Genomic DNA, 60948 nt, shown 5'->3' on the forward strand with positions numbered 1-60948 from the left:
GAGAAGAGAGTCAAATCACTGAGGAAAGGCTTCATGCAACTACAAAATACACTATGACTTAGGGCTGGGCGATATGGCCTAAAATCCATATCATGGTATAATTTGAAGCACGTGCAGTAACGATATATATCGCGATATATTCTTTTCTTCTGTATAACGTATTTTCCACACTATAAGGCACACTTAAAATCCTTTAATTTTCTCAAAAATCGAGAGTGTGCCTTATGTATGAATTCTGGTTGTGGTTACTGACCTCGAACCGATTTGGGCGTGCAGAAATCTGTTAAAAAATGTTTTAGTACAACTTTGGTAAGCTGCACTGCTTGATGGATTGTCAGAGCATTACGGCTGCCATAGTGAAGAGCTTTGGAGTAATCTGGGTCAAAAACTCCGTCCTGTTCAGATCCCAAAGTCAAACGAACAGAGTTAAAAACGGTCTAAATTCTTTCATCTTTAATAAAATCATCAACGTTGCTGCTTTTCCAGGTGTAACAATTGAGTTTAACATCCAGGCATCCATGAAAACAGATTTATTAAATTTAATGGAGTTAGCAGGTTAAGTTAACAGGAAGTTAGCTCGCTAGTATCGGAAGGTCGGCGGTTCGAATCCACTTAACGGCTACCCTGAGGTACCCCTGAGCAAGGTACCGTCCCTACACACTGCTCCCCGGGCGCCTGCTTAGTGGGCTGCCCACTGCTTCACTGAGTGAATGGGTCAAATGCAGAGAAAAACAAGTAATTTCCCCATGGGGATCAATAAAGTATCCATTATTATTATTATTATTATTAGTACCACTTAAACATAACAGACCATGTTCTGACTGAGAGATTTTTGAAACGAATTAAAACGTACAGCTCTGCTACCACTTCCAACATAAGTGAAGACAGAAAACGAAACAGCAGTGGCGTTTGCAGGGTTACTGAAGTTGGACTACCTGGTATATAATGTTGTGCTACGTGATTGCTAGCGACACAGCTATGTTAGCATAACATTAGCACAGTGAAGCTGGAGGATGAACACCAGCTTTTTTTTCCACTCCATAAAAGTTAACGTGAGGGATTCTGGTGGTTAGGGGCAAATGCAATCGCATAGCAGGATGCTATACACGGGCCAAACTTCAGTCAGGAGAATAACTGAGATTATTCATCCACAATACGAGGTTTGTCATTAATATACTGCAACAACATGGGAATAGAGCAGCTGCGAGAGAATTCAACATTAATGAATCAATGTTACAGAAGTGGAGGAAGCGCAGTTTTTGGCTTTCCCCATATTTCAAAAGTGCTTCATCTCTTTGCTATGACTGTCACTCGCCATAATTTGCAGAGGATAATGGTTGTAGCCGCTGCGATGCTTTCGACCAAAACAGGCGCAGCTTGATGACATCATCAACATGCGCTATCACGGTAGAGCGGTATAGTCAAAATCTCGATCGTTGGCCAAATTTATATCATTTCTATCGTATATAGTTTTTATCGCCCACCCCTAACCAGAGTAATCTGATTTGAGCTCATTATTTAACCAGCTAATCAAATATGGTTCTGTAAACGATTAGTTACTGACAGCAAATGGGTCGGCCTGCTCCCAGGAAATGGGCGTCCCCCAGCTGCTGAGCCTCATCTTGTCAGGCAAAGACTCGGGCACAGCCAGCAGGATGAAGCAGATGTCAGCCAGAGCGATCAGCGTGGCCACCAGAACCACCAGATTGTCCCCGTACCAGGCAGAAAGGTACGCTCCGATGGCCGGGCTCGTCACCAGGCTGGCTGCAAAGGTGGCCGACACCTGAAGGGATGAATTTCAACAGAGCACAGCTCAGGTATTTTTCTGTCCTGAGTCATGTCTGCACACAGATTAAGCTGATCTGTCAGTTTCTTTTCGTGTAAGATTCAGTTTCAGGAATTCAATACCATCAACAGTCTGTCTGCCTGATGCACTGTTTGATTTTAGGGGTGTACATTAGGACTCCTTACCAGACCATAGGCTGTACTCCTCTCTCTCTCATCCGTAACATCGGCAACGTAGGCGAAGATGACTGAGAAAGTCACGGAGAAAGCTCCAGACATGGAGATCATGGCGAAGTACCACCTGGAGGAAGTGAAAAATAGATTCAGTTTCAAGAAGACTGATACGAGAATTTAAACTTCTCTGACTCTCTAATTGACTGAAATCCAGCAGTGAATTGATTTTTGACAGGCACACTGAAATATTTCATTAAAAGATTGACTATTTCACTCAGGTCGGATCCATTAGAGCAGCAGTTCCTAACCTTTTACATCTGATGTAACTGCCCAGCAACACTGTTTATGTTCAACTGCATAATGCTGTACACATTTTAAACTCAATATCAACTAGTTTGAACTCTTTGTGTCTCAGTTTAATCAACAATGTTACTTAAGATTCTAACTCACATTTCAATTGCTTGAAATCTTGCTATTTCAACTATTAATTTGTGTTAGCTCAGAAGGTAAATGCTAGCCATACTTTCCGATGTAACCTTTTTTAGTCATAATATTGTTGCAACAGAGAATATTAGAGTCCTACCAGGGGCTGAGCCTCATCAGAGGGATTGGAGCACAGGTGAAGAAGACGGTGACCAAAAGGAAGGACCGCCTGCCCCATACATCTGACAACGCACCAATCAGAGGCGCAGACATGAATGACAGCAGACCCTAGAAAGGCGGAGTCAATGATAAAAACTGTTTAAAAAAGTTGCAGCAACAGTGAAATATATCTGTGTGGTCATGCCATGCTTGATTCATCTTTTATTCATGACGGTTTTCTGTCATTATTACTTATCACGCCTAAAGTCTAGATATCGTTCAAAAATGACCCATTTCATTGTAGCTATTTTCCTAAATCACTGTTACACCCGTTTAATCTGTATAGCATCAACAGAATGAGTCACAAAATGGAAAAGTTGAGTTTCTTACCTTCACGCCCTGAATGAGTCCATTCATCAGGAATGTGTGCTGGGGAAATGTTTCATGCAAAACCTAAGAAAAAAGATACAACACCATCACGGATGAAACAGTATGAAGCAAGGTACAGAATGTATGCAGTTAGAGCTGGAAAGTCTTGGACAACTTTCACAATTTTTCATTAAAAACTATTAAAAATAAAACAATCAAGCCACTGGAAATAAGGCTGTGTATAAAAATAACAGTAATTTCTCATTGGTTAATGCAAAGGTTTTTTTTAACCCCTCAAATTACATCTTATGATCTATACTTCATTCACACTCTGACATCCCTGGACTCGCACCAGTTTGCATACAGGGAGAACCGGTCAACCGAGGATGCGATCGCCACAGTGCTGCACACATTACTGAAGCACTTGGAACACAGGAACACCTATGCACGGCTCCTCTTTGTAGACTACAGCTCGGCTTTTAATACCATCCGGCCATACAAACTCCGTCCCAAACTCCACCAACTGGGACTTAACTCCTCTCTGTGCAACTGGATTGTGGACTTCCTCACTAACCGTAGACAGAGTGTCAGAGTGGGTAAGAACACCTCTTCCACCCTTGTGGTCAACACCGGTGCCCCTCAGGGGTGTGTTCTGAGCCCTCTGCTATACACTCTCTTCACCCATGACTGTATTTCCTCCTGCGCGTCCAATCTCATTGTTAAGTTTGCAGATGACACTACAGTGCTCGGACTTATATCCAACAATGATGAGACAAACTATAGGACAGAGGTGCAACAACTAGAGTCATGGTGCCACGACAATAACTTGGTCTTAAACACAAAAAAGACCAAGGAGATCATTGTAGATTTCCGGAAGAGGGGTCATAACAACCATCTGCCTCTCTTCATTGGCAGTGAGGCGGTGGAGAGGGTGAGCAGTTTTAAATTCTTGGGGGTAACTGTGACCGAGGACCTGTCCTGGGGCAACCATATCACCTCAGTTGTACGGAAGGCCCAACAGCGCCTCTACTACCTGAGGAGACTGCGGAGCGCACACATTCCCAGATCTCTGATGTTGAACTTCTACAACTGTGCCATCAGCAGCGTTCTGACGTATGGATTTCTAGTGTGGTTCCCCAGCTGCACCAAGGCCGATCAGCAAGCACTCCAGCGGGTAGTGAAAGAAGCTGGCAGAATTATTGGAACAAGTCTGCCAGAGATCAGTAATATCTTCCCCACTCGCTGTCTGAGGAGGGTGCACAGTATCCTGCAGGACCAACATCACCCTGCGCGCCACCTTTTCCATCTGCTGCCCTCAGGGAGAAGGTACAGGTCTATACAGGCCAGAACATCCAGACTGGCCAACAGCCTGTATCCACAGGCTGTGAGGCTCCTGAACTCTCTGCCCCCCTCTCACGGACAATAACCATATCCAACTTCTTAATAGCAATGAACTGGTCTGCATTGGTGCATCACATCTTTATTCTCTTCCCCCTCCTGCCCCCCCCCCTCTTTCTTAAATAGATAACTATCATATCTGATATCATATCTCACAGTACAATAATATTGAATGGGTTGCATTGTTGTATTTTGTCATGTTTCTCAGGTCTTTGTCTGAATTTCTACGAACATTATTGCTAAGGATTGTCTTATTGCATTGGAGTCACACTGGGTTAAATATGTACACTTGGGTTTTAAGGGGTATTTATTATTTTCTTCTTTTTTTTGGGTTGTAGCCTGCTGCTCAAAATAACTTCCTGCTTCTGCAAACTCTCTGCAAGCCTGTTTCCTGTCAGCCTGTGACTTTTAGCCTTTCTGAAAGACACACACTGTTCAACCCCTGAATGCAATATAAACTCCAGATTATATTATTAATGCAATGGTAATAATGATGATTATTTAACAATAGCAGTAAAATAATTTCCCTGCTCCACACCCCAAACGCAATTTCATTGTTCTTGACAATGACAATAAATAAATAAATACTAAAAAAAAATAAATACATATTTAATTTCCAAAGTTTAAAATTTAACTCATCTTGATCTGCAACATATATTTTATTTATGTACTTTGGAACACAAAGGACTAAGATACACCTGCTGATCTTACAAACAATCACAGCCAAATTTCCCAGATTAAGGTTTAAGTCTAGTCCCAAACTTAAAGAAAGACTCAGTGGAGATCTCCACTGAAAATATTTATGGTCTAGGACTGGGAAACACACATAATCAAAACACATAAAATTACTCTGATATTCTTTTACCATATTTAGATTTGTATTATTTTAATGCTTTCAAATGCATGTAGATGAGATTTGTTAATACAAAATCACTACTTTTTCTAATGCTTTACATTTTGACAAACCTACATTCACAAAACCAAACCCTCTTCCAGAGAACAGAATAAAGACTGGATTACTACCAAAGGGTTCATTTTGGTTGTAATAGGGGTTTTGTCCCATATTGATGTAAAATAGCCATATAGTGACAGTCAGATTTGAGAAGGACAATCCAATAATATAGATTTTTCAACATCTTCTTCTAACTATAAACAATATAGCTCAGTCTTAATTCAGTAAGTGCTAAATCCATTGTAAAATGCAAAGCAGACCTGGAAAAACGGACTAACAGTGAAAAGGACACTGACATCATCTCTGCAATAATGCTGCCTACACAGCATGACTAATTTTCATTTCTTGTTCGGTCTTATTCACACGGAGGCTTTGAATGAACCGGGGTAGCTATATAGATGTTAATGTAAAAACCAATCGGTGTTACTCACAGTGAGCATGGGTGTGGTGAGTAAACCCCAGGAGAAAAACTCCAGGAAGATCACCACCACGGCATGATACACGCTGGGCCTGCCAATGCCCTGCTGGAGCTGAAACGAAAGAGAAACAACACAGACATGTGTCATATGATCATGAATGGATTTTAAGGTGGTATTTCAGCAGGACTTTAAACAATCATCCATTGAGTTTTAATGGTTTCCCTTTGTTCCAGGCCCTTATTTTGTGTTTTTTGGTACAAAAAGTCAACTTTCACAGACAGACGCTGGTTACCTGCCATTTTTTGTCTCAACATGACATTATCATCATCACATGGTAATGTTGTTGAGAGCGGGGACTGTTTCCAACATTGTCCCCTAGGGTCTGACATCTAGGATTTGCCAGTGAATACTGAAATTATTGACACACCAAGTCAGAATTTATGTGCAAAATATTTGCAAAAATTCATGGAAAATCTTTTGTTTCTTCTTGCGTTCCAGAGCTAAAACGTCACATGATAAAAAAATGATTCTCGTGTCTTCCAAAATTAGGTTTTACTAATAAATCCGTGTCTACTTAATAAGGTTGCAACATGCCGGTGAGAGACAGCAGCCTACGATTGTCATCTTTTCTCCACCTACCTGGTACCCCTCTTATTTAGCGAATTATGTGAGCCATCACCACAGGTTGAGGCCACCATTACAACAAATGCCACCAGATAAAGGTGAACCACTGGAACACAAACGAATCTTCGTCGCACTCATACGAACCAAAGATTTTGCGTTCCTGCAAACAAATAACAGCGTTACAATCCTTCCTCAAACACAGTACCAGCCGCGGCCATTTTCTTCTCGCTTCGCCAAGGCTGCATGGCCAGAAGCATGAAAAGCAAATCATCATTGTTGTCGTTAAAGCTTGGACCAGCGTGACTATGAACCAGACTTGGTGTGAGGCAAGATTTACATTTGTTTTTAACTGGATTTCAGTGTTTTAGAAGCATAAACCGAGGTAATGGTTTTTTGGAAGGGATAAACACATAGGGTTAAATAAGACACTTTTTATGGCAGACAGGTAAAACTGCAGTCTCAACTGAACCCATTTTCTAACAGGTTTTAAAGATGATTAAAACACAGCGAGTATTAAAACTGGAGCACAGCACATGAAGTGATTACCAGCCGGCTGACACAGATACACAGGATTTAGGTGGCAAATTGGACCATTTTCTATATTTAGTTTGACTAAAAGCAGGTTTCACTAGCACACATTAGAACCACATAGATTATGTGTTACTCTTGGCTGTCCTTCTGTACAAATAATTTTCACAAGAGCAGGAGTGATGTGGAAAAGATTCCTGTACGACCAAATACAACATTCTTCTTTAGTGACTCCATAAAATGACACGATTAAGAAATTATATTTGCATAATTTAAAATTATGGGTAATAACTTTTGTTTGTTTGTTTTTTGCAGGAATTAGCCAATTTGTGTGGCAGGTGTTGTGGGAAATAAATACTTCTAATTACCACACTAACATGTACATCATGGTTATTTGTCTTTTTAGTGTTTGTGCACAAAATATTGGAAATATTACAAAACTATAAAACTAATATCCCCCATGTGTTATGTTTATTTAAATGTTGTTGTATTTCATTTATATTACGGTGTTAAAATCATACTAGAATACCCTAAATACATAACTCATTTAATAATTCTTTTATTTTTTATAGTATTATTGAAACAAATAAAAAAATTTTTTAAGTACTAACAGGAGACAATTGTCTACATAAATGTAATGTTTGTACAATTTGTGTTTAAAAAAATTATAAACAGAAATGAATGAAAAGTATAAATAATGAGATTAGAACATGTCAGAAAAGTTGTCATATATCACCATCTGAGGGCAGCTGGAGCTGAATGGTTCAACTGCATTTTTATAGAGAGAAATAGAAGAAGGCTTGGAGAAAATTGAGCAAAAATATTTTATGATTTTATGGTAAATTCTGCATGACACAAACCATAAATTGTCTATGGTAAATAGACAATAAATGATCAAACAGTAACTAAATATGAAGCTAATGCTGAGCCCAGCTTTTTGGACTTGCCTGGACTTTGTCAGCATCCTGAAGTGATAAAAGGTTTAGTTTGAGGCTTTGCAGAAAGATCTCTGCTGAAGCCAAAGCACATTTACTCCATAATGCTATATTATTACACAACGCACTTAACCACCTACCTGAGCGTTACACAGTGGGGCTGTGTTTTTACAGATTTACTAGAGAGGTTGTAATGCATGTACCCAGATGAGCTGCAGAGCTGCAAAGCTGCCACTAGTGCTGTTGTCCTAAAGGCATTTACAGGCAGTTTCTACTAGACATGCATTAACTATGTACCGTACAACCATGCTTTCACCTTTCGCTACAATTAAATATTAAGTGACGCTTTTAAACTGCATTTACTGACCACATTAACAAACAACCCATTACTAAAAAAGCTATTGGTCTCTTTTAGTCTTGCTACCTTTGTTTATCTAGTTCCTGCTGTGATTTAAGTTAAATATAAAATTTAATTCCCGCCTCTCCTGTTTCCCCCATATCTTATTGTTAAGCTCTGTCACTGTGTTAGGTGTTCCTCTTTTATTTTGGTAGTCTTTATCTTTTGTATTTAGTTTTACTTCCTCTGTTATCATTGATTCGTTTCAGCTGTCTTCCAGGTGTTTCCCCTTCCCTTGATTAGCCCCAGTGTGTCCTGTGAATATGTAAGCATCAGTTTCTTTTTGTCCTTTGTCATATTGTCTGCTGTATTGTTTGCTCTAACGACTAGTTAGCAAAGTGCTCTAACAGTTACTTTGCTGATGACCTCATGGTCTTAGTGGCTAGTTTTAAGTTTTTAATAGAACAAGATGTTCTTTTGGTAGATTTTGGTCACTTTCAGAGAGAAACAGATCATAAAGCTACATATGCTTTACACTATAGTTACCACATGTTTAATGTCACTTCACCTCCTCACTTGTTTTTCTTGCAAGTTCAATTTAAGCCTCTTACCAATTTAGTTTTCCATTTAATTGTAATTGTAGCAAATGATAGATGCATTTTGTATGTTCCCCAGGAATGTGTTACCTAATGCTTGCACTAGCATAAAATCAGTTCAATATTAGGCTGGGTATTTTGCAGACATTTTAAGTGACAAACATGACACTTCAAATAATCCAAAACTGAAACCACTATGAAAATTTGCTACAGCAAAAATAGTGGCAGAAATATAACTTAATATAACTTAATCTTAACTTGGGGCAAATTCCGCAAAATATGTAAGTAAATAAGTAGACAAGTGTCCTAACCAATCAAATTTGAGTTCACGTAGACCAGAGGCTCCGAAAGTGTGGGGGGATGCACAGCCAATATTGTGGGGGGGGGGGGGAGGGCGGTATGAAAGGAAAAAAAAAAAAAAACACATCGGGAGCAGCGCTGGGCTCTCCAAATCACAGACAAACAGTATCCCACATTCTTGATTTTTAGTTCACAAACACTTGTTGTAATGACTAACTACTCCTGACATTTTGGAGATGTTAGCTCTTTATACAGGAAAGTTACAGTGGGATACAAATAATATCAGGCTGATCCTGCCACGATCTGTTCCCCTGGTTCAAATCACAGACAAACATTATCCAACAGCTGTTTATGTTTTTAAACCCATTTTGCACAGAGAGACATTTTTTGAAAAATGTATTGATAGCAATGTTGAATATTATTACACAGGAAAAAACAACTACATGTAAAATAATCACACCGTGACGCCTCTGCCTTTCTAAATGGAGGACCAGTAAATCTGTGTGTATATGTAAGTGTGTAAAACCTGAAGATAGTCAGATTGTTGTATGTTGTCTCTATCTGCCATTCATCTCATGTAAACAATAACGTGGCGCACAGCATGACGTGAAAAAAGGCACATACCTTTGACGAACTCTGTATTCCTCGTCATGTAATACAGACGTAAACGCAAAAACTGAGTTTTAAACAATCTCAATTTTCGGTGATTCGAAAACGCCGTTTACGTGTGGACGAAAGGCCCAAACGCATAGAAACAGCTGCGTTTTCAAAAATACCCGTGTAGGTGTACCCGCGATCATTTTTTCAAAAAAAGTTTGGGAACCACTGACTTAGACAATGACTTAAAATAACTAAATAAATAGGTGCCCTGAGGCAATTGAAGATGGCAGCCGATTTGCAAGACTTGTTTCTAGAAGGTCTCGGGGTCATTTTTGTGAGAAGAAAATCATAGAGGACTGACTCTGTTTGCTCCATCTCTCCAAAACTTGGGAATTTCTTTGAGTTAGGTCTCCCACAACTGCTCCCGTTGATGTCAGTGGTTTCACCTTTGGACTCAGCAATTTAATTTTTATTTTTTTTTTGAGTAAGGCAGCAGGGATGTGCAGCTTTATTGGCTAAAAATTGGCTATGTTGACTGCTGTCAGCTTATAGGAAAAAAATATTCGTATTTTGTACCACATATCTTGGATTCAACTTAATGAACTTGATAGTGATTATTCAAAGATACCGATTATTAACAAGGTTAGGATTACGACAGTTATTAATTATAACAAAGACTTCTTTGTCTCACTCTGGAATAAACAACAAAAAACCCCAATAAACTAACAACAAATTTTCTCTCATGACAAAACCGTCATTTGAAACAACCCCTTAATGAAGCAATCTTAGCTAATCTTGTGCACCACATACATTTAGTCGTTTCAGTGATTTCCACTGAGAAGCAATTTAATCATTCAGCTTGTTAAATATGAAAAAATAGTGGAAAATTATACTGTCAATTATAGGTGACGCATTCAAGCGAAAAGCTTAAATCCAAAAAGATTATTTCCACTTAATGGTACCAGTTTAAATTAAACTCATTTATTATTGTCTATTATTGTTTGTGTTCAGAGACACTTTGGTGATAAACCACTAAGAAACATATTTATGAGGATCGCTTTGTTTGCTTGAGATAAATAGTAACAAACAAATTGTAGTCTGAAATATCTGTGAAGGCAGATGCTTTTTCCCTTTAAGGCAGAGGTCCTTCTGGCCTCTCAGTGCTCTTAATTTTGGCACACCTTGATCACCATACTTCAAACAATTATTCCCATTGATTAAACTTTAATCACCTGGCCTGGAAAATATCAGAAAACAGTGAATGTGCTGTCCATCACAGGTGATGTATTTATGCACCAAACAATACTACTGCTGTTTTATTCCTGGTTTATTATTGTCCTAAATCTTCTCATCAGATTTCTCCCAGATATCTTCTTTCCCTACTAAATCTGAAGATATTCATTTCACCGAGGAAGAAAAGCAGCAAATCTCAGAAAATTGTTCACACTTGCATCACAATCACTGGTGGCTATGGTGGGGGTCTTCAGCTTCTGTAAATGTCTGACTCGTCTTCATGAGGGATGTTAAAATGGACGCTGAGGCTGCGGAGCGATGAGTCTGCAGTGTGCGCCCTCCCCGGGTGAATTTCACGCATGGAGCTGTTATGTAACAGCTGATGGATCCGTCCTGACCACAGCAGCATGCACTAAGCTGCAGCCGTCTGTGTGCCACATTAAACCTGCCCTGTCCTCTCCCCGTTACTGTGCACTCACCTCCAGCCATTTTGGACCAGACCTGCTCTGTCACGGCTGATTATTATTATTAATATTATTATTGCTATTATTATTTTTAAAATAACAACACTGTCACTACTCAAACATCCCATTTTTGCCTTTTCCCCTTTTAGATTTGTTACGTTTTAGGTTTTTAATCATTTGAACAGTAAACACAGTAAAGTATAAATGATTTAAGCAGAAATTTCCACGTTTTGTTGGCATTTTGCTGTGAAAAACACTAAAAACAATCTTCTTTTTAAAGCTGCACTGATTTGATAAACCAGCCTTACGTCATGTGTTTAATTCCCTGTTATGTCATAAACATACAGCCCTTTAATTGTTTATTTATTTGCTGAGAATTGAGTATTATTATGGTTGCGTGGGTGATTGAACTGGACTGAATACACACGTCATTTATTGTCATTGATTATCAATATCTAAAAACACCTGCTGGACAAACAGAGCTGTGCGTTTATAAATGAGCAATAAAATACGAGTAAAAATGGCGGGTCGTGCACCCACCCCAGCTCCGTCCTTCATGATGATCTTCTTGACCAACAGCACTCGGCCGGTGGCTGCCGCCGGTTCTCCCGACGTCTCTTCGCACCTGCCGCGGGTCACGAAGCATCCGTGCCGCGTGGATATCCGCGGTTCTCCGGGCGCTTCCAGGGTGTCTACTTAATGAGTCCCCACGCAGAAGCTAAAACCGAGCTAACGGAGGATAACGATTACAGAAACGGTGACCGGTAATATCCACAGCACCTCTTTCTCTGGATCCTCCGTTCTCTTCAGCACCGAAACGTCCGCAGCAGCTCGGAGACGACGTCACTGACACTCAACACCCAGAGGACTTCCGGCTGGTGCTCTTTTCACAATAAAAGCCGAACATAGTCACGTCATTCCATAGACTGTATATAAAAGATTGAGCCCTCACTGTAATGTCATAAAGTTCGCATTTTGGAGCCTAAACGGCAGAGGTGGGTAGTAACGAGTTACATTTACTGAGTTACATTTACTTGAGTAAGTTTTTGAAAAAAAGTTACTTTTAAAGTACCTTTTTTGCACAATACTTTTTACTTTTACTTGAGTAAATTTGTGAAGGAGAAACAATACTTTTACTCCACTACATTTGCAAAATTCAACTCGTTACTTTTTAAAAAAGAATTCGTTTAACACATTAGATAACATCCGCCAGTGGAGTTTCCAGTAACTCTTTTACCAATCAGATGTGGCCATGCAGTCACATGACCAGTTTGAAACTGTGGAAGGCAGAGCGGGCCAAGCGTTTCAAAGTAGCGGACACACGGAAAGAAACACATGAAAACATGGCATGCGATTTTTTTTTCAGTCGCGTTATTCAGCTCCTGCTCAAACTGTACAATTGAATCTCAGGGGTTAGAAGTTCAAAGGTCACAATGCAGGGTCTCGCACTATACGGCCTGATGCTCTGATGCGACTTGAGTGCTCAAACTGTGCGTCCATAACATGAAGCTTATCATACAAAATCTGTCTCTCGCTCTCCCTCTCTGTCTTTCACTCACACAGACACACACCACCACCATCAACTTTGCTAAATTACTAATGAAACACATTGACCAGGCAGCTGCAATTGAGCAGCAATGTCCATCCAACTCTTTTCATGGAATACGGAAGCGTAGTACGGATGCGTAGAGCTGCCACCCAGGCAAAAGAAAAATAGAGCTATATCACGTTATAACGTGAAAAGTATATTGTTCTAACAACATTATTACAATATACATAATTATCACGTTCGTACAATATAAATATTATATTGTACGAACGTACAATATAATATTGTACGTTTGAACAATATATGTTTGAACAATATCAATAACGTGATATTGTTCAAACATGAAAGGTATATTGCACTAACATGAAAAATATATTGTTAGAACAATAAACTTTTCACGTTATAACGTGATATAGCTCTATTTTTCTTTTGCCTGGGTGGCAGCTCTACGCTTCCGTACTCGGATAAGCTTGCCACAGTTCTACAAGTTGTGCCTCCATCTCATGTCCACTGCCATGCTGCTCCGCCTTTTCACTTTCATTTCTGCTTGTGCGTGCGCAGTGTGAGAGGCTGCGTTGAGGGGCGACAGGATTTCAAACAGGTTTGATTTTCTTGCGACCATACGATTGATGATTTGGAGCTGGTCGTGAGGTGTTAATCGCTTTTCGTTACCCCATGTATACTACATGATGCATGACACACGATTAAGGCGAAACTCGGGCCGATCCCCAAAAAACGGTTGCGCGACTGAAAAATCGGCTCAAAATGGGCCAAAAAAAATTGCACAGTGTATGCCCAGCTTTTGGAGGCTAGCTTCATCCAACTCCCTACCCTGTGGTTGGAAGGGGTGTTTTTCCTAATTTTGCAGCCACGCAGACTGAGGTGTTTATCTTCTCAGGAGGGCCATGGAGAGATTAGAGGCTACATCGCAGCTCCAGTCATGGCCAGGGCTGGACTGGGACAAAAAATCGGTCCGGGCATTTTGACTAGAGACCGGCCCACCAGGTATTAGGCTATAGGAAAAGCCATAAAGCCTTTGAATGAAAACAGATGCTGTTGTGACAGTGATGTACACTGTCTTGTTGGTATATGTATGATTTCTATACATTTTACGTCAGATAAAAACTTTTTAAATGAGAATAAGAAAGAAAAGTATTTCTTTGTGCCCCCCTTTCCCTGATAATGCCCTACCTGGCCCCCCTGGGAAAACTTTGCTAGACCCGCCCCTGTACAGTTACCAGCTGTTAGATACTAAAAAAGGATCCTGGTGTTATTTGTCTCTCAGAAACAGTTCATAGCTTCCCTTCAACTCATTCATGTGACCTAAAAGGTAAACCTGTTTCTCCATCACCTGTTCAGCTCTGATGATTCAGTAAGAACATCTCCTGGTTTCATCTTCATGTTTCCCTCTCACCAGATAACCAAACCGACATCATGACCAGCAGCTTTTACAGCCCTGGCTCCAGCAAACATCAGCTGATACTCGAAATTAATATTAAATAAATGCTAACAACAGCTGATCAAGTGCAACATCTTTCTGGCACAAAGTGGGTGATAAACAAGAGAGAAAAGCCGATCAGCTGATCATTGATCAGTTTCATGATTGAAGTAGCAACAGGAGAGGGAGGGGGAGAGAATGAGAGGAGAAGAGGCAGCTGGCAGCGTAAAGACAGAATAACTCCAGCTTTGTGTCTTTTTCCATTGTAGCTGAAGTACAGGACAAACTCTGTTTGTTTTCAGCTCAATACGAAACGCGTAATATTTTTTCTGAATGCGGGACGATTCTGTTTGTACAGGATGGTTGGAAACTCTACTAACCTTATGAATAAAATAAAGTTCACTATCAGTAACATCATAGCACCCACCAGCTGTATAGAAACTCTGTCATGCTAGCTAGTAAGAGTTATTGTAACTGACTGTAAAAAGTCAGCACAACGAAAATAAACTACACCTGAACTTGGTTTATATCTGACCCAGATAGACTGCAGGTCATAACTTCTTACCTGAAGTTCATTTCACCTGCAGCCGCCTCGGGTCTCTCCTCCTCCGGCCTCACCTTTCCCTCATCCACCTGCTGGCTTCTGTGGAAGCTCCGCCATAGCCACCACCAAACAATTGAGTTATTTTTTACACATGACCAGCATCTGGCCAATCCACCACCTCTCATTGTTTATACTCTTACAAAAAAAAAAAATCATCGGCCCATAAAAACGAAAAATTACCCGGTGGGCCGATGGCCAGTCCAGCAATGGTCACGGCTTCCATCACTGTCTTTCCCCAGAGTAACAGCCAAACAGTGCAAGGAGGATCTATTGGTTCTTATTTTAAACTTAATCTGGAATTCATTGCAAACTCTTTGTGTGGGATATGAATGACAAGATTTTGTTTTTCAACAGGAGTTAGTAAAAAACATCTCCAGTGTGATCAAATGTTCTTGCCAAACATCTGCAGCTTGGCAGTGTATACATTACTATAATGACCAGACCTAATTCTTTTGAAAACCATACATCTTTCCACAGGTCTCAACTTCATCAGACATCACCTAGACACAGAGATGGATGAGTCCAGCACAAACAGCAGCCTAACTGGCTAAGATGATGGGTCCATGGGGTCAGGAAAGCCAGAAGTAGGGGAGCTGGAGAGGTACCTTTCATGCCCATTCACTGGAGGTGTGGATCTATTGCATGGCTTTCCTCACATCAAGAAGCTTTCGATCAAAATCAGTACAGCTCTTCCTGCATCTGGAGCTTGTGAAGGACTTCTCAGTCATGCAGGACTCCTGTTCACTGCTGAACAGTTACAGCTTCACAGAAAGAACCTTGAGAGCAAACTGCTGCTGAAGCTTAACCATCACTTCACTGAGTGAAGAAATGGCACATTTTTGCTAAATATGCAGTAATAGATGCACACCCACACAATTTATGGTAAACTGAGCTGCCTTGTATGGACATATGTTGAAGATGCCTCGTTCTAATGGTTTCTCTGAGGCTGCTGTGCCATTTGGAGCAAAAGTGAATGTAAAGTTTACAGCATATCTTGTCACTGGAAATTGTTTGCACTGTTTATATTATTTACTGTGGGCATTGGTGAAAAAAGCCTTATGTTGTGAAAAACTGAAATCTGGAAATTAGAATTGTTGTGCCTTATTTTGTTGATGTTTTTACATATATTCCTTTTGAAAATACAAAAATTTGTATATTTATTTATTTTTGTTTGTCTGATAGCATTTATTTAAAAAATAAATCGGACATTTCAAACAGTTACTCACTGAGTAGTCTTTTCTCCAAGTACTTTTTTACTCTTACTTGAGTAACTTTTTTGAACACTACTTTTCACTGTTACTTGAGTAATAATATTTTAAAGTAATGCTACTCTTACTTGAGTACAATTTTTGGATACTCGACCTACCTCTGCTAAACGATTCAGATATTTTTCTTCACAAGCAAAGGGAAAGTTAACAGATTACATTTCAACAGTATGGCTCAGTTTTCCTACCATTACCTTTTCAGTAATACAGTAACATAATGGATTACTGTACTAACTATTAGGGCTGGGCCATATCATACCGTTCATGGTAATACCGGTATAATGTTGGGCAATGATAAGAAAATGAAATATTGCAATAGAATATCGGTAAAAGGCGCATGCGCAGTGCCTTTGTTTTCATATGCACATGGCCGAAAAAGCATGGTTGCGGTGACGGAGAATGAGAAGGGCGAAAGCGGATCGTTATTTTTGGTAGAGCATGCTAGCGGGCCGTCGTTATTACCGTGTTTTTTGGAAAATACGGCACACTTAAAATCAATCCTTTGATTGTTCTGAAAATCAACAGGTCCCCTTATAATCCCGTGTGCCTTATGTATGAATTCTGGTTTTGTTTACTGACCTCGAAACGATTTTATGTCGTACACGGCGCTCGAAAATCTGTCAAATGTTTCAGTACGACTTTGCTAAGCTACGAAGCCGCACCGCTTGATGGATTGTTGGAGCATTATGGCTACCGTAGGCAGGAGCCTCGCGGAGTGATATGTACTGTGCTTCAACATAATATTACAGTATTGTGTGTGTATAACCTCTTTTTAAGTTTTGTGGATATTATACATGGTTATGCTGAGGATATGTCGGCCAGTTTCCACTGGAAATGCCTTTTGGTTAAAGTGTCAGCAAGGAATTTACATTCGCACTGTTACGTTTTTATATAACTTTAATGCAGATAAAAAAAACAGTTGCTTGTTTAAGTGAAAATACATTAATGTTTTTTTTTTTGCACTAATAAAATTGTGGAGTTGTAAAGTATTTTGTCTAGTGTCAATTATATCGTCAGTTATATCGTTATCGCAAATTTTCAAATGTATATCGTGATAAATATTTTTGGTCATATCGTCCTGCTCTACTAACTATAGTTACAACTATGCTGTTACTCTCATATCAAAGAAGAAAAAAAATGCTCTTCAGTCGAGTGGATGCAGACTCAGCATCAAAGAAGGGTTACTGAGGCACTATGTCTTTTGGTAACGTTTATTCTTGGAGCATATCAACTCATAAGTCATCCACAGCCAGTCATAGTTAAATACCAGGCCTGGGTTTGCAGTCAGTCAACTTCTATGACAAAGTAATTACCCCTAGAGACTGCTAGAATTAAAAAGGCAAGGGGCATAAATTTCTAAACAATTATACACAAACTAAACTGAAGTGTATTATTAGAGCAATAATACAAAAGTATCTGAAAAACAAACAAACAAACCTAGATTTATAATACATCACAATAAAATAAGCCGCAATTGAAATATTAAAATGGACATACTCATGTACAGTACAGAAAAGCAATAAGCAATTGTGTTTTCCTAGCTAATATCTAAAACACAGGACAGAGTTAGCTACTACAAAGAGAAAATGAACATTAACAGCCTTAGAGCATCTAGCATGCCTGGATAAAATCCTCAAAAATTTAAAAAAGAACTACAAGAGAATTAATTATTGTTTTTAAGCTAAAAAGACCCAAAGAAATACAAATGTTTATTTCCACATTTCACTAACAGAAACTAATCGGTAATTTCTTTTACTTTGAAAGCCGAACTCTATTTCCTGTCTGATAAACTAAACTTGACTGATGATCAGTTGAGTACGGTTCGGTCCATTGGAGATATTTGTGTCTTAGAGCCTCCCTGAGCCTGACGGGGCCAGAACAGAAACCGGACCATCTATTTGATTTAAGCCATGAAGAAAGGGACTGAAAAAGGACTGTGAGAGCGTCTGCTTGGCCAGGACCCCCATGGATAAGCACGTTTTCAAGTCAAGTTGGGACAATAAGGTCTTATATAAGGCAGAACAATAACACAAGACCGGATATAATCCTTTCACAATAAAAGTGCTGCTAAAAGTGAAGAGGCGGAATAGAAAAAAAAAGAAAAATCAAAGAATCAGTTTTTATTCGCAACATTTAATTAATTAAAGATTTAAATACATAATTTATTCAAATCAGTAGATTTTCATCAGCCTTAAGACCAGTACTGAGAAATTGGGGGAACGTGTGTGTATTATTTTGAAAACGAGGCTGGACCCCGGTTGGTTTTGACAGTGGCAGACGGAGGTGAAAAAACGAGAGCCTCACGTGTCTGTGGCTGTGGTCGTTATGTATGTGTGTGTGTTACTGTCTGTATGAATAAAACATGACAAAAAAAGAGTGGTGACGGTGGGAAACGTGACCGGCCGACTCGCATCATCAATCAGGAGAGAAGCAGACGCAGATTGAAACATTTAAAGTGATCACCATCTTATTTTAGAAGCATTATTCTGCCTCCACACATAAAGGATAGCCGTGATTACACTTTTTTAGTGCCTTAATCTACCCAGTGAGGCCAAAAAGATCATAAGAATGATGTACACGGACATGAAGAGCCTCAGAGGCAGAGATGAGCTGTGATCATGCTCCAAAAAAGAAAACAGATGTGAGGCAGTGTCTGGAGAAATGAAATCAAAGATTTTCTCTCTGGCCCTGTGTTTACCTGCAGCAGCTGGTGCACTGAGGAGAAACCAGGCATCTTGGAGCTTCCGCCAGTTAAAAGCAAATCATATTTCCATGGATACATTTGAAAGAACACATATTTATACACTCCGGAGATAAATGCAGGTGACTCAGCGTCTCTCTGGCAAAAACACATGTATGTACCATTTGATCTGTTTTCAAGTCACCAGAAGCCCAAATCTTTGGCTTTGGGCAATTTAAAGGACATGCTGTATTTACAGAAGCCTTTAATCTTTCATTTAGACCTTTAAACGGAAACCACATCCATGTGGAATTCCTCATTGCCAGCCAATGCAAGAACACTTTTGCAATCAAGAATTAAATGATTAACTGATCAGAGTTGGTTGAACTTCATGGGTATTAGTTGGTTCAGAAACAGAGACCAGTGAGAGTCCATTTCATCTGCTGTGCTGAAAATCAAAGCGACAGACCCCACTCCAGACTCTCTCACATCTGCCACATGTGTTCAGTGTGAACCTGTTAAGAAAACAGGGCACCAGTGGCTGACCTGCCAGTTCTGCTGTTCTTTGGTGACTCCCAGCTGATCTGGTGTGCTGGTCCGTCACAGAGTCTGTCTCTGACATGCTCATAAGTGATGTGGTGCAGGTCGTTTTGCTGTGAACTTCCTGTTCCATGGAGCCCAGAGTTGTGTTTTTTGGTTAGAAAATGCCTAAAATACTGAAATGATCAAAGTTATAAAACCTTCAATGGCCCAAATTCAGCCTGAGTGGAAATTCAGGCAGTCTGTTTTAAATAACAAGCAGATTTTGGACCAAATTTAGTGAAGTACATAATTCAAACAACATAAGCCACGTTAACACACCAAACAACAGGACTGACAGGCCCTTACTCTGTAGTAAGTATGGATAAAGTAGTTTATCTTTTCTCTGCAGTGAAGCAATAAATGTGATCAGTTATTACCCCGTGAGTGCCAATGACAGGCTATTGCATTAATTTTTCCTTTAGCCTGAACACACATTTGAGCATATACAGCAAATAAACACTAAACATTCAAGCCTGCATTTTTATTATCAGTAATAGATAACAGAAAGGTAACAAAGGCTAAAAATGTCGGTGGATTTCTCACTTTCAGCCCTTCTCCACCTCCTGTCATCTTTACTTCTTTGTGAGTTTGTCGCCCCCTGTCTCTCCTCACTTCTAATTGCATGTCTGCACGTTAGATACAGTTAGATTTATACTGCAGCTGAAGGTCTTTATAAAAACACATTTACAATTTAATACTGTGCTCGGTTAGAAGTTAGTGCAGCTTTTAAGGGGCTGAAATTTGAAGCACCTGGAAACAAATCAAAGATAAAGTTGGCACACTGCTGCTGTGTTTCATGTTTAATGTAAACAAACCTGTCTCAGAAAAAGTAAGACTTCAGCTAAAGATGGTCAGGTTGCACCAACTGGTTTATTTTAACTGTGCATTACTTAACTATGCATTGAATATAAGTCACATGGACTTAATTTTAAGTTAAATCCATTTCATGTTATATTCATTTAGAAAAATATAGTCAACATTCATAAAAGTAACTTTAAAGAGTTTTAAAAACATAAAGTCATGAGTTTTTGTTGCACTACTGTGTCTCATACACTGCAGTTATGGAAAAAAGTGGAAAACCAGACAGAAAAACGTAGATAGTAAACTCAAATACAATAAGTGAGCGCCACCTACTGTACAGAAGCTGTTATAAGAAAGAATATTAAAGCAAAGTGTAGAACATGAGTGGATTTCGTGTTACGTGTATATTAAAGAGTGTTTTCCTCACTTTTTTCTGCACTTTGCTCTCACTCTCATCCTGTTAAATGCTGACCTGCTTGGCTCGGCTCTGTGTTTGGAGGTGTTGCTGGGTAACGGTCTACATGCAGAGGGAAGTGTAGCTTACCTGTAAGCTGAGACTCAAAGAGCAGCTGTCAGACTGTGGAGCTGAGATGACTCATCTGTGGGCTTAATCCAGCATCAATAAAACAACGAAATAACAGGGAAGAAGCCGATTTCCTGGCAGACACAAACACCTCCACAGGTGGGTTTTATTCCGCTGCTGCTGTTGGTGTTCGTAACTGGAGCTACAAAAAGGCACGTTTTGAGATTACCTTGCATCTGTGGCACCACCTGCAGGGGAAACTGCATGAAAATTTAAGGTTTGGTCACCATTAAGAATTGAATTTTGCAAGAACCACAATTTGTTTTGAGTAAGGATATATTATGTGCACACCTGGAAGAATTTTGTATAGAGAATATGAGTATGAAATATCAGACTGTATTAACAATGACAATCCTCATAATATGTTTTCGAAAACGAGTAAAAACTTCGGCTGCGTTATTTCACTTTTTAGGGCTTATGAGCAAAAATTGGTGTGATGCTCTTTAACAACACATTGGTACCTGTGCCTTTATTAGCAGCTGTTACTTGTTCTTACAGATTCAGTAACTTTCAGTTAGAAAAATTACATATTTTCATGATTGAAAAACAAACTATGTGCTTGTTACAGCTGTTACCCCAATAAAGCAAAACTGTGTGTGAGACAGAGACGGAGACACCGTAGGTGTGAAGATGGCATTGGCCAGCGGTCACTGGTTGGAGAAGGAGATAAAAGGAAAAGCCCCAAGTCCTAGGTGAGTGCGCCAACCTAAATAATATAAAGGTGGTGCTCTGATGCAGTATATACCACAAATAAACAGGTAACAATCACTCTTGAAAGATTAGTGTATAAATGCTAACATATGATAATATATTGTAGGAGTAGTATATTGTGACATTGTTATAGTGAAGATTGTTTTACACGATACGATCAGGTCAGTAGACCATTAAAGTAATGAAATAAACTGAGTTTAATCACGTTAAAACCTTAAACCTGCAACTCCTCTGGTAGCAAAAGTAAGTTTGGTTGGATAGAAGTTTATGGGAAGCCCCCAGTTCCATTGCTGCATGTCTTTTAAATAGTTTAGTGACTTTATTGGCTTGTTGAAGTGTTCCAGGTTCCTTGGTCAGCTTGGTTGTCCTGAGGTTTCTCGACATGGACAGATGGAGACCCAACAACCGAGTCATTCCTGTTGGAATTCGAGAACATGCCTAATTGGTGCATTGAAATTCACATTCTCTGTGGGGGAAACCACAAAACAGGCTTGTCACCGTCTGATGACAAAATTTATGTCAACTCATGGATGTTGAAAGTATAATTTAGGCATTAGGGTACTTCAGTGGATATCAGTGGATGATGTCACTCATGGCTACGTCAGTTTCTATACCATAAGTCCAGTCCAGTGATTTTAGATGGCGTGGGCCGCAAGAGGTCATTTTTTCAATTTGTAATTTAATTTTTATCACCATAAAAACAGAAATATTACATAACACAAACTTAAAAGATTTAAAAATGAAACATTACCACAAATTTTACATTATTCTTGATTTCTGGCTTATTTTGGCTCCTGATCTCTTTACTATAGCTCATTAGTGTAAGAGCTAAAATGCAGCACTATTGGCCAAAGTAAAGCTGTTGATAAAGAATCTGCCTCAAACCAAACATCAGAAGATCAAAAGGAATCAATGACAACATGAAGCAGAAAATATGTCTTCTTATGCTAATGTGAATAAAGACTTTGGTGGGCTATAGAAGATTTTTTACATTTCAAAATGAGCTTGTAATAAGTAAAAGTCTTGAAGTTTAGGAATGCCCAACTTAATGCTGTGCCAACATTTTCATCCACCTCATCATAATTCATTCTTGTAATAATTGTGCTCAAAATGGACTCAGTGAGCAGACTCAAACAGCTATTGGCAGTTTTTTGTAGCTTATTACAGTTGGCAATGGTTATTGATGACTGCCAGTGGGACTGAGAGAGAGAGACTTTATAACAACAATGTGCAGACGAGCTCTGCTGGAAATGAGTTGCATTAACTGTAGTTCCAAAGGAGAAGGAATATGACTGTGAGTATTCTGAGTCTGGACCTTTGCCTTACATATCTCAGAGGTGGTTTTGGGGCTAAGAGGAGCATCAGCTCAACAGGGGGAAATTCAGACACTCTGGGAATGAACAGCGGGCAGGCAAGTTTGCTGAGGTCTTTCCCTTACAGGTTAATCGGCATTGCTGGGAGTGTCTACAGTCCACGGGCAGGTGAGTCTCCAAACAGAAATGTTTCCAGGAAAGGGTCCAAAAAGGTAACTAGGAGAGAGACAGAGACAATGGGTAAGATGACATTAAAGACTAAGGTTCAAAGGCGGCCTAAAGTTCATCATATTGGTAAAAAACAACCTGGTGAAGAACTGCTGCACACATAATACTAAGCTCAGTGAAGATGATGTCTGACCCGCTTCTATTTCTGTGTTTCTTTAAATCCACAGACACGGCCATGCTTTAGCCGTGGCTGGAGACGTTGCCTTTCTTTTCGGAGGTGCCTGCAGCATCAGTCAAGAGGTGAGACCACTGTTTATTTTTCTTTTTTATTCAGTCACAGTAAAACATGAGTGAAGCATGGAGCCTGGGTGGTCTGTGCTTCTGCTAATCAGTCTTTTCTGGTTGATTCAGGAGGGCAGTGTTGTTTACTTCAGTGACTTCTACATGCTAACAGGTACAACATGCAGCTGTAGTCCTGATGTGCTTTTTCTCGCATGCATTTTTGGAGGTTTGGACTTCTGCAAGTGGTATTGAGCAAAGTTTTAGGATGTTAATAATGCTGAATTTAAAACCCATTTACTGAACTCAATTTTAAGTTCACACACAGCCCAGTTCAATTAAAAAGCCACGACAAAAAAAAATCTTCTTCTTTAAATTGTACCATGATGATTAAAAACAGGAAAACAACCTAAAAAGCACCATAAGCTTTAGAAAACTGGGAGTAAAAAAAGCTACAATAAATAAATAAAAAGAAAGAAAGTTATTATATTTTTCCAGTGGTTTGGAATAATTATCGCATCTGATTAAAATTATCAGTATGTCCATTTACAGTGGCAAGGTCAGTTTTATTTACGCTATATAAAATATCATGAATACCAAAATAAAAGCCTCGCAGGGTTTTTTCTAAATACTTTTTGACAAAAGCAAATTTATTTCTAATGTGTTTAAAACAGAAGATTAAAAACATACAAAGTGGTTTAGCTTTACAACGAAACAGCAAAATAAAACGTTACAAAGAAGTAAAACACAAGTTAACATACACACACGCACAGCCACACACAGACACCGAGTGTAGATTTGTGAGAACTAAAAGGCTTCAAGTCTATTTTTGAATGTATGCACAGATGTAACTGACCTCGGGTCGTCAGCAGGCAGCTCGTTCCAAAGAAACATGACCACAGTAACTGAAAGCACCCTCACAGGTCACAGCACGTTTTTATGACCTCTTAACTTACTAACTGGTTTTAAATGACATTATCAGATCAGTTATTTTGGCCTTTGCATTTGATGTTTTGGTGTTGTTTGTAGTGACTCCTGAAGATGTGACCTGGGAGGAGATTCCTCAGAGCGGCGACGTTCCCTCGGCCAGAGAAGGGCACACTCTGTGGTAAAATACAGCACTGACTCTGAACTCTAATTATTGATAGTTTAAAACATTTTGAAATCAGTCAGTGTCAGAAAGAAATAGACATTTTTTTAATAACGTTACATAAATTCTTTTCACATTTAGCATATTCTCCATTGAATCGAGACAGATAACAATAAATGAGGTGACTATCTTCAGAATTCAAAGCAATCAAGTGGACTTTGTGTGTCCTTCTCCTGCACACTTGCTCTGAACACCACCCAAAACCAAAGAGTTTCTAGTGGTGAGATGCCTTTTCTCCTGCTGTGTGCTATAGTTAGAAAAAAAGGTGTCATGGTTTTGGGTCTTCGACCCAGTTTTTATTTGTTATGTTCTAACCCTATATTGGTGTTTCTTGAGCTCAGTCTTCCCTAGTCTCATCCCTGTGTTTCTCAGCCTTCCCAGTCATGTACCCATGTCTGTTTTCTCCCCAGTCGCTCTGTCAAGCCCATGTATCTTAGTCTCGATCTCATTCTTTCTACTTCTTGTTTATTTTAATAGTCTTATGTTTCATGTGTATTATGCTCAATTTTGCTTTCGTTGTCTTGTCAGTCAGATTAGTGTCAGCTGTGTTCCCACCTGTGGCCTGTTCCCTCGTTATCCTCCTTGTGCATATGTTGTCTGTGCTTCCCTATTGATTGGTCAATAAGATCTAGAGGAGGTGGAGTTCCTGATAAGGTTTCTCCGGCTGGACTTGAAGAAGGCTCATTAATGGTTGCACAGGATCTCTCACCTGGTTCACGTTTGGTTACTTGAGTTAGTTGTTGATTGTTAGCTTCGGTCTCCATCGCTTTCCATGTATTATGTAAATCTGCCTCCAAGCCCTTTGGTGCTCTATCTGCACACATAGACATGTCATGGTGGCAACTGGAACCAGCAACTGGTTTTCCAAGACAAGCTTTATTGTCAAAAACAAACTCCATCTTATGATGAAGCCTCCATCGTAATTTATTCATTTGTGTTTCTCTTGAATTATATTCAAAGCTCAAGGAACTCTCCTGTAAAAAGACAGTTTTTTAAGTTCAGTGATAGCACAATGACTGTAATGTTCCCCTATCCGTGTGCATGTTTTCTTCTCACTGAGCTTCTCCCACCATTATAAAAGCCCAAGACAGACAGACTAATGTGATCTGTCTTGGGCCAGGACACTCACATTAGGCTATGTTATAATAAATAGTTCTGTTGAATATTCAAGGTTACAAATGTTGAGCAAAATAGTCATAATTACAGTTGTAGCTCTTGCAATGCTGCAACACACTGATGCATTTTTACTGTAAACACCATGTTTTGTTTCCTTCTCAGTGTTGTGAAAGGAAGGCTGTATCTGTTTGGAGGAGCGTCCAGTCCTGAAGCCACTGAGTGTCTCCCAGGAGTCTACAGCTTTGATATAGGTGAGGATGTACAGCAGCTAGAAGAAACAATGAACTAGTTTAGTTTGATTTGTGTTGTGTGTGGGTCATATAAAACATGACCAAAGTTTCAAATAGTGAGGTTAGGGTCTGCACAAGTAATGACTGAGCCAAAAAGTCAGACACTTTTTTTTTCTACTCTTGGCTTTGTATGATGTCATAGAGTGTGTATATACCTAAATGGGCTTCTCAGGTACAGAAGTCGCACGCAGAATGGGCCCCCCATAGTGACGCCCATACTTCATTAGGTTTCCATGTCCTGACAGTGACTCTGACCTGGGAGTGCTTAGCGGTTGGGGGTGTGGCCCTCAGAGCTCTAAGACACTGCTCTGCTGCTGGTGGCGAAAACATCTACGTGTACGGAGGTGCTGTGGAGGGGAATCCAACTGATGACCTCATGGTGTTCAACACAGGTTACAAAAAAAACCCAAAAAACTTATGCAGCTTTCAGCTTCCTTCTTCTTCTTCTTCTTAATAAAAACAAATCACCCTATTTACATATGTTTTTACAGTTTAGATTCTGATGTCCTTTCTGCTCTGTTTCAGTGTCTCTCACCTGGACACCGGTCAAAACGAGTGGATCTCTGCCTCCTGCCCTGTGAGACTTCTTCTCTGACACACTGTCACCAAAAACTGTAGTTCAAGCTTCACAATCATGACTCAGTGAAGGAATTTAGCATCAGATGTCATGATTTGGAGACACAAAGACAGCATTCAGAAACAAAAAGCAAGCTGTTTATTTAGCTAATAAAAAGCCAACACGTAAATTTAAAGCTGAGGCAAAATAACAAAATCCAAACACCTCAGAGAAATGTGAGAGGAAAGCTACATGTACAGGGCTCAGCTGAAAGATTTACAAACACAGGAACACAGCGAGGGGTACCGTGGGCAGAGGAAACAGCTGGGTGACAAGAAACAGGTGGAACTGAACAAGGATAACGAGAGAGAAGCAATGCAGTGTTATGAAAAAGCATTTCCCAGTTTTTAAGTTTAAGGTTTTTTTGCATATTTCTCACACTTAGATGTTTCAGATTGTGAAACTAATTTTAATATTATAAAAAGATAACCTGACTAAATACAGATAGGTTTGCATAGCTTTCATCCTTTAATAGATGAAATCATCATTTAAAATCTCAGCTATCTTTGTACAATATGAAAAATTTGTTGGCTGAACATGTAAGTGTGACAAATATGAAAAAAAAAGAAATCAAGAAGGGGGCAAATACTTTTTATGTTAAAAGCAGAGCACAAAAGAGATGGATTTACCAAAATAAAACAGGAAGTGACTAACTGAACACTGAGATAAACCGTTACCACACTCAGGAGCAGGAACATGATAATAAAAATGTCGAATCTAAATAATACTTTAGGCCCCAAAACTTCAAGGTCCAGGACCACGACTATCAGATTTTTATAAAAACAATGACAATTCTATTTTGGCAGCATACTAATCTATGAAACCCAAAGAATCTGACAGATGTCCTTTTTCTGTGTGTAGATGGGGTCAGAGTTGTGCTCTGGTTGGAGATCAGGTGTTCATGTTTGGAGGTTATGGAGCAGGAGGAGAGTTCTGTAAAGACCTCTATGTTCTCAATACAGGTAAGAGCCAAGCTGAGGCATTTTCCAGTTAGTTTTACATAGCACATAATAATTACACTTGGTGGGAGATGGAGATGATCATAGAGATCGACTAAATATTAGTGCAGCTTTGAATTACTCGCTTTAAAATGACCAGATAGATTTATTTATGCAACTTTATTTCTTGCACACGATCAAACAAAAAGTTTCTATTTACACAAATGTCAGAGATTTAAACAGTGTATGTTGAACTGCATCAGAAATCACAGGTGTATCTAGAAAAGATCATTCATGCTTATATATACAGCAAATATACAAATTAAGTCAAACACATAACTCTTATGACTTCATCTGACCTTTGACCTTTATGTCCTTTGGGTTTTAAGAGAACCTGCAGTGGCAGAAAATGGAGGTGAAAGGAGAATCACCTGCAGCCTGCAGCGGACAAACACTGACTGCACACCATGATAAAGTACACACACACACACACACACACACACACACACACACACACACACACACACACACACACACACACACACTGAAATGAACTATATGAATGTACTAGTAGCAGTAGCAGAGGTGCTGGAAAGAAAAAAAACACTATTATATATTTTACTTATTATTGAATTGGTGTGATTATAATTAATTTGTTTCTACCTATGCCATGCTTTGGAGAACCAGCTGTACTAAAATTAATATTACCATAATATTAATATTTTTATCCATCCAACCATCCATTTTTCTGCAGTTTATCTAGGCAACAGTCTGAAATACCCAGGCCTTCCTTTCTCTGGCTGCTTGGGCCTTAATATTAAAAGAAAAAAACAACACATAAAAAATATAGTGTTAGAGAGGTGGGAAGAGTAAAGGGTAAGGTCTTATAGGGAGTTGTGAGGCTGGACAGTAAGGAAGTAGAAAGGGACTTGTTAGTGATTGACTACTAAGAAGTCAAGCTGGAAAGGATGTGCAACGTGGCAGAGTGATTAATGGCAGAGATGGAAATGAACTAACAAGTAAAAAGACTGTGTTGAGAAGATGGAAGGAGTACTTTCAGGATCTCATGAATGTAGGATACAGTGGGGCAAAAAAGTATTTAGTCAGCCACCGATTGTGCAAGTTCCCCCACTTAAAATGATGACAGAGGTCAGTAATTTGCACCAGAGGTACACTTCAACTGTGAGAGACAGAATGTGAAAAAAAATCCATGAATTCACATGGTAGGATTTGTAAAGAATTTATTCGTAAATCAGGGTGGAAAATAAGTATTTGGTCACCTCAAACAAGGAAAATCTCTGGCTCTCACAGACCTGTAACGTCTTCTGTAAGAAGCTTTTCTGTCTCCCACTCGTTACCTGTATGAATGGCACCTGTTTGAACTCATCATCTGTATAAAAGACACCTGTCCACAGCCTCAAACAGTCAGACTCCAAACTCCGCCATGGCCAAGACCAAAGAGCTTTCGAAGGACACCAGGAAAAGTATTGTAGACCTGCACCAGACTGGGAAGAGTGAATCTACAATAGGCAAGCAGCTTGGTGTGAAAAAATCAACTGTGGGAGCAATCATCAGAAAATGGAAGACATACAAGACCACTGATAATCTCCCTCCATCTGGGGCTCCACGCAAGATCTCATCCCGTGGGGTCAAAATGATCATGAGAACGGTGAGCAAAGATCCCAGAACCACACGGGGGGACCTGGTGAATGACCTGCAGAGAGCTGGGACCAAAGTAACAAAGGTCACCATCAGTAACACACTACAACGGCAGGGAATCAAATCCCGCAGTGCCAGACGTGTTCCGCTGCTGAAGCCAGTGCATTTCCAGGCCCGTCTGAAGTTTGCCAGAGAGCACATGGATGATACAGCAGAGGATTGGGAGAATGTCATGTGGTCAGATGAAACCAAAGTAGAACTTTTTGGTATAAACTCAACTCGTCGTGTTTGGAGGAAGAAGAATACTGAGTTGCATCCCAAGAACACCATACCTACTGTGAAGCATGGGGGTGGAAACATCATGCTATGGGGCTGTTTTTCTGCCAAGGGAACAGGACGACTGATCCGTGTTAAGGACAGAATGAATGGGGCCATGTATCGTGAGATTTTGAGCCAAAACCTCCTTCCATTAGTGGGAACTTTGAAGATGAAACGAGGCTGGGTCTTCCAACATGACAATGATCCAAAACACACCGCCCGGGTAACAAAGGAGTGGCTCCGTAAGAAGCATTTGAAAGTCCTGGAGTGGCCTAGCCAGTCTCCAGACCTCAACCCCATAGAAAATCTGTGGCGGGAGTTGAAAGTCCGTGTTGCTCGGCGACAGCCCCAAAACATCACTGCTCTCGAGAAGATCTGCATGGAGGAATGGGCCAAAATACCAGCTACTGTGTGTGCAAACCTGGTAAAGACCTATAGTAAACGTTTGACCTCTGTTATTGCCAACAAAGGTTATGTTACAAAGTATTGAGTTGTATTTTTGTTATTGACCAAATACTTATTTTCCACCCTGATTTACGAATAAATTCTTTACAAATCCTACCATGTGGATTCATGGATTTTTTTTTTTCACATTCTGTCTCTCACAGTTGAAGTGTACCTCTGGTGCAAATTACTGACCTCTGTCATCATTTTAGGTGGGGGAACTTGCACAATCGGTGGCTGACTAAATACTTTTTTGCCCCACTGTACATGAGAGAGCTGGACAGTTGCCACCTCTCTCAAGTGGAAGGGAGGGCAGCTGTGGAAAGGTACTTGGTCCAGTTGACATATCTGTGGAGGTATGGAGATGTCCAGGAGAAAAGACAGTGGACTTTTAAACAGAATACTTAATATAACCTTGGAAAATGAGGATGCCTGAGGACTGGAGAAGTATACTGCTACTGATTTTTAAGAACAAGTCTGGTATAGAGAAGGTGTAACAGTGAAGCTGCAAGGAGCAGAAATAGTGACGGTAGATGAGGATGGAGTCATCCTTCTAAAGCAACAGACAGTGCAGTGAATTTGTGCCCATTATAGAAGCAAGAAATGCAACAAATTTTTAACTTTATTCAGTTTGCATGTGTGCATATAATTACATTAGAGGACCTCCGTTTTCATGCTCACAGCAATATATAATAGTCCCTTTAGGTTCTGGATCAGCCATGGTTAAATATTTTTTATCATCCATCCACCCTGACCTGACTGTATGCCTCCATGAGCTCACCGTCCTTCTTTTTTCCCCCTGTCATAATTATTCTGACCACTAGAGGGTGTTGCCACAAAGTCTTTATTTTTCTTTGTTATTTATAGTGAATCTTTTCTCAGTGTTTTTAAAAACACTGAAATAAAGTAGCTTTATTTAGCTACTGAAAACTGATACTTGCTATATGCGAGCCTCTATAGCCGCTACATCCTTAAAGCTGTATAAAAATAACAGTATAAAAACAAGTAGGATATTATTTTTTAAATCACAAGAAATATGGACAAAACAAAATAAACAAAAAAGCTGTTAAGACAGAAATATACAATTATCAAAATATATTATTTGTAAAGCAAAATAACTGTAGCTTTAAATAACAGTCACGTTGACTCCTGAATACAATGTTTTGTTTTTGTATTTATTTTTTGTTGTTTATTACTTTTGGAAAAATCTCATGTAGGACATCTACCTGTTTGGTGGCAAAAGCACCAATGAGGATGGCACAGTGACGTCGTCCAGTGAAATCCACAAGCTCAGTATTGGTGGGTTGGATGCTGCAGAGAAGTTAAAACTGACTCGTGTAATTCTGAAGAGTTAAAGTGTGTAAATACTTCACACTGTGTGTCTGCAGCGAAGACGAAGTGGAAGGTCCCGCTCTACGTCGGGATTCCTCCAACACGTCGGCATGGACACACCGCCTTCATCCTTCACAGCCATGTCAGCAAAAATAAAATATATTATTATCGAGGTTTTTTTTTATTATTACTGTGATGTGAAATAAAGTGTTCTTTTTGTGCCTACTTGATTGGCAGCTGTATGTGTTTGGAGGGAAGAACGAAGAGCAGAATTTCAATGACCTAAAGGTGATGAAGCTCATTAACCCATCAGAGAGGCAACCAGGTACGTTATAGTGTATTACAGTTTTTTCTGATTGCTTAAGCACATTTTTGGTAACTATTGGCTATTTTTGCAAAACTCTACACACAAATAAGAAAACCTGTCACCCAATTATCAAAACATTGTAGTTCTCTTGCAAAAGCAAACACAGCTAGATTAACTCTTCACACCTTCGTAAAAATGGTGTTTCCGTATCAAACAGTACACACAAGCCATCATCTACTAAGCACACAATGCGCCAACTGCACACTGATGGTATGAATACAAAACACATCTCAATTTGAGGTCACACTTTTGTCATAGTGTCATGTAAACATACAAGGATCCAAACTTCAAGTATTGGTGTTTATTCACACTCATCAAAACCAAGACAAAGTCAGAACACAAAATAGGAATTTCACAAAAAAAAAAAAAAGGAAAAAAAAAAGAAAAAGACAATCAGCCTACATCATGTCGTCTTTCTGGGTCCGGCCACAAAATTTCGTCCACATCGCATGCGACATCCTCCAGTCCAAGGCACCGGGGAAAATATCTCCTTGAATGCCGTATCCAGGCCTGACATGATGCCTGGTCAATATCTCCACATGCCTCCTCCATTGCCTGTAAAAGGGCTACCTGTTGATGAAGATGACGGTCGTACACTTTCCAGCGCCAGGCAGAGAAGAACTCCTCGATGGGATTCAAGAATGGAGAGTATGGAGGGAGGTTGAGTGCCATGAAGGATGGGTGGTCTGTAAACCAGTTGCGGACCAAAGCAGCCCTATGGAAACTAACATTGTCCCATATGATGACATATTGGGTCATAGCTGCACACATGGTTATGTTACCACCACGTTGTCCTGGGACGTTGATGATGGCACGGTGTCCAATAATGTTCTTGCCACGTCTCCTGGTTTTACTGAGGTTAAAACCGGCCTCATCTACAAAAAGTAGTTCATGTCCCATTGCATCTGCTTCTAGTTCCATCACTCTCTGGACAAGACAAAACAAATGCAACACATCAGGCCCATGCACAGCACTACAGTATGCACTTCCAAATTCAGAACCAATGACACTAGCTTACCTGCACATAGTCATATCGCAGTTGCTTTACACGTTCTGTGTTTCTCTCGAAAGGAACTCTGTAAATTTGCTTCATTCTTATTCTGTGGCGCGCAAGTACACGACTTAGTGCAGAAATGCTTGCACTGTGTATATTTTGAAAGATGGTGTCATCATCAATTATGCGCTGCTGTATTTCGCCCAGTCTTATTACATTATTGGCAATCACCATGTTCACTATATGGGTCTCTTGCTCTGGAGCGAACATTCTGCCTCTGCCCCCAACATCTGGACGTCTAGCAATTCTGTAAAGTAACAATTTCAGTATTTTTGCATGTATGGTACTGTTGTGTTTCTCATTAGAGTATGGCAGTGCTACAAAGTACTTACCGATTCTCATTTTGAAATGTCCTAATGATGCTTGCCACAGTGTAGCGGCTCAGTTTAGGCTGAACACGTTGGCCAGCTTCCCTCAGGGTCATCCCATGGTTGATAACATGGTCCACCATTGTAGCTCTGATGTCATCAGTTATTCTGTTTCTTACTCTTCTTACCCTTCCTCTTTCCCCTCCTCGTCCTCTTCTTGCTCCTCCTTGTCCTCTTCCTCTAACATCCTCTAACCCTCTTGCTTCTTCACCTCCACGTCCTCTTCCTCCAACTTCTTCACCTCCACGTCCACCCCCTCGGCCTCCTCTGATTCTCACTCTTCTCACTCTTACTGCTCCTTCCATTGTACTCCACATAGACAGCTTACCTGTGGCCTGTTTATAGTGCTTAGGCTGATTGCAAAGTGAACTAATTATCTAAAACTGTTTTCACATGTGAAAGTGTGCCAGACAGTTGGCAAAATAGTGTTAATGATAGCCATACATGTGTATAATTTTGCTAGGAGTGTGTTGGAAATTTGGTAATTGAGTGTAAGCAGTGTTTAAAGTTCTGCAAAAAGAGTGTTGTGCAGTGAATTGTGCCTACAGTTTTGCAAAGTGTGTGTTACAAAATTGCAAACTGAGTGCAAAGCAGTGTTTGTGCTTTTAGTTTTGCAAACTCAGTGAGTGGTTTTGCTATAAGCATTAATACTTTTAGGAATTGTGCTATAGGAATCACAGTTAGGGTTAAAGCCATCAGAAAAAACTGTAAAGGCAAACATATTTGGCTCTTGTTAAAGAGCACAGGAGCTGCAGTGGCAAAGCTGTCCACAGGATGGTGCTAGAGGAGAGGTCAATGGTCATTTAAATAGGCACAACAGGAATGGATTCTGTTTTTACACACTTTCTTGTGCACTGCAGTACTTTTAAATTTTAAGTTGATAAATTTAAAATCAAAAGTACTGCTTTTTTTTTTTTAAACGTCACATCAAACTCATTCCAGAAAGACAAAGAAAGAAAAGTTTTTCAATTTCACACATCCCCCACAACCACAGTATGTCGTCTTCTACATTAAATGCAGCTTTTGGGACTAAAGTCACAGTAGCTGTTTCTTTAGATTCTTTTCAAGCCATTTTTTAAACACAGGAATTAACAATGAGTAGTTATAATAAAATGTAAAAAAAAAAAAAAAGTCTTTGTGCTCTCTGAGTTCTTTAAAAGCCATCTGGTTACCTCTCCATAGTGGAGACAATTCAACCTTGCTTCAGTCAAGGAGTGCTGCTAAAATTGTTTCTTGATCTCGCTGACCAAGTAACTCCTTATTTACTGAGTTTGGACAGGTGTTCCTAACAAAGTGTCCTAGTGGTTACAAACTTCCTCCACTTTACAAATACTAACATCCTTGTGTTTCTGAGAACACTCAGAGCTTCAGACATGGTTTTTCTGAACTGTTTGGTACTCATTTAAATTAGCACAGATGGACTCCAAGTTAGAGATACATATCGAGGATATTTAAAACAGACAAGATGCACTGCTCACAGTTTGGAGCCACAGCAAAAGGCTGGATTATTTTTTTTAAATGGAAGATTTTAGTTTTTCATTTAATACACTGAAATACAAGTTTTCAATCATGAAGTCTTAATGATTAATGAAACTGCCAATTAAAATTAAGCATACAACAAAGAAGAGCACGCATAAACTGAGGGGAATCTATTTTATTATCATTATGTGAGTTTAATAGCTCTCATTACATTTACATCATTTACAGCACTGCACTTGCTCCATGAGAACTCACAGATGAACTTTGTGTCAGACTGAAAAACAAAAAACTTCTGTCTCCACAGTGATGAAGGAGATTCTGTCAGAGTTTGGTCTCCAGGGTATCAGCCACAGGTCAGCAGCTGCTGTCTGTGTGTGCACACCGGCTCTCTTTAATGTGTGTGCGTGTGTGTGTGCCATTTGAGCCTCTTGTCATGCTCTGTTTGAGTCTCATATCTCGGTTTTAACTCACTGGTTTCATTCTGGTTTTGACCGTTAACAGCTTCACTCCCACAAAAGTTCCCAACGTCCGCTACGAGCTGAGCGAGGCAGCTCCATCCGTCCAGCAGAAGAACACGATGGTGAATCCACAGGTGTCAACATAATACACTCGCCTTCATTCATTCTTTTCAAATGGTGGTAAAAAGTCATGCAGATTCAGAGGGTTGGAAGACCAGGGTGAAACTCTGGTTACTATGCAACGCAGATAAAATTGCATTTCCTGCTGCAGGTGTTTGTCCACAGAGACTTCAGCGCAGTGCGTGATCAGGCAATGACAATGATCCAAACAGCATTCACACTGCTGGACCAGGAGTTCCACAAACTAGATCGGTACATGCACATCTTCATTTACACATTTAAGTACAACTCAAAGGGCAAGAACATGCATGAGGTGACCCACTGTAGGAGCTCATCAGGCTAAAGGTTTAACTGCCTCACCTCTAAACATCGTATTTCCTGTGCTCATCCTGAATGGCTGAATGTGTTTTTTTTTTTCTTTCAGAGAGAAGTCAGAGCTGACTAAAGCTGCAGCTGCTCTGCAAAGAGAGAAAGATGCTCATGAAGCACATAGACAACAACAACAACAGGTTCAACAGCCTTCTAACATCCACCAAGTCAACAGTGAAGTCCCCGGGGGCTGGGGCAGGTTTAGGCTGCATGCTACACGAGTATAGTTTCAGAAACCTTGTAGATATATAGTCTTTACAGTTATTCTGTACTCCTGGTATAAGGATGGTGCTATTAATGTGTAAAAGCTCCAGATAAAGGGGTCAATGTGAATGTAATCTAAGCTGAAACTGGTAACTAACTATTATTTACAAAGAATATTTACAGAAACTTGGGATACACAAGACAAGGGTGCAGATTATAAAATCAAAAAAGAGGAAAAACAATACTGTTTAAAATATACAGCAGATTATTTAAACGGATAAATACAAGAAGGGCAATAAAATCGAGTAAACTCCGGAAAGAATGAGATGGAAAAGAGGTCAGTGACTCTGCTGACCTGCCTCTCTCTTTAGATTTACATGTACAGGCTTCAGGCCTCAAACCTGAACCTTTCACCTCTCATCCTCCTTGAATGGAGTGACCTCATGCTGCTGCCGAGCCAAATTATGGATCCGCTGCTTTGATCTGCTTGTGCAGAAATGTTACGAAAACGACCCAAGAAGGCGAGGTCATCGTATGTGCAGTTTGGCATCAAGCTCTAAAGCAACAAGAGGGCAGGAAGTGAACACAGGACCACTAGTGACTCCTGTTTTAGTCCTGTGAATCCCCCTGAGTGGACCACCTGTGATTGGTGTATTGTAAGTTTCTGCTTGTGATCCCAAAATGCTGGAACAGTATTTGAGGACTAAATTTAAGCTGCTCAGACCCAAAAGTTAAAACACCTTTCAAAGTTTAACAGTAAAAACTGGAAATGAATTTAAAAACAAATCAGGAACTTTATCCTGGTTCTTGTTACATTAAGTTCATTTAATCCTAATCTAACCCATTAACCTCTTACACACTCTAACCCATTAATCTAATCTACCATGAATCCATTACATTTTTATCTGATCACTAACATAATTCAATGCATGAGAGGAAGTCAGTAAATGTAGTGCAATCCCGTATGATCTCGTTATTTAAACCTAATCACATGTTAATCAGTGATATATTGTTTCTAATATTTTTTGTAAGATGTTTTAATCTGTTTTATGATTTATTTTACTTAATAGAGCAATTTTATTGTGCAATTCTGCTTTCGTCTGCCATGTTCATATTTCAGGTGTTTAGACCCAGGATATACTTTATTTACACAAGTGTGTGTGTGTGTGTGTGTGTGTGTGTGTGTGTGTGTGTGTGTGTGTGTGTGTGTGTGTGTGTGTGTGTGTGTGTGTGTCAGGAGCTGCAGGAGATGCTGGACAGACATCGCTCTCAGAATGAAGCTTGGCTTCGAGCGAGAGCTGAGGAGAATGACCGAGAGAGGAGGGAGCTCTGCAGACTCAGAGTCAGTAAAACAAGCAAACACACTAACACACATGCACACTCTGCTTCACTAACATATTTTTGCATTTCATGCATGTAAACAGGAAACAAGACAGTCATTAAACAAATAAAATAAGTTTTCTAACTTCCTGGTTTACGTCCACACTGTGCTGCACATCACAGCTTCACTGTTTCCAGCGCTGGCTTTGGGAAACGATCAGAATGTGAAATCACTGATGTTATTTTCAGTTTAAGGTGTCTTTATGACAGCTTAGCAGACAAAAATCCATGGTAAACTGTTGTACATGCAGTCCTGTTCATCAGTTAGTCATTATTTGAGATACGTGGGAGTGTTAAATTTGATGTGTGTGATGTGTCTCTCCTCAGGAGGAGGTGTTACAGGAGCAGGAGAGACTGAAGGAGGAGCAGAGCAACATCCAGAAACGCAGCGAACACCTCCTCTCCATCATGCAGCAGTTCAAAGGAATGTGAGATAGATGGATAGATTGATGGAAAGAGAGAAATAAACAATTTTTACGATCATAAGTCGAAAATTTGTGTCATCATCTACAATTTTGTATTCGGTATCTAAAACTTTTAACTTACTAACTCAAAACGTCTAAGAAAATAATTAAACATTTTGAATGGCAACCCCCCCCCCAGCAACATAAACAGCCTTCCATAAGAATAAAAAAAATGGCCTCACTTGCAGCAGCGTCTGATGGTTAGTCCCAGTGTTTATTAGCCTGATGTGTGGATGGATGCAACCATGATGTTTCTGATATTTTGAAGCCTTGACTCTAAATTTATGGTCACTGACATTTTCATTTTTTTTTCTTAAGTTTTGGTTAGTTTTTGTTTCTTTGGAGCCAGAGGTAATCATACTTAGACAAGAGGGTCGAGTGCTGCATTATTAGAAAAATACAGTTTTCTTAGCAAGCTACACCCATAACTGCCCACACAGATACCTGCTGAGTAGTGCTAAATGACAGACTGATGAAAAAGTAGAATTGCACTGACTCTGGAGCATGAAATTCTCAGATGGTCTGTCCCTCACAGAAAGCCATTTTTTTTTCTGTCAGATAATCTGACTAAAGATCTCCAAAAGGCATCTGTGAAGGTTCTCAGTCATCCAGGTCATCGTAGTCTAAGGAGCTTGGAAAGAAAAGCGTCTGGACTTCTTTCGGTTGCTTGAAGACGTTTCACCTCTCATCCGAGAAGCTTCTTCAGTTCTAAGGTCAAATGGTGGAGAGTCCCAGATTTAAACCCAGTGGGAGTATCCCCCCACAGAGGGACAAAAGGACCCCTGATGATCCTCTACCTAATCACGAGCCAAGGTGTGAAACTGGGTGTGGGTCCCAATTAGCTAGGGTTTCGGGTGAGCTCATTGTGAAACCTAGCCCCACCTTATCATGCGAATTCCTGAGGTCAGATGGCCCAGGATGTGAGTGGGCGTTAAGGCGTCTGGGAAGGGATCTCAAAACTGGATTATAGATGGCAGACAGTTGGTGTCGTAACCACTGCCTCTGTTCAAAGATGGTTGCTCACAGTGGACATAGATGGCTTCTTTCACTCCTCTTTCAAACCATCTGTCCTCTCTGTCCAAAATGTGAACATTGGCATCTTCGAAAGAGTGTCCTTTATCCTTAAGATGCAGATGGACTGCTGAGTCTTGTCCTGTGGAGGTGGCTCTTCTATGTTGTGCCATGCGCTTGTGAAGTGGCTGTTTGGTCTCTCCAATGTAGAGGTATGGACATTCCTCGCTACACTGTACAGCATACACCACATTGTTAAGTTTGTGTACACACAAACTTAACAATGTTGAAGTCCAGACGCTTTTCTTTCCAAGCTCCTTAGATATCCAAAATTCACAAATGCCATGAAATACTTGAGCTATTGAGTTCCAGTGACTCTATTTAGACAAAGGGAGAACTTAAGAGGCCAGAACTGTTTTGTAAACATGTTTATTTCTGCTGTAAAGCTGAATATTTTAACTCTATGGAGATTGACTCACTTTTGGTTCCTCTGGTGGACACTGGAGGAACTGCAGCTCACACTTGTTTTCTTGTTTTATTTGTTTGCTACGGTGGCCCCTAGAGACAAAGCACGTACAAACTCCAAAACACTTGCAAACTCCAAAACACGTGCAAACTCCAAAACACTTGCAAACTAAAAAATACATGCAAACTCCAAAACACATGCAAAATCCAAAACACTTGCAAACTAAAAAACACATGCAAATTCCAAAACACGTACAAATTCCAAAACACTTGCAAAATCCAAAACACGTACAAATTCCAAAACACTTGCAAAATCCAAAACACGTACAAATTCCAAAACACTTGCAAACTCAAAAACACATGCAAATTCCAAAACACAACGGAAGTGCTCCAGGACGCTAGGGGCAGTGTTGAGCTTTTGTTACCTAGTAACTACACAAGCCAGGAAGTACCAATGACAGGATTTGGGGTTTGCAGCCTTAAAGGCCGCATTTTAAGGCCGATTACGTCACAGCGACAAGAGAAGGCTTTCCCAATTCAAAGGCTGCTCGAAATGCGGCCCTCAAATGCGTCCATAATTTCCCTGAATTTTAAGGATGGGTCGGTGTAGCCTTCATGGCCCAACATATCCCAGACTTCATAGTGCGGTGGTGGTGTGGATAATTTTGCTGAAAAAAAACGGTGGAAGCGGAGCGGAGGAAGTGTAAACTTTCAGAAGTAAGTACTGAATATTATGTCACTTATTTATGCGCAAATATTTTTTTAATGAAGAACATTAAACCATTATTGTTGGCCACATGTCGGGAAAGTTATGTGACATTAGTCATGTCTGTACTTTCAGAATTAACTTGGTTTTAAAGCCTTTACTTAAAAAAAAATATATAGTCGACCTTAATCTTACAGAGATTGTGATGATTTTGTGGATAATTAAAGTCAGTCATATATCCACAAACACAACAAGCTGAAAGTCAGTGATGCTGCTCGGTTTGCAGTCCTGAATATCACAGCACAAGGAAGATTCACTGCACTGTTAATGTTAGCTATGTTATATTGCTGCCTCTGTTCGGTGGTGTCGAGCCAAACGGACTTTAACGTGTGTTTGAACGAGCTGACGGTTCACTCGTTAAGCTGAAAGAAAGATGCTTTAATCACAGGAGTCACACATGTGTGTCCACTGTACCATCTGGGAACTCCTCTTGTTTCGTAATAACACAAACACTAAATCCTCCTTCTCTGGTGCTGTTTTGTAGCAGTGTGTACACCTGAGACTGTCACGTGTCTGTCTGTCCTGCACTCTCTCTCTGTTTCTTTCTCTCTGATTGTGGAATAAAAGTATGAACATGTGTTTATAAGTCACACTTGTGTTTGAATCCTGCAGCTTATCACACATTTGATTTCCATGTGTGACAACTGCAAGTGTCCAGAGTGAGGACAGACTGAGGGACCCACTGCTGCACATCATCTGTGAGGCTTTGCACCCCTGATGATCCACCAGGACAAACTCAACAGTGTGTGAGGAAGAGGAGGAGGAAGAGCCAGCAGCAGCTGACAGATGGAGAGAATAGACAGACTGTTCCCTGTTTGTGAAGGACTGCTAGAAAAGTTTAAAATAACTAATTGTCTGTCCTGAATCAGTCTTATTAGGTAATGTTCAAATAATTTTATCATTCCAGTGTTTCCAGTGTGGGAGAAAGTACTCAGGGCCTTCAGGTTACACACTATGAAAGGCAGCAACAAGTGTAATATTCAGAAACCTAAAGTATGTATCAGCAGCAGAATGGAACTAAAAATAAATGTTTGTTCCAGTTCTATGAAGCTTTGAGTATTTTGGATTAGTAGCACTGCTGTGTTTGTTGCATCATATTGCTGTAATTGTTTATATGCTTTATATACTCTGAGGTAAGTTGATCTATAGTGTTACATCATATTCTGTAAGGATGTTATGTGTTTGTAGACTTTCTGCCCAGTTTGACCCATTTAGCAGAAGCCAGCCTGTTTAAGGCTCTGATATCGATTCTGTATGACTTAAAGCAGTTATGACATGGTCTGATTTTCTCACCCAATAAAGGAATATTTCATATATCAGTCTACTCTTCATTTTATCAGAAACAGTTATCACAGCTTGTACATTTTCTTTTAATAAATATATGTAAGCAATGAGCCAAATTTAGTAATGCCAACATACTGAAGGAACAACATTTGTCTCTTATATATGATTGTTACGGCCGCTGGCCTCAGGTGGCCCCGCCTTCCTCCCTGGAATCTACAGTGCTCCAGGACTCACGGGGGGTTGGCTGGCCCGGACATATGCCCGCCCCAACTTCATGCGGATCCGAGCCTGTCAGACTACACACACCATTGGCTCCCGCAGGAGCCTGGAGTACGACGGACAAGTGACACAGCTGTCTGCAGTTATGACAAGTGACACAGCTGACTGCAGTCACCTGATAGTATAAAAGGCTGAGGAGTCTTCATTCGTCGAGGGACTTGTTGATTTGAACAGACTGTACAGAGAGTCCCTCCCTTTTGCCTTTTGCCTGTGTTTTGTGTTGCCTCCTGCGAGACGTTTAGTAGAGCAGTGCTCTACTGGTGTTATTAATCGTGGTGTTTGTTTAAAGTTTCTCTGCTGCCTAGTGAGTTGTTTCACTAACGGATTTCAGTTGTGTTAATAAACCTTATGTTTGTCGTCCTATCTAACTCCTTGGTCTCTGGGCTCGTTTATGTTACGTCCGCTGCCGCCTAGCAGAGCCGGGCCGTAACAATGATACACCTATATATGCACTGTCAAAGATACTTGTCTTTGAGTGAAGATTTAAGGTGATAAGACATATAAATAACTGCAACTTGAATCTGTACTGAAGCTCAGTATTTGACACAGAGTTCATGTTCACTGCTGTAATAGCTAATAATGATTAATATAATAACTAGAATATTGGCCATATTATATTTACATTACCAAAGTGATATGACTTTAGTCTCATGAACAACATCAGCTAATTCTTATTTACTAATTAATCTTGAAATGACTGTTCAGTACAGAAATGAAGCCCAAAAATCATGTTTTACTGTCCTGTGGTCTCAGCCTCAGATACTTATCAAATCACACAAAGCTCATGTAGAAACAAACAAACAAACAAATGAACAAAATATGTTCTCCCTCATTTCTGTCAAACCAAGTTGTATGACACGTTTCCAGCGGTTAGTATCACGGTTGCTAGGCAACGTGGGAAGCGCGACGGAGACTAGACTGTCCCATACAGACAAACTTGCTGTTTATTTTGCAAATCGAGCTCAACACTGCCCCTAGCGTCCTGGAGCACTTCCGTTGTGTTTTGGAATTTGCATGTGTTTTTGAGTTTGCAAGTGTTTTGGAATTTGTACGTGTTTTGGAGTTTGCAAGTGTTTTGGAGTTTGTACGTGTTTTGGAGTTTGTACGTGTTTTGGAATTTGCATGTGTTTTTTAGTTTGCAAGTGTTTTGGATTTTGTACGTGTTTTGGAATTTGCATGTGTTTTTTAGTTTGCAAGTGTTTTGGATTTTGCAAGTGTTTTGGAATTTGCATGTGTTTTTTAGTTTGCAAGTGTTTTGGATTTTGCAAGTGTTTTGGAATTTGTACGTGTTTTGGAATTTGCATGTGTTTTTGAGTTTGCAAGTGTTTTGGAATTTGTACGTGTTTTGGAATTTGTACGTGTTTTGGATTTTGCAAGTGTTTTGGAGTTTGTACGTGTTTTGGAGTTTGTACGTGTTTTGGAGTTTGTACGTGTTTTGGAATTTGCATGTGTTTTTTAGTTTGCAAGTGTTTTGGATTTTGTACGTGTTTTGGAATTTGCATGTGTTTTTTAGTTTGCAAGTGTTTTGGATTTTGTACGTGTTTTGGAATTTGCATGTGTTTTTTAGTTTGCAAGTGTTTTGGATTTTGCAAGTGTTTTGGAATTTGCATGTGTTTTTTAGTTTGCAAGTGTTTTGGGTTTTGCAAGTGTTTTGGAGTTTGTACGTGTTTTGGGTTTTGCAAGTGTTTTGGAGTTTGCAAGTGTTTTGAAGTTTGTACGTGCTTTGTCTCTAGGGGCCACCGTAGTTTGCTGGGAAAAGTAGACACCATCTGAGTGTTCACAAGAAGACAATAACCAGTTTCAGGGTGATTTTTTTCTTTTTTGTCGTCTGTCTGTACACAAATTGCTGAACCATGACGAGCTCCAGAACAGCTGCGTGATTCACAGCAGAATTACTGGAAGCACAGTAAAAAGGCACCTGTAGAACATTTTGTTTATCTGATGAAACCGTGGATATGAAGTCTTTTATTCTACTTTAAAGGGGGAAGTTCAAGCTGTTCCACATAAACACTCATCAATCCATCCACCCATGGGCTGGAGCTTATCGCAGCAAAAATGTCACAGGGCAAAAACTGTTTCATAATTTGGATTGTTTAAAGCAGTCAGTATTTCTCTTGAGTGCATGAAGTAGTCACTTGTAATGGTTAAAGAAAATCCACATTATAATTTAAGATGAAAGTTAGTAATTCCCAGTAAGTGTATATTTGTGCTGGACAAATATGCACTTACAGGCTGTTCACACAGGAACACAGATGAGACAAAAGATGAAGGTAACCTTGACTGATTGATGAATGAGGGGAAGAGAAGAAAGAAGCCAGCAGCATAAAGAGACCACAGACCTTGGATGAAACCTTCCTGGTGGAACCGCTGCAAAGAAACCACTACAATCCTTTTAACACAGCCGAACTAAACCAAGCTGAGATGGTTTGGCATGCAGACGTGGGAACTCCTTCCAAGCTGCTGGAGGAGCTCCACTGGTGCAAAGCCGCTATCAAAGCAAAGAGGGGGCGACTGTGAAGAATCAGGAGAATCTTAAATATGAAACCCAGTTTGTTTTCCATTTTCTGTTGTTCGGTACAAACATTTGTTATCCCACTGACTTCAGTTCTGTACTGCACTGTGGAAAAAGAGTCAAAATAAAGTGATGAATGAGTAGATGGGCTTGAACTTGTGACAAGTTCTACAGCAGGATCTTGTAATCATTTTAACTGTGTGATAGCGAGCTCTAATTATAAGTGGTTATCTCTGTTTTCTATATGATTTTATTTGGTAGCTGCCACATATCATGAGTACATGTGATATTTTTTCATAAAGCCCATTTGTAATTTTTTGATGGTAATCAGTATAGATGGTGACACCAGCTAGAAAATATTATTTTTTGAAGACAAAGTCAACTAGAATTCTTACTTGTTCGACTGTTCGATGTCTGAAATGACTCTTTATACCAGTGGTGTCAAACATAAGGTCCAGGGGCCATAATCAGCTTGGGAAAGACTTAAATCTGGCCCTCTGGACAGTTTTAAAAAATGTGACGGAAAGAAGGCATCAATTTTGTACTCTCAACTGTATTTTCATAAGTTTTACACTACTAACAAAACACTTTCATGGCCATTCATACAACACCAAGGTAATCATGTAACAGATAACAATTAAATGCCAGATGTTCCTTTTTTTTTATTTCTCATTACAGAAATGTGACTTTTTTTTTAACAGTGGGTCCATATTTAAAAGGAATTTTCGTTTTCTTTGAATTAACTCTTTTAAATGTATTATTAAATTAGAAAGAGTGTGATTAGTGTCACCAGCATTTCTTTATCGTGTAGAAGAAGAAGCACATTGTTGAACTTGTGCTCATCACACAGATTAAATGTGAAGTTAAACTTTGCTACCCTGACAGAAACAGGAGATTCACTGGCTCAGCCCACTCAAAGCAGGTTGCATGTGGCCCACAATGTAAAATGAGTTTCACATCCCTGCTTTATACTGTATATAAATGATGACATACTGTATATCATTTTCTGTTGCTTAGGAGTGTAGTAGTAGAGGTAGTACTTTTGTTTAATCTCCTATAGCACTTCTTACCAAATCTCTCCTTTGGCTCCAAGAAGCATCCTGTCCACAGCTTTGACTGCACACTGCCTTTTTAAAATGCTTTTCTGATGGTTTGATCTCTTGCTAATCCAGTGCACATGTTAAAGTGTCCTCAGGTGATCAGCAGGCCATCCTAAATTGCCTCGATTGGATTGGAAGCGTGTGCCACTGAGCTGGACCTCTCCACTGTGTGCTGTTGGAGCTTTTTGGAGCATTTTAATGGCATGATCAAATTCTGTGTGGTACAGACTGTCTAGGGCTCCAGTTTTAGAAAGGGAAACTTCAGTATTTTATTAGTCTGTTACTCATTAGCACTCATTAACAGATCTGTGTTTAGGCTTTGCACTGCTACACAAAACTCTCATCCAATTACAGTCACTTCTGGCTCCAAACAGCAAACATGGTGGAGTCAGTGGGTGCCAGCAGCTGTCAAATTCAGGTTTGTGAAACGGGTTGCTGTGACTTAGTGGTGTGGGAGATCTCTTATCTGAGCGCATGCTGGATTCAATATTAGCTGCCTTAATGTGGACCAAATTGTCCATGACGGTGTACAAGACATAGTTTTTGGATTGCACACTGGTGAATTTGACACCCTGTCGTTCCATATCATTAAAAAAAAACTCACATTGTTACCTTTCAGACTTCAGTGGTCAGTGAGTTTATTACAGCTGCAGGACTGTCAGCAGACATTAAAATGGACTTTTTAAATTAACCCATCAAAATGAGCACAACAAACTCCACTGACAGACAGAGCAACATAGTCCAGACAGGAAGGGCAGAACAAGCCAGTTTATTGGTCTGTCTGTCCGTTTGTCCTTCCTGCTTGTCCCTGTTTCTGGCTGTCTCTGTCTGTCTCCTCCACTGTCGCATTCAACAGAAGGACGGATCACTATTAAGCAGGGAAAAACAGCGTAATGCGCCAGTCGGTGTACTTGAATTTCCTCTCGGTTGCACTATTTGGCAAAAGGAGTGAGGGGCGGGGAGAGAGAGTGAGAAGAGTGAAGGCAGCAGCAATACTGCCGGAAGTGTGGCTCTGGAGTACAATAAAGGCTTTATTCTCGCCTGTATGACTATTAAGTTAAATTAAATAAATTGATAGGAAATTAGATTTTTTTTTTACATATGAAAATTAAGAAAAAAATACCTTTGTGAAATAAATATAGAAGGACTATGAGTAACAGCTTCTCCTTTCTTTAAATGCTTTTGATATGATTTGAATTTGCTGGTGTTGTAATAATATTTTGTATGATTCAAGTTCAATATGTGAGTTCTTTCCTATGCAACCTCAGAAAATAAAGAATATCATGTCTATGTCTTGCAAAGTTAACTATAACTTTTATCTATAAATTTAACTTTTCTTTTTTTCTGACTATTTTTTTCTTAGAAAATTTACGTTTTTTCACCATAAAGTTGCAATTTCTTCCTTGCACATTTTCCTGTTTTTTCCCCTTAAACTTTGTCATGAATTTACTTAGTTTTTTTTCTCAAGTTACCAATTTTCTTTCATCAATTTGGCAGATTTCTTTTCTTATGAATTTTCCTGTTTAGTTCTTGTAAATGTGGCAGTTGTTTTCTTGCAAATTTTCTTGCTTTTCCTCATACATTTGTCTGTGTTTTGTTGTCAACGGTTTTCTCATTAATGTATCATTCTTCTAATAAGTTTACAGATTACTTGTAAATGTCCCCCTTTTTTGACACGTTTCCACATTCATATTCCTACATTTTCTCCCTAGTGTGTCAATGTCTTTTACTTCTCTTATAAATTGGCCTTTTCTCATAAATGTGGCTGTTTTTTCCTGCAAATGTGCTTATTTTTCTTATACATGACCCAAACACAATTCATGAAAATTTGTTTTTTTCAACTAACTTTTCCAGCTTGGTCTCTACTTGTCCAGCCCCTAATTTTTAGCTATTTATTTATTTTTAATTCCTCCAGTGGCACCAATAACTTCGTCACAAAACAGCTGCTTGTTCGTTCGTGTGGTTAAAGTTTTGCACGTCTTTCTTTTGGGCGCTTTTATTATGGAAGGCTTGACCGGAAACATGGCGCCTGGCCGCCTTTAGCTTATCTCTTCGTGGTGAGATGGCCGTGGAGTCTCAGAGGTTCCTGTGAAGTCGAAACGGGCTCTGTGGACAGACAGCAGGAGGCGAGAGAAAGTCCCTCGTTCACGGTCCTCTTCGGCCTCCGTGTTTTAAATGATATCAACGGTAAGACGGAAACAAACATGCACGTGTCTGCTAGCTAGCTAGCTAGTTAGCGCGCAGGTAAACAAGCAGAAACAAAAACACCGTGAGCGCTCGTTTTGTTGGTTACGTTCTCCCGCCGAGGGGGAGGGGCGGGGGGAGCAGCAGCAGCGGCAGACTGGGTTAGGTCCGTCTGCCGCTGCTGCTGCTGCCTTTCTGTCTGGGACACTGCTGCCTTTTCCGTAGAAATGCCTTTCCCGGACGCCCCCTTGTCTTCCGCAACTCTGAGGCCCCTATCCGCCCCTTTCCCCTCTCATCTGGAGCTGTAAATAATAGTGAGTATAAAAGAAACCGAGCAACATGGCTGACGCTGGCCCTGCAGAACCTGCTTGGTCGTTTTGTCAGTGCAGATGATGACTGTATGATGATTATTGTGTACATATTTTTTTCTAACTGAGCAGATTTGCTCGATGCTCATCAGACTCCCTTGCAGAGAATAAAGGAAGAGGTGTGGGGGCTCGTGCTGCTGCTGCCATGCTGCAGATTAAAAACAGTGTGTGTAAGTCAGCCTCTGGGTTTGCTGCATTGTCTCAGTCAAATGCAGCCAATAAAGTAATTGGTTTTGCATGTTACTGGAAGCGGATTTAAATCCTCCAGCCTGATGGTAGCTACGCCCCCTGTGCCAACTTGTAACCAAATCAAAGCAAAGGTCACCTGGAGGCTGGTCCCCCAGGTAAAGCTGTAGCTTACCTGCTGTTGCTTCCCTCACTGAACAGAAAATCAGTAAGGTTTGGGAGTGAATGTGTATTTTTGTCTTTGTCTTTTTGTTTTCTTAGCACCCCAGTGAATGTTAAATATTTGATTTTCCAGTCCTGCTTTTTTGTGTAACCTGAAGGTGACACCGACTCTACCTTTTAGTTTCTCTATTTCTATTTTAATTTTAGCCTACCTGTGTGTCTCTCCTGTTGTTTATCTGCTCTGATGTATTTTTGCACTAGTAAGCCAGTCACTGCACCTCCTCCTCCCTCTTCCTTTTCTATTTTATGTCAGGGTCCAGACCTCCAGTGCTGAAAAATGAAGCAAAAAAACAAACAAAACAACAACCCTGCAGTTCCTCTAATGGCCACTAGAGGCTCCAACAGTTGTTAAAGCTGTTAAAATGGCCAACTTTACAGTTTACAAATTTTCTTGAAGCCAGTAGTGTCGTGGTTACTTTGTGCACTTAGCAAGTGAAAGGTTGCTAAGCTCAAAGCTAATATGCTTTAATGTTGCTACAGTCACCTGTTTCAGCATTCACCTGTCCGTCAAAGAGGCCATGCCCCTAACTTTAAACCTCAGCAAAATCACAACAGGTGACTTATATAAACGTTATGTAGACTGTATAGTTGCCATGCAGGTGGAAAATATCCATAAAGACCAAAACTGTTTTATCAGGTTGCAAACATTTTAACATGATGGTCTATGATGACTGACTCTGTTGTAACCAGCCTCTAGTGGGCATTAGAGGAATTGCAGTTTTTGACACTTCCACGTTACATCATTGTTATCATGGACAATGATGTCCCATTGTCCATGGGACATCATTGTCAGTGATGCCTGTAGTCTGTAACACAAGCTGACAGAGGTCAGTGATGATCATACAGTCGCCCTTCTGGTGTTTATTAATGAAAGAAAACCATTTAAAAAAACATGAAGAAAATGAATAAATTATATAAAGTCAGCATAATAAGAATCTAAATGAGTGGCTATGCCGTCAAAGACACCAGAACACCAAACCTGCCAGAAACCTTTTTGAGCTCAGTGTTACACTGTTTAAAAGCACATGTTAGGGAAACTCTAGATTTATTTTACTTTCTGAATCACGACCCTGAAGAACAGTTTGGGCAGTGCTGGGACTTGATGTAATCCAGATGTTTTGGGAGGTGAAAGAACCCCAGAATTCCTCCATAGATTTTTCTAGTCTGGGTTTCCTTACGGTACCCCTACAGAGTGTGTGAGTACTCGTATTACTGTTGTTGTGGAGACGGATCTGTTCACGCAGTCACATTGCGGGGATGTGCAGCTCTTTCCAGTCCCCGTGAGCTCAGGTGTTAAATCTTTAAGGTTCACACTTCGTTACAGGTTAAGCTCGGGAATGTTGTCAGCCCTGATGGGGTAATTCTCCAGGAAATGAATGCAAGTGAGCTATTAGTTGGACCGAATGACGCTGATTCGTTGCTGTCCAGATTTCCTCTTCCCCTCAGGACGGCAGATGACTAATCCTGTGTTGCTCCAGGCAACGAGAGGAAAATCATCACCAGCTGCAGCCAAGCACTGCAGAGCGTCTCTGGTGTTTCTGGTGGGTTAGTCTCCTCTGCAGGTGAGCGGGAGCGTGTTTGAACATCTGCTCTGCTGATAAAACCATCAGAAAACCCGTTTTTCTTTCCTCGCTAGTTCTGCTGCCCAGCACCAAACCATTTGCTCTCTTATTGTGAAACGTGTGCTGATGGATCAACCCAACGAGTGAGCAATCAGTAGTGAAGGAAACATACAGCCTCTGAGGCCGGTTTCACAAAGATGGAGCTTGATTATGGTTGATTTAAAACGAATAGAATACCTTCATACTGAAAGAACACATCCAGCTGCTTACCCCAGTAGAAAATGTTGGTTAGAAGAAGAGGAAGCTCACAGGGAACGCTTAAAACGCTTAAAAATGGTGCTGAGGTTATGTGGTGGGGTTTTTTATTTTTTTGTTTCTGTGGATAGATCGTGAACAGGATGTCAGCAGTCAGATTCGGGCAGTTTAGTAGTAAATCATGGCATTTTTGCTAAAGTGGGCGTTTATAGAGATTCACAATGGCTCATTCTTCTGCAGAAGTATACAGTGTGGAAACGTTGGGCAATGTTAAATAAAATGTAGTATAAAATCAGACTGCTGTTTTTAAACAAAGTCAACATCTGGCTTGTTAGCTTGTTAGCTCGTTAGCTTTCACGCGTCTGTTATTTCACTGATGGCCTCAAAATTATTTGAAATTTCAAGGAAATTTGCGATAATGATGTAAATAGGTAAAAACAAATACTGAACAATATTTTTGTGTGATTGCAGCTTGCAGGCAGCAGCGTTACTGTGTTATAGCAGTGATGAAGCATAAGTCAAATAACAGTCAAGAACAGAAGTTGCCTATGTTGCGTTTTCAATGGAAACTTTAAGTAAAAGTATAGTAAAACTGCTTAATACTGCTTAATAATAATAATTCAGGTAGTGTAACCTTCACATAATGAAACTGAAAAATATTTTGTACCTGGGATGTTTCCTGTTAACCAGTTACTTAAAGCCCTCCTTTTCTACCATGCAACTGCATCAGTAATTTGGTCCAGCAAGCGAGTGCTCCGTTGTTTATTATTAGTCATTTGTTTATGCTAATAACATAAACAAATGTTATTAGCATTTATTTATGGAGGCTGAGACGCTGCTCTCGCTCTCACGGATGTCTGAAGTTTCGTTTTATGTTTAAGGGAACATAAACTCATACCACCTTTATATTATATGACCTTTTTGTAATCACTTTAAAATTTATAGCAGTATTATTGTAGACTGCATCATGTGTCACAGCCCTAATTTTTATTCATTTATTTATTAACCTTTATTTAACCAGGAAGATCCCATTGAGATTAAAAACCTCTTTTTCAAGGGAGGCCTGGCCAAGATAGGCAGCAGCAGATGTCTCACAGTTACAGAAATTACTCAAACACAGGCAGCAACAACACACATGCAACAATAAGTAAAAGAATACAAATAAAATAAAATAAAATTTAATAAAATTCAAATAAAAATAAAAAAGTCAGTTAAAATGACAATCAATCTAATTGAAACACTTGCAAGTTATGGACTTGGCCTCAAGGATTCGTAGTTTGGATTTAAAAGCACTTAATGAAATGAATTCAGTCATTTTCCATTCCTTCTGCAGTTTGTTCCAAGCCGAGGGGGCTAAATGGACAAAAGCTCTTTTACCAAGTTCAGTTCGGGCAAATGGAATCACCATAATCCAGCACAGGCAAGAATGTTGCAGCAACAAGCCGCTTCTTTGTATTAAAAGAGAAACACAACTTATTTTGAAAATCAAATCTCAATTAGCAGTCACTTCAATTGCTCGCCTCAAAGCAGGGAAAAGTTCATGTCACAACCAGTTATTTTGCAGCTCAACCACCAGGCCTGAAGTAGATTCGAAAAATCGTTGTCAAGATCGATGAAGAAGCGAGGGATGGACAGACGTACAGAGATTTCCCACGTTGTTGGGAAGATGGCAGTGGAGTTCAGTCGGGGCAAGTCTTGAAGGTGTAGGTTTGAAGTCTTGAGCACAGCAGACAGTGAGCAGTTAGGGGGTCAGATGTGATACGTAACAACCCGCATACAGTTAAATAATACACTGCAGGCCTTCCTCCCAGGCTCCACTGATTAATAATTGAAGTCTCATGTTCAGGACATGAAACCTGCTCTCTCTTTTCCAACGTGAGATACAAGGTGCAGCGTGGCCTGTTGCCAGTTAGGAAAAAATATGTAATATTCAAGGAAAAGCTTTTGTAGTGCATGTATAGAGGTAGGTCTTTAATTCTAATTACTGATTTGACCAGTTCCCGCCTGATGGTGGATAAATGAGCACTTGTGTTGTCAGTTTTCAGATCAGGATATTGACTACAGATTTCACGATCTTTCGTCATCTTCAAGTGTTTGACAGTCAGGCGGCGTGCCGTGTCTAATTTAGGCATGTCTGTGAGCAAGGCGGTTATCCACCCACTGGTTGTTCTGGCAGAAACAGCGTTTGTGTGTTGGTTCAAGCTCCCGTCTGATGAATAAAACAAAGTTAAGAGGGTCTGATAAATATTGCAGCCTGCGATCAGAGTTCAGGGCCGATGCTCAGTTTGGATGGCAGATTCATCTCTCTGTCCCTTAAACCTGTTCTGAATATCCTGTCCCTCACCTGGAATTTGCTATAAATCAATAAAATCTGAGGGAACAGGTGTGCTTTGAAGATGGCTGTCAAATGGAAGACTTCTAGTAACTACCAAATTTACAAAACTTTCACTGGTGGATTTTAATTACGTGTTTAAGTAAAATTGTCACAGTTTATCACAGAAAATTAGTTTGAAGTGCCGACTTACTATAATCATGTAAGTCAAGATCCATTGACATGCTTCTTTTTATTTAATATTTTAGGGTTTTGTGGCTGTTTATTTTTCTTTGAAGGCGGTATTGAGATTGTTCGTGGGTCAGCTCTGGCTCTTGGGTGTGTCCCGATGCTTTTGCCTGAATGTAATCTTCCATATTTTGTGTGAAAGAAAGTTTCCACAGGACTCTCTGCAGCTCTGTGAAAAACGAAGTGTGTCCTGTGATTCAGAGGCTTGTAGACTCACCTTTAGCAGGAGTAACCTGAAGTAATGTTTGACTATCAGTCCCTCATGTTCTTGTGGAGGAATTTTGACCCACACTTCTTGTGACGTTGCTTCAGTTTATTGATGTTTGCAGGCATTTGTTGTTTCACAGCTCTCTGAAGGTCCCACCACAGCATTTCAGTCAGGTTGAGGTCTGGACTTTAACTGGGCCATTGCATCACCTCGATTCTTTTTCGGCCATTTTATTGTTGATTTGTTCCTGTGCACACTTGAGTGCTCCAGACCACAAAACTTACAAAATATCCAGTTTTGGACCATTCTGTTTTTGATTAACAACACCTTGATGCTACTTACCCTCCTAATTCCTATGCAAGCACTTAGGGTGAATTTAGTTTTTCACAGGACTGTAAAACTGGCTGACATCCAGCAAAGACAACAAGTTAATCTTACGGTATTTAACAGAAATGAGTGTTTTTTTGTCATTTCTGACATTTGTCAGAAAAATCTCTCTTAATCCTAAGGAAATGAAACCCCAATTTAATAAAGCTTGTCACCAATCATATTGGTGATTTGAAGTTTCTATTTAGTAGAAAGTGGGATGTTATTTCATAGATTTGGACCACACTCATCCTCAGCTTCACATGTAAGAATACTTTAGTTGTGTCCCATCATCTTTCTGATTCTTACGTCTGGGATCTGGTTGCATAATTGTGTGCTTATTAAACATTTTGTCTTCCGTGAACAATACAAATGAAAACAGTCACGGTATCAAGGTGCCGAGCCTCTAGGTGTAAGTGTGTGCACCATAGATAAAGAGCTTAAGGAAGGAAGAAAAGACTGAGGCTGTGTGCAAGTGGGTGTGTGATTGGATGAAGTGTATAGTGATTTGAGCTGAAGGAAAAAGTTCAGTATAAAAATGTCACTTCACCTCTTCCTCCCAGTGCACATAATATTTGATACCAACATGTTCTATGTATGTAAAGATATGTGCATGTATTATACAGGCAATAGTAGTTAGCGCAGCTTGATCAAGGAGTATTATATTTAGTATTAAAATACTTAAGCAGTTAAATGGGGTCAGAGTTGTTGAGTTCCCCCCCCCTGCATCTGGTCTTTGTGCCCCACCAAGCTCTACTTGTGTTGGACCTGTTTGAATGGAAAATTCCCAAAACAGAAAGGCTCTGACATCATGTTTTGTTGATCATGTACAAACATTTTCCACCACTAGATGTCAGTAAAGTCACAGATAATAACTCCTCTGTGTTTTGTTTTGTTTTTTGTCCTTGGCAGGTTTGAGCTGTAGCTGTGTGGCCGGGCAGCCTGGCTGCCCCCCTGCCTCCAGATGAATGAAGAACACTCCGGGACACAGAGACACAGCTGATACAGGTCAGGACGCCCTCACTGCCCCGACACACACTGCTGCACAGAAATAGTGTTTGTTTTCTGTTGCATTTCCAGTCAAGTCCAGTGTGTTAGAAATGAATACAGATAGTTGACCAGTCTTAATCATACCTCGTAAGACCTGTCATTCAAATCCAAAGATGGTTGTAGTGGTGACTTAGAGATACTGACAACTGCAAGCAGCAGTGATGAGTAGAAATTCCTGTTGTACTTTTAATGAAGTCAGCCTGAGTGGTGCATGCATTGCTGCTGCACTGTGGTACAAAGTCTCTGTGGGCCACGCAGCCACAAAGAAATTGACAGTCATGCAGAAGTGCATGACGGTGAACTCACTGTGAAATGATGAAGTTCATGAAACTTAGAGACTCACAGAAACTATAACACGCCTCTTTGGGTTAGGCGTGTTTGGATCTCAGAGGGTTCATTCATTTAAAATCTCCTTGAAACTTGCTGCAAAGAGAGAGTCCAACATAACCAAGTGTTTACTTTTGAAGCCCTAAGCTTTGGTCACTGTGTTTAAATGTCTCAGCGTTCACAAATTAAAGGCTAATGTAGCCACTGAAGAACACAGGCTGAGCCTAAATATTCAGTTTGGACTGTATATGAGACTCAAATTAAAGCAGGTGAATATTTTAAATGAATTATAAACTTCATCCGTCTTTCCAGTTTCTTAACTATTTACCTGTCTTGAGGTTGAGGGGGGAGGGGTCAAAACTTACACAGGGCAGACGGCAGAGTAGTAAGCTGACAGTCACAGTGCTAACAGAGACAACCACATGTTGACAACCACACACTGTCAAATCCACTGCAATGGCCAGTCTAGATTCGCTCAGTGATATAAGATGCATAATTTTGGATTGTGGGAGGAAGGCGAAGTATCTAGAAAGAATCTGAAGAAACGACCCGGTGGCAAGCTTTGAGGTGACATCATATCACAGTTTGAAACAGCAGTGTTGAAGGGTTAGCAAAGACTTTACCATGTAAAAGCAGTTTAGGAATCTAGCCTACTTAAATTAGGGAACAAAGGTGGAGCGCTATCAGCTGAACATGAGTGATCATCACATCTTCTTCTTTAGGCTACGTCCACATGTACACGGGTATTTTTGAAAGCGCAGATTTTTCTATACGTAAATGCCATTTTGGGTCACTGAAAACAGAATTTTTTAAAAACTCCTGCCAGGCTGGAGATTTTCAAAAACTGTTTTTGCGTTTACGTGTGGACGAGGAATACGGAGATTCAGTCACACAATGTCAAAGGTGTGCGCCGTTTTTCACGTCACAGCGTGCGCGTAATTGTTTACATGAGATGAATTTCTTCAATGGCGGACATAAACAAAATACTGTTGCTGTTAATCTTACTATCTGCAGTTTCACACGCTTACATACAAAAACGCAGTTACTGCCCCTCCAGTTAGAAAGACAGAGGTGAACTGTCTTTCTAACAGAGTGAACTTCGGACGTGGCTTCTACATTCAACACAAACGCTCTCACAACCCAAATCCTGGTGCTGGTTTTGAATAAATTAAATTTAAAAAAAATAATACAATCTATGTATGCTGTATGCATTTTGCTCTTTCCTAAGTTGTGAGTCCACACAACACTCAAAATACTGTCTTTAGTTATTAATATTTGAAATGATGAAGGCACTTGAAAAGTAACACCTAATTAGCTGCCTTTCCAGAAAAACAAAAACTTTTCGTTAGTACTTAAGGTTTTGTGAGGGTACAAAACCCTGTTTACTCTTTCCCTGCCAGGCTTCTAGACTTCTGATTGGCCAACATTTTGTTTTTAGTGTTTACATGTGAATGGAGATATGGAGGAAAAAAAAAAAACGAAAACAGAAAATCTCAGTTTTCAAAAAGAAATAAAAAAATACACCTTTACAGATAGATAGGGCTGTGCGATATGACCAAAATCTCATATCCCGATATTAAGACATCTATCGTCCCGATAACGATTTAAATCACAAAAATGTAACATTTTCTGTAAATTCTGTGAATCTCGGGCAGCTCGACTTGCGGGAAGTGTTTCCAGCTGCGCGTCATGTAGCTGGAGTCGAGTGTTTTAACCGACGCATGAAACGATACATTTTTAGACATAAGTTGTAAAGGCCGCCGTTTTCTTTGTGAGTATTTATTACACGGCGTGCTGCGGGGAAAAGCCTGTTCTAACGTTTGAGTCTAAGGTTTAGTTTTTAGCACCTGGCGGCTCTTTTTTACTTCTCATCTGTAAATAATCTGCTCTTTCACGTCATTCAGTTTCTTTTGAAAAGTCTCAACAGGATCTTGAGCTTTATTGTGAAAGGTTTATGTGGAACATAAACAAGCGGACACGTGATGGTGCTACCGTTGTTGTTGCTAACGACAACGCATAAAAACAGGTGCTTGTCCGTCCGTAGTGTGGTTATATAAAATATAAGAGAAAGAGAGAACTTTAAGAAATGAATATAGCCGCTACAGTGACCATCAAAACGGTGAAAAAAATATTGCCGTAAACAGTTTATTTTGCGACACCACGAAACAAACGATAGCGTAAAATGAAACGACAGACGTTTTTATATCGTCATCTGATATATATCGTTATATTGAACAGCCCTACAGATAGATATGCCTTTTGTATTGTTGGTTTGCCCTCTTCTGGCTATAAATGCAGCCTTTGGATGGTTCAGTTCTAATCGAATGTGATTTTGTTGTTGTTGTTTTTTTTGTCCAGTTTTAAAAGCATTAGAGCAGAAACACCAGTTTTCTTTCAGAGGAGGTTGATGAATGCTCAGAGCTGGTAATAACTGTGGCTTCCCGAATTACATCAGAAGACGTGCTGTTTGTTACAAAGTGATGCAGCAGTATGTGAGTCAGTGCCTGGGCGTTTTTCCACCTTAATTCAAATGTCTCTAATAAAGGCGAGCAGTAACAGGAAATATCCAGGACTTGGAGTAAATAGGCTGGAACGCATAAAACCATCACCATTTTATATGAGCAGGAAGCTGCCGTTTGGTAAATGATCTGTATCGTGTGTTTCTCCTCAGGGCATGCAGGTGTTTCTGCCAATATGATGAAGAAAAAGAACCCGCACAAGTGAGTAAAGACGTGCTGCGGCTCATTTATTTTTATCCGGCCTGAATATTTGCTCTCGTGTGCAACTTTTTAAGGGCAGGGAGCATTGATTGTATTGTTTTGCATAAAGGAAGCATAAGAGCAGCCTCGGCCCGCCCACCAAAGTCCTGTCGCAGCCTCGACGCAACATCGTTGGCTGCCGGATCCAACACGTCTGGAAGGAAGGAGGAGGACATGTGATCTGGAAAGGAACTGTACTCGACCAGGTAACCAAAGGTTTCTATAAACTGTCCAATCATATGTCACTCCATTCTGTCTGTATACACCTGAGCTCACTTTCTTCTGTGTTAAAGATATAAAAGAACAATGTGACCACTGATACCACCACTTTTGAAGCTTCAGTGTTAACGTTTTGGCAGCTGCCATGTTATTTTTTTTGATAGCCAGAATTGACTTTAACTGGAGCTAATGCTGGCTTGCTTGGTTAGCATTGCACAGAGAGATGCCTGCAAATGAAATACTTGGATTTCACTCACCAGAACTAGAGCACACTAATGGGTGGTCTGTTTGTTATTTATTGTTGCTACTTACTTCTGAGGTAACTGCGAGACAGAAACTACACACCCTATAGAGAGGTGTATTTCAGTGACTTGAATTACTTAAGACAGGGGTGGGCAACTCCAGGCCTCAAGGGCCAGTGTCCTGCATGTTTTAGATCTCACCCTGGGTCAACACACCTGAATCAAATGATTAGTTCATTACCAGGCCTCTGGAGAACTTCAAGACATGCTGAGGAGCTAATTTAGCCCTTTGAATCAGCTGTGTTGGATTAAGGGCACATCTAAAACCTGCAGGACATGGACCCTTGAGGCCTGGAGTTGCCTATACCTGACTTAAGGTAAAGCTCAACAGAGTGGTAAAGCATTTCCTAACTTACATAATTAATTAGTAAACTATTTAAAAAACTGCAGTTTTAGGCACTTGGCCTTAATTTTTCTGTTGCTGTCATATTATTAAATATTATTATTATGTTACTGTTGCATTAATTTACGAGGTTGTGTGGACACAAGCACAAAAATTGGGTATTTGTGTCCCACAGGTGCCTGTGAACCCGTCTCTCTATCTGATAAAGTATGATGGATTTGACTGTGTTTATGGTTTGGAGCTTCATAAAGATGAGAGGGTTCAGGGGCTGGAAGTGCTCCCCGACAGACTTGGTAAGGCTGAACATAATTTAAACCCTTTTATTTTTCTTCTTCGTCTAAAGGACACAGCAGACATGTAAACAAGTAACATGAGTCGTGATTTCATTTTGACCCCATCAGCTAAGTCCCGTCTGACAGACGTCAACCTGGCCGACGCCATGATAGGTAAAGCGGTGGAGCACATGTTTGAGACGGAGGAGGGTCCGAAGGAGGAGTGGAGGGGTATGGTGCTGGCCCGGGCTCCCATCATGACCAGCTGGTTCTACATCACCTACGAGAAAGACCCTGTCCTGTACATGTACCAGCTGCTGGACGACTACAAAGAAGGAGACCTGCGCATCATGCCCGACTCTAGTGAGTGAAATTAATTTTTAAAGAGACTTTGCCGAGCATTTGGATCATATTTGCATATGTTGTCCACATTAAAGGCCATTTTCTGTTTAAACAAAATGAAAGTTGATGTGCTTTCTATGTGGTAAGGATCGTATTCTAAATGAACTATTCTATATTTTCTAATATTTCTGCTTTTAATTTCGTCTAAAAGTTGTGCTGCACAGTCTCACCTCCATGCATTATATATACATTGGTTAGCTGCAGTTGTTGGGCAGCAATTGGCTTTTGGGAGAAATCGTCCATCCCCATTCACGCTGTTCTTATTCATGGACTGTAGAAAAAATGCACTTTTATCAAAGCTGCTTGCGTACAACTAGTTTTTGTAAAGTAATCTCGAAGGATTACTTGTGTAAAGGGTCAGATTTACCCCTAACAGTAACCTAACCAAGCACAGTACTGTGCAGAAGTCTTGCTTCAACCCTAATTTATTTATTTATTATTTTTAACTACATGGCTTTTAAGGAGGCAGACTTTCTTTTGATTTTTGAAAAAGCGGTTTTCAGCAGTAGTTCTTCATCATGAGGCTTTTTGGAAATCTTTCAGGTTTTCTTTTGACATTGGAAACTTCTTCAAATATCTGAAAAAGACTATAGACACGAGATAAACAGTAACTGAACATCATGTCCTTGAGGAATAAAATCCAGCAAAGACCTGACACATGATGTTAGAGATGTATCTGGAGCTTCAGGTGTTTCATCTATTGTTTACTGAAGCCTCATCAGAATTGATTTAAGTGGAAGGATGGCTGTTAAGAAGCCATTCTTACTGAAGGGAAACGGGGAGACACATTACACAACAACTGAACTGAAAATCAGTTGCAACAGCTCTGACGGAGTGATGAATCTAAATTTGAAATATTTTGGTTCAACTTATTGTCAGTGTGTACAGAGGAGGTTGGGAGAGGTACAACAGTGAGCCATGTAAAGCATGGTGGAGCCTCTGTCATAGTTTGTAACTGGACATTATGGAATCATGAATCCAGACAAATACCATTAGATTTTGAATCACCATGCAATACCATCTGAAAAGCAATGATCCCAAATACACTGCCAATGCAGTAAAAGGATTGGCACATGGATAGAGAAACACACAAAGGAACATAATGAGTCACTATCAGGCCTTCCATAGAGCCCGGCCTAAACCTGACCCAAAGAGTAAGTGAGAATAAAAAGCCCATAGAAATGAAACTATACAGCAGATGGAGAAAAAATAAAACTAAGTGCAAAAATAAATGTCCAAATAGACTTCATGTCCACCCCTATTAGCGGGAGTTTGTAGGTCTTTAAAGTGGAACAGTACTTTCTGTCTCAGTGTTAGGACCGATTTAAAACGATAAACTGTGAGTTATGGGTGCAACCTCAACATTGCAAAATGGGCTAAAACCTTAAAATGCAAACATGTTGGTGAATCTGTAACATTTTTACCTATTTAAGAAAACAAACAAACACACACATCTGTTTTAGCACCTGTCTCACTTTCTCCTGCAGATGACAGCGTCCCAACAGAGAGGGAGCCAGGCGAGGTGGTGGACAGTCTGGTGGGTAAACAGGTCGAGTACGCCAAAGAGGACGGCGGCAAACGAACAGGCATGGTCATCCACCAGGTAGAGGCCAAGCCGTCCGTCTACTTCATCAAGTTTGATGATGACTTCCTCATTTATGTGTATGACCTGGTCAAAACTTCGTAAGACTCTGTGGATTTCCTGAAGCCCACCCAAACCCAGTGAGATGGAAAGAAAATGCAGCACACGTCAAGACATCTGAAGCATTTAACCCGGACTTGTTCTTCGGACCATCAAAGATGAAAATAAAGACTGAAAAGAAGATTTTTCACAGCGGGAAATTAGAACAAAGGCTGTTTTTGCGAGTCAACTTGTTTCTCTGCAGGAAGGTTTAAAATGGAAAAAAGACCTTCTTTAAACCCTTAAAATAATAGGAAAAAGTTACCTTTTAATAGGTCTAAAAGCTTTTGAAGCCCTGTATTACATTTCTGGAAAAAAAGAAAGTTATGTAAAAGATCAATTTTAGATTAGAAAATAATACAACATGGATTAGATTCAAGAAGAGGCTTCCTTTTTTTTTTTTTTTTTTTTTGTACTAAACAGCGATCTTGTGAATAGATCAATAGTAGTCATCTCTTTTTTGCTTGAGCATTTAGAGATTCTTCTGGAAAGATTTCTGTGTCATGTTTTCTACTGAAGCTCACCTGGCCACAGAAAAACAAGCAGACTCCCAGTGAAGAAATGTAGCCTGAAGCCGGTTGTTGGAAGGGACTTGACTAGAAATCAACAAATCAAACAGACTAGAAGATGAAGATGATGATTATGATGAAGATGATAAAGCAGAAGAAGGATTCTTGGACTGGAACATTTCTAGTCACGATGAAGGAGGAGTTGGTGTTTGGACTCAGACGCCACATCTCAGTGTTGACGATAACTTCTCCATCTGCCTAGCATTACCATGTATGGAAGCTCATTTCTGCCATGATTAAAAAATACTCATGCTAAAGGCAGTATTACAATATTTCTAAGTAAAAATTATGACGCCCTAAA

General features: G+C 40.0%; 3 protein-coding genes across 10 annotated transcripts in view; 2 read left to right on the forward strand and 1 right to left on the reverse strand.

The window, feature by feature from the left end:
* mfsd14ba (major facilitator superfamily domain containing 14Ba) overlaps positions 1-11991 on the reverse strand; it is an 18792-nt gene extending 6801 nt beyond the window's left edge. Inside the window, exons 1-6 of one of the 4 annotated variants that reach the window (XM_026174523.1) lie at positions 11837-11991; positions 5692-5790; positions 2932-2994; positions 2543-2670; positions 1972-2086; positions 1565-1783 (exon numbers count right to left, since the gene is read on the reverse strand). In XM_026174523.1, the coding sequence (XP_026030308.1) occupies positions 1565-1783; positions 1972-2086; positions 2543-2670; positions 2932-2994; positions 5692-5790; positions 11837-11854 (642 nt within the window). In that variant the 5' untranslated portion in view covers positions 11855-11991. Of the gene's footprint in view, positions 1-1564; positions 1784-1971; positions 2087-2542; positions 2671-2931; positions 2995-5691; positions 9091-11836 lie in introns of those variants that run through there. The other 3 variants (XM_026174521.1, XM_026174522.1, XM_026174520.1) reach the window with 3 other exon arrangements.
* Positions 11992-20609: 8618 nt separating this feature from the next.
* Positions 20610-37417, forward strand: LOC113026090 (rab9 effector protein with kelch motifs). Of its 4 annotated transcripts, none has more exons than XM_026174526.1 (20): positions 20610-20897; positions 21367-21490; positions 23218-23290; positions 23402-23444; positions 24115-24192; positions 24299-24377; positions 25698-25786; positions 26071-26217; positions 26351-26402; positions 27303-27403; positions 27769-27854; positions 31018-31099; positions 31189-31274; positions 31370-31457; positions 34705-34753; positions 34902-34980; positions 35130-35230; positions 35403-35487; positions 36789-36893; positions 37259-37417. In XM_026174526.1, exons 2-20 carry the CDS (start codon positions 21429-21431, stop codon positions 37361-37363), a joined length of 1590 nt encoding a protein of 529 aa, XP_026030311.1. In that variant the 5' UTR covers positions 20610-20897; positions 21367-21428; the 3' UTR covers positions 37364-37417. The 4 variants fall into 4 exon arrangements, with proteins under 4 accessions (XP_026030311.1, XP_026030310.1, XP_026030312.1 ...); XM_026174525.1 differs by having other exon boundaries at positions 21404-21490; positions 34902-34992; XM_026174524.1 differs by lacking the exon at positions 20610-20897 and adding an exon at positions 20906-21015 and having other exon boundaries at positions 34902-34992.
* A 9334-nt stretch (positions 37418-46751) lies between these two features.
* spina (spindlin a) lies at positions 46752-60482 on the forward strand. Of its 2 annotated transcripts, none has more exons than XM_026174528.1 (7): positions 46752-46999; positions 53636-53731; positions 56772-56820; positions 56930-57065; positions 57899-58016; positions 58125-58358; positions 59885-60482. In XM_026174528.1, the coding sequence occupies exons 2-7, from the start codon at positions 53692-53694 to the stop codon at positions 60082-60084; spliced, it is 777 nt and encodes a 258-aa protein (XP_026030313.1). In that variant the 5' UTR covers positions 46752-46999; positions 53636-53691; the 3' UTR covers positions 60085-60482. The 2 variants fall into 2 exon arrangements, with proteins under 2 accessions (XP_026030313.1, XP_026030314.1); XM_026174529.1 differs by lacking the exon at positions 46752-46999 and adding an exon at positions 47168-47310.
* Positions 60483-60948: the final 466 nt, after the last annotated feature.

This window comes from Astatotilapia calliptera, chromosome 7 (genome assembly GCF_900246225.1).
Source record: "Astatotilapia calliptera chromosome 7, fAstCal1.2, whole genome shotgun sequence".
Classification (NCBI taxonomy): domain Eukaryota; kingdom Metazoa; phylum Chordata; class Actinopteri; order Cichliformes; family Cichlidae; genus Astatotilapia; species Astatotilapia calliptera.

What these genes read in the sequence shown, in the direction of transcription:
- LOC113026090 (XM_026174525.1), top strand. Translation starts at nt 21,429, where the DNA reads ATGGCATTGGCCAGCGGTCACTGGTTGGAGAAGGAGATAAAAGGAAAA. An exon ending in CTCCAGGGTATCAGCCACAG is followed by an intron (nt 34,754 to 34,901) that starts GTCAGCAGCTGC and finishes GACCGTTAACAG; the next exon opens with CTTCACTCCCACAAAAGTTC. An exon ending in ATAGACAACAACAACAACAG is followed by an intron (nt 35,488 to 36,788) that starts GTTCAACAGCCT and finishes TGTGTGTGTCAG; the next exon opens with GAGCTGCAGGAGATGCTGGA.
- spina (XM_026174528.1), top strand. Translation starts at nt 53,692, where the DNA reads ATGAAGAACACTCCGGGACACAGAGACACAGCTGATACAG. An exon ending in AAGAAAAAGAACCCGCACAA is followed by an intron (nt 56,821 to 56,929) that starts GTGAGTAAAGAC and finishes TTTTGCATAAAG; the next exon opens with GAAGCATAAGAGCAGCCTCG. An exon ending in GCGCATCATGCCCGACTCTA is followed by an intron (nt 58,359 to 59,884) that starts GTGAGTGAAATT and finishes TTTCTCCTGCAG; the next exon opens with ATGACAGCGTCCCAACAGAG.